The sequence below is a fragment of the Ornithodoros turicata genome, chromosome 3 (assembly GCF_037126465.1).
Source record: "Ornithodoros turicata isolate Travis chromosome 3, ASM3712646v1, whole genome shotgun sequence".
NCBI lineage: Eukaryota > Metazoa > Arthropoda > Arachnida > Ixodida > Argasidae > Ornithodoros > Ornithodoros turicata.
In genome coordinates this window covers 14,824,934-14,896,491 of record NC_088203.1, presented here as the reverse complement: position 1 = coordinate 14,896,491, position 71,558 = coordinate 14,824,934, and the positions used below count along the sequence as shown (strand labels likewise).

Here is a 71,558-nt window from a genome sequence, read left to right as displayed (position 1 = left end):
AAAGCACGTGCACCCTCGCCAACGTCGTGTGAACTGCGAGCAGGGAGCGCTGATCACATCTCCATCCTGAGCCAGAAATATGTTTAATTGAAGGGAGCCATCGCTGCACTTTGGTTTCAAGGTGCTTAATGTGGCGAGCCCAGCGCAGGTCGAGTCGAGTACCACGTCAAGGAAGCGATGGAAACGTACAAGCTCAAGTTTCTTGGCACCAACCTAACCAGGGAAATTTGCGATAGCCTTGCCATAGGCCGGCCATCACCACATTAAAGAGTGTTGGACTCGGAATGCTTCCTTGGGGAATGGCCTTGATGAACAGGATGATTTTTTGGCCTTGGGATGTACGGACAGCGACAGTTCGGTTTGAAGGAAGACTTGAAGCCAGATGAAGAGTCGACCGGATACCCCCCCCCCCCCCCCCAAAAAAAAAAAAAAGCGCAAGGCATGCAGCACACAAATGTGCGAGATGGTATCATACGCGAGCTTGATGTCCAGGAAAACTTGCTAGGTACAAAAATAGGAAAAAATGTGGATCCGCTGGTCGCCGCTGGCCGGTGATGACTAGGTTGCAGTCCAGTTCATGTCTCCATTTGGCCAGGACAGACGACGAATAAAGGTACGGAATAGCAGGCGTGTTAACAAAGGCAAGGTAGACGTTTATAAAGGCTTTAGGTTGGTAAAGGGCCGAATTAAAGAATTCATGAGATGTTGATGGCGTCGACGTTGCCCGATGAACTCTCGTGGCCTCTCTCGCGCCCATCGCTTTTGTGGATGGTCGATGCCACGACGAAGACGACGATTGGACAGCGGCAGTAACACTGATCTCGATTGTAAAAGGCTGGATCGCGGATAGGGAGCGCGAGCGTGAAGAAACCGGCCGCCATCTTACGGTGCTCACAACAGACGCCGCAGCGATCATGGCAACTTCTTGCAATTACGGTCGTACCAACCGTACTGGCAAGGTTACAGGGCCTAAATTTATACAGGTGAGTCACTCTTCATCAAAGAATAAATAGGCGTCCATTCTGTATATTTAGTTGACCATTATGAAGTGTTTTTTTTTTTGTCCAAAACGAGCACTGGATGCAGGTTGCTTGATCGGTCTTCCGACGTTCAATCGAGCACACTTGCATTTTACCCGGCGGCAAATACAGTTTGAGTGCATAATATGCTTGAAAGAACACGTTACACTACACAGGTAATGTTGTCATCAATATATGTGCGAGCACTCGAGCGCTTTTTTGCATGCATTGCTAGCATGGTACACGGTGTTCTCTGCGGAAGCAAGTGCCACATTCATTTCTTTGAATTACCTTCACGCACAAGTTCTGTATTACGTCATAATGAGACCACGATTGTCACCTTTTTTCATGTATTGGTATTGTTTTGTGCCTTGGTTTGATTTGTGACAAAGAATCCTACGTAACGATGGTGTGGCGCGACTTGAATAACGCCTTTGTCTGAGCTGTATCGTCAGCTTGTTACGATAGTAATAATTTGTGGCGTGTCGTGCTATTTGAAGCAGTTTTTAAGGCAAAAGTGGTCTCTCAATACAGGTTTCGTCATGAGGGCTACCCAGTGAATAATCTGTGTAGTGTGATACGGCTGGGTGTACAGGTAAGTATCACGTTCCTCATCCACTGGTTTCTACTTTACAGGAAGGAACAACCTCAGTGCACGCACTGTGGTTAGCCTCTCTCAGTTTTGCATATTTTCTTACATGTTCGCATCAGAAACACACCTTACACTTTAGGCTCCTTCACCCAGCAATATAATAATTAGAGATTATAATTCTTTTTAGAAGAGTTCCCGATATTCTTTTTAGAATAGTTTTTCGTCTTTTTAATTTTTAGAAGATACAGGGATTGTAAACCATGTTTTAAACTGATGTTTTAACATTTGTCCAATGCATTTATTAAACAACATATTCATTTTTAACTGGTTGCACCCAAACCAATGTTCTAATGTATTATTTCCTTTGTTGTCGATGCACCATAAAAATTGGAATAATCATCATCAATGCAGGTTACTTCACAGCTGCCTCGACATACTCAAGAAATGGGTGCAGAACCTGCGTAATGCCCACAAACTTTGATTACCACAGCACCTCCAGAAAGTATGTGTCACATGGGATTTTTAAATGTATTCACAGTATATAATACCTTGTATTAACTGTTGTAGATCTAAGCCGTCTCTACAGTACACTCTCAGAAATTAAAACCGTGAGAACCGTGATAATTGTTTCAGTTAATAGGCATGCACATATATGCTATAAGAAGAAAATTATTTCTTGAGAATGCACTTCTCTGGCTACTGGTGTTGTTTACATCTACTGTTGATCACATTCATTTATCACGTATTATATTCTTATATATACTATTATATTAACACATATTTGATCACATTAAATTCAAAATTCATCATATATAAGAAAATACCAGGAGGGAAGTTGCTATTCATTGCTCATTCTAACCTAAAATTGAGTGCTACAAATTTAGAGAGAGTACCTGTCCATTGTCATTCCTAAAATATATATTGTCATTGTAGCAAGGTCATAAAACAATAAATGTAGTCTTTTGTGACCTCCCTGCACGTTCATTGTATCCTGAAACGCATAAGTGCAAGAAATAACTTTAATAAACTTGATGTTGTATAAACTTGATATAAAATGTTGAATAAACTTGAACTTGTATATTCTCTTTACTCACCATCAGTGACCTTCTTTACAAAAGCATATCGTGTTAGATTTTTTTTGTTTACGTTTCACAGACGGGGTACACAAGGGCCAAAATGCCAAAATCACAACTGTTTCAAGCTCCAAATCGTCCTGCTGCAATTATCCTGTTGCAGACCATACGTGCTCCACATAACAAGCATGACAAAGTGAGCACTGGATAGCAGGCCCCCGTTCCTAAGCAGCTTTGCTCACGCTGCAGTTGTATTCAGCAAAAGCATGTGAGTACTCGAGAAGGACATTCAGTTTGGCACAACCGCGCCTGCAAATAATCAGAACAAATGAAGGAAGAAACAAACATACATAGAAGGGCTGTACTTCAAAAAAAGGTAAATCTTGCGTCTCAAGGAGGTGTTACCACTTTTAAGTAACTTAATTGATTAAGCTTACATCACTACCTGATTAACTGTCCTAACGAGCGTGTTCTAATTGCGTGAAGCAATTAGATCACGCTCACAACGTATTTGGGCTGCTTCGGTGTGTCCATATGTGCGAGGCAAAGCACCGCAGTCGTTCACTAAAAGACACTTTCTGCGGCGGTGCTTGATATAAATCATACGAAACCGATACACGGCTAAAACAACGGCTGTGATTCTACAGAACGATCTCTTTCTGCCATGCGAGTATATCCTTTCGCGGACCGTTCTTTATGGGACAATTTTTGTCCAGAACGCAGCACGGGATATTACATACATGGTGGTTGTTAACCTCACATCGTTTCTTGTTGAAATATTGGCTGGGAAACGTACTGTAGTACAATCCCCAGCGCTGCACTGCTGTGACGGTCTAGTTTCGGAATGCAAAACATAACGTAATTAAGAATCGAACGGCAGGACACCTGTGAAACACTGTTAGGATACATCGGTATACTGGCACCTTACAAAATTGTGTGATGACAAGCAACGATCAACGCCTGCAGCGCTATAAATACTCACAATCTATGTTGCCTCCCATTGTTTTCTATGGGCGCACACTGCGCTTTAGGGCCTCCCAACATGGCGGCCCGAATGCACGCCTCTCCCCCGCAAGCCCCTCTCCCATGCGCCATCCAGCCTTTATAGATAGAGATCAGTGGGCAGTAATGATGATGATGACGATGGTGATGATGCCCACAACCGATACGACGAGCTTCCGATGAGCACGAGCCTATGGACTGTGGAGACTACGTCGAGAACTGGATCCAAAGAGATCAACGGTGCATGGCGACGAAATCCAGCCATTTCATGAGGAAACACACCTTGCTTTTCGAGCCACCGAGGTGATGCAAAACCATTCTCTCCATCGGTATTCCCATACAGCTTATCAGGCTCACAGGGCGAAAGGAGGATAGGGCATTTTGGAGCTTGCCTTAATTAAAGTACCTAGGGGCGGTGAGGGGGGGTGTGCCCGGTAACAAAATCTGTTGCGCTATGAAAATGCTCTCAATGTCTTCAGAATGCCTCCGATACATTTTATAAGTGAGCCATCTTCGCTCAGCTTTTTTTTTTAAACCGAACAAAAAATAATGGCAAGAAGCGCTATCGAAAGGAATCCTTACAAAAAAAAAAAAAAGAACGTATATCGTCTGCAATCGATGACAAAGTTAACCGTTCGCACAGACAACAAGAGCACCCTCTGCACTTTTATGCGGGAATCGATGTTTTGATCGCGTATATCCCCCATATATCCACAACACGCTTCCCCAGATCACATTTCGCGCGTACAAGCAAAAACAAAAAATCGAATGGCATCGATTGTTTTTCCTCGAATGTAACGGGCCTCTTTTCTTTGTCTCATTCTTGTCCTTTTCCTTTTCGTAGTTTTCGTTTTCTTTCTTTTTTTTTTTTTTTTTTCGTTGCCTAGCGGGGAATGTCTCAGCCGATGGAGCGAGACGAAAGGTGGTACAAAGCTCTTGTGTACGACAGGTTTACGCTGTGTCCCCTAAAATTCCGGGAATGCAGTGCTCCCCATAAAACTAGTCAGTGTACATGTACTGTATTCATGGAAGTGCTTATAGCAGCAGTATGGTAGTACTGTAGTGGAATTTCGTGAAGTCGCTGACTGTTTCTTGGAATGCACGGAGAAACAGTCACGAATCATGACGAAGGCAAAACTATACTAATCTCTAAAGCGAACACGTAACTATGAAACGTTACGAAGGGAACATGTTTCTCCAGATCACTAAAATAAACGGCGGTAATTTTCTCGTTGAAGGGTGCGATGGTGCTGATAATTACGATAGTGAAAGCGGTCGAACTGATTAAGATACGAATAGGCTAAAATTACTTACATAACGTAAAAGGCGCTAAAAACAGGGCGAACACAAGACACGCACAACATCGAGCGTTCGATGTTGTGCGTGTCTTGTGTTCGTCCTGTCCTGGCGCTTTTACGTTATGAAAGTTTGTCACCAACAAGCCGAAAGGGATGTTTTAATGGCTAAAATTACGCTAGAGGTTTTCGCCTTTCTGCGGTCTAGATTGCGAAGTATTAAAAAAAGTAGAACCTGTATACTCTGTGTACCACTACTACTGTGTCCCAGAAGAAGAACAGTCTCTGTTCGAAATATCGGCGGCTTCTGTCCTGAAGCAACTCCCTTCCTCCATACTCTGTGTTAGTTTCTTGTGTGATATCTGAGAACCTATATGACGTTCTGTAGACCCATGATGGTATGAACGCACCAGTAAGGCGAGACAAGGACTCTTTACTTTAGGGCTCAGGGGCAGTGGCGTAGCCACGGGGGGCTAGGGGGGGCCGAGCCCCCCCCCCCTACCTGGCACTGACCGACCCACACAAATCGTGCAAATCCGAGGAGAAAATAATATATGGGGGGGGGGGGGAGCAGTGTGACGATCGCGAAGGTCCTTACAGTTCATGGCGTCTATCTAAACGGCACACTTGAATGGTTTCCAAAGTATGAGCTTTTCAAAATCCTTCCAATCTCGTGACACCACCTCTTTGGACATCACAGTATAATCGTATCGTGGATGTCCAAATCAATTATTTTCGTTTTTTTTTTTCAACCGCATGCTGCGGTGTGCACAAGTATTGTGTGTTGTCGCACCCAGGATCAGCTGGGGTGAGGGAGTGGGGCGGGTTTTCGTATAGAGCCCCCCCCCCCCCTACCTTGGAGATCTGGCTACGCCACTGCTCAGGGGCAGCAGACAAAGACTCTTGACTTCAAGATGTATTACTGCTACTTTTACGTATACCACCGATGTCACAAAACCGACTACCCCAACGTCCCACGTTAGTTACTTCTATATCACTTTGAAAATGGTGAAGTGCAATAGTCAATCGCAGCTCCTCCTCACATTCACTCTTTTCCATGCCCTCTTATTTCATTTGTCTTATCACGTCTGAATCTCGATTATCAAAGCACAAGCCAAAGTAATGTCAACATAGGCAGATAAGGGTAGGCTAATAGGGTACGCTAGCGCTTTAGGGCACCGAAAAATAAGCTGTCGTCACTGCGCATGCCGAGAACCAAAACAGTGTTGTGCGCAGTGCGCTTTTACAGCGACAGCTGTATGTGCGGAGTGAAGCATCGGATAGCGTGCGTGCTCCGTGTGTCCCAGATATCACGACGCGGTGAGTCACGGAAAGCGCGATGCGGCGTTGGGTATCACGTGAGATGTGGTGATGCAGGTGGGGGTAGTGGAAAGCACAGGACGCCAGGCCTTTGTCAGGGTGGCTCCGCCGAGGAAGGTTATTAGTGCAGGACAGATTGCTGCAAAGAATGCAACAGTCTGAGCAATTCCAAGAAGAATCTGAAGAAGAAGAAGTGGCTGAAGAAGAAGAAGAATCTGTGAAGCGTGTTTGTGTTCAGCGTGCAAACGACCAGTTTGCAGGCGTTTGCAGCACGCGCGACAGGCTTTGGTTCGATAACAACGTGCGGCCGGTGAATAGGGATCGAGTTGCAATGCATTTGTAAGAGATAATTTCGAAATATTAACATGTAATATGTTAAAAACTCTCCAAACACAGTGAAAGAATCGTGTTAAAGTCTGCCCACAATGCGTAGCGACAGAGCTGTCACTGTATTTCAGCTGCGAGTACCAAAGGTTGCACAGCTACTCCGAATTTTTTAGCCTATTTTTTTGCGCTATGGTACCTATTCAAAGGCTGTCCCACGAGAGAGTAAAGACTACGAAGGAAAACAGTAAAGTGGATGGGCTAATATGGTAATGCCGTTATGAATGTATATTGTGGCTGCAGCGTGCAAGAGCACTCAGTCGTTGTTTACAGATGCTTTACATGTTCTCTCGCAGCCTGACCAGTTACGCACACGCTGCGGTAGTACAAATGTACCAAGGTTTCACAACGTCTCACTGAGCATGGTATAGCACGTTATGTCTTCATTCACAAGGAAGTGCTATATTTCGACTTACACCCCAGTTACACGGCAAATTGAAATGGATTTCCAGCGAATGTCGTCCACGGTGAATATCATTCGTTCCTGCTGCTTAGGGTTACACGGTGAAAAAAAGGTAAAAGTCAAGTAAAAAAAATTAGGCAAATGATGGCACTGATTTTCTCCTACCAACTCGTGTGTGAAACAAACGTTATCTTAGCTTATGCTATAATGATCCCCAAAGTATTCATACTCACTGTGTACTTGTTATCCACATTATCCTGGAGTGCATGAGTCCATTCCTTTTGATTGCATTTTTTTATGAATATAAAGCGAGCGTGAACCAAAATTTGCAGCCATAACTGCACGTGATAAGGTACAGGTTCAAAGCGCTCTCAACAAATAAATATGGCCGACATTAAAGGTACTGTAAAGCAGCACCAATCAAATGTCATTTAGTGTGGTTATTCGATAGTCCAAGCCACCAGGACAAAAACTGTGCTAGTTTCATTCCAATCGACGGTGCAGTTAATTAGAAAATTACAATTAAAGATTACGGGCAACGCTGTACCAGGTATTCGAAATGAATCCGTACTTCTGACACATACGGCGGCAACCACATTGCATGCGTATAACACTGGGCACGACATAACGATCCACCACAATCCACCATAAAATCCACCCCTGCAATCCACACAACGATCCACATCAGAGGATAAACGGATAAGCGAACTGAAATAAAATGCTTAGCCATTGAAAAAAATGTGTCAGACGTTCAAGAAGCCAGACAGCGTCGGAACTTGTTTGTCCACAGAGAGAGTTTGTTTGTTCGAAAGAGGCCGCGAACAAAAGGAGCGCGCTGGCGCAGCAGAGAAGTAGGGAGAGCCTCCATCGAACAGCGGCCAGCACTGGGTTACTTCGCAAAAACAGGGGTGAACAGGGGTTTCAGAATGCATAGGTAAACAGGAAAACTAATAATATGGTTACTAAAATAACGAAGTTCCGATGTCATAGTGTGTAATACCAATTTTCAGTGTTGCACGCTGTACAGGGGGTTGTTTGACACCAGGCGTCGCACCGCTCCACTACGCCGCAGAGCCATCTACGCCGCATCTTTCACGACAAATTAAAAATATTTATACCGCGTTGTCGGTTGTATGGTTCCGCATATAGTATTTAGAAGCAACAAAGTCTCTAGTCACATCACCGGCATATCATGCTTGTCTACTGCTTTACAGTACCTTTAAAGAATGGATGTTAAAGTTGTCAAGAAAAATAATAACGACTCAGCGTAACTATTTAATACGTAAGCTTTCGGGCAAAGCCTGCCCTTCTTGAGACCTACCCGACCTCCTTCTCTGTCCGAAAGCTTACGTATTAAATGGTTACTCTGACTTCTTGCTTCATTCTTTCGTTATTATTTTTCGTGACGACGTTTCAGTAAGCTGGACTGGGTATTATTTTACCCTCTCCATGATAAAGTTGAGTAGGAACATTGGTAATTCTTCGCAATTTGTGTCGAGTCGCTCTTTTTGATGTCAAAAATAAACAAACTCGTAAAACACATGTCTGCCGATAACTTTTAATTTGCGTTTCCTTTTATTATCACTTGACGTTGCTGTTTTTTCTAATGCACCTTTACCGTCGAGAGTAAGCAGTTCGTGCCAACCGGAAAAGCCGTAGTTCCCTCCAATACATTCTCCAAGCGAATGTCATCTTCCTGTCATTATATGCCTTCGTTCCCGTGTGGCAGTGAACGTCATTAAATGGAAACGACATTCAATTTCTCGCTTGACAGTGGCATAAGTCATCCTAGATGGCAAGTCTTATTGTCCTTGCTTAATCAGGCCCCCCTCTCGACCGACATGTTCCTGAATCTTTACAGCCGCGCGCTCCACGTTAATTGACTGTGCGCGTGCGAAACGTAAATCTGTAAAACCTAGCGATGCCATGACATTCACTGTCTCTGCCTTGCTGCGGGGCATTATACCAAATTTTAGTGTGTCTGGTTGATTGGACAGTTTTCACAATGCTTATGCGCATGCGCTGCAGCGCCGATGACTTAAGGGGCGTCGGACACGGTTATCGCCTTGTTCAATAGATGGCGCTGGATAGAGACGACAGGAGTGAGGACCAGTGGGGTCGAACGCGTGAACTCGTCGGCCCCAGTCCAACTCCAACAGGTTCGCTTATAATTGTAATAGTTATACTCAATCTGTTTCGACACTGAGGGCGCGCTCAAACATACTGTCTCTTGAAAGACACACTACTGTCAAACGTTTGAAGTGCTTTTTTCAGCTAATGTACAATTTACCCTCGAGCGTTACTCATGTTATTATCCGGTCTTCCTCGGGTCCTCAGCGAACAAAACAGTCTAAATACGTAACGCCAATCTTTTCAGATACGAATCTTTTTCTTTTTGCCAAGAAGTATCATTGATTGAAATGGGCTTCAAGAACATGTAATAAATTGTAGTTCATTAGAGGGATTTGTTCGGGCTCTGATTGACCATCTGGTACAATGAGTCTTACCCATAAGGGCCACTGCCATGTCTGTGCGATTTGTACTGAAGTAGTGACCTGGTTCGGTGGTTGTTGTTCTTTCCCCTAGATTATTTAGTCGTTACCAGTATATTTTGACCAATAAATTAGCGTTACTGCTTCTCTGAAGGGTTGTTGTAACGACCTGGGTTCCTGCAGTTCGTGCAGAGAATCCAGATGTATGTGATTAGATTGGAGTATTAGATTAGATAGAAACAAATTTTTAGATTTTGTCCTGCGTTCTTATAATTGGTGCTGTTATTTTTCTCTTATTACCTTGCACCGTCCCGCTTCGGCCTGTCAGGGGCTGGCAGTATTATATAAATAAAAAATTAAGAAACGGTGTTGCTCCTTTATGCTACCCACGTGGGTTTATTTTGGCGCGCGCCAAGAGCGGTTGGCTGGAGAACCGCTAGGATACGGCGCGAATGCGAAAAAGGTCCAATGAATAAACGACCCTCTGTTTAGAAACATGTGACGTCACAAGAAGACCGGTTCTAGGTTATATTTTGCTGTGTTGGGCAAGAAGCGGGAAAAATGCGTCGGTTAATAAGTTTCCAAAGCTAATAGTGCCCCCCAGCATGCTTTGCGCGGCGGCGTTACGTAATCAATGACGTAGGGGCTCAGGTCGTCTCTAGGCATTGAAGGAGTATCGCGAGTGAATTCGAACACGGGAAAGGACGCCAGCATCTTGTGGCATGTATAGTGGCATGGCACTTTTAGGAGGTAAGGAGGTAAGAGCTCCTACACTGTTAAAACAGAACTTCACCACATAGCACGCTACTAGCCAACCGTCATACCGAATGATATCATTTTGTGTCATGATTTGTTCAAAACAGGGGGGAGGCGCTTATCTGGGACAGATTATCTTGTCCCAGATAGGCGCCTCCCCCCTGTTTTGAACAAATCATGACGCAAAATGATATTATTCGGTATGATGGTTGGCTAGTAGCGTGCTATGTGGTGAAGTTCTGTTTTAACAGTGTATCTGCATGTATTTAGCTACGGGTGTAATACGTGTAATATTCTTCTTCTACGCTTCGTAATTCTATTTACAATTTATTGTTCATATACTTTTCCTTCATAAGGTGTGCGGCGTTAATACAAAAACGCACTTTTTTTTCGGATACGGGTGAGTACACTCTTAAAAATGAATTTCACCGCATAGCACGCTCCTAGCCAACCATAATCTCGAATGATATCGTTATCTGCCCTGATTTGTTGAAAACGGGAGGCGTACGCCTTTTTTGTGACACTTATGCTGTTCATAATTGTCACAAAAAAGGCGTACGCCTACCGTTTTCAACAAATCAGGGCAGATAACGTTATCATTCGAGATTATGGTTGGCTAGGAGCGTGCTATGCGGTGAAGTTCATTTTTAAGAGTGTAGACGCACTGCCATCCAGATACCTCTGTCCATTGTTTCGTCATCTGAAGAATTGTGGCCCCCAATCAAACGCCAACGCGGAGGCACACATAACGTTCTGCTTTATACTTTCAAAAATGAACGTCATCACATGGCATGCTCCTATAGCCAGCCATCATCCCGAATGACAACGTTCTCGTCCCCGATTTGTTGAAAACGGGAGGCGGAGCTTTTTTTGTAGCCATAGTGCAGTACGTACATAAGGGTCCTCCTAACAGGCTCCGCCTCCCGTTATCAACAAATCAGGAGCGAGAACGTTGTCACTGGGGATGATGGTTGGCTAGCAGCGTACTACATGTAGTGAAGATACGTACGGACCTATCAGATTCATCTATACAAAAGGTGCAACAGCCAACAAGTTAAAACCGCCGTTTGGAGCCGACACAGTCGGCAGGCTACCTTGGTAGAGTTCATAGCCCCTTTACAACGGAACTTCACCCCAGGAACGTATAAGTTGGTTTCGGCGCAATATTACCGGGCGCGGCCATGACGCCCCCACACTGCTTTAATGGCGACCGGGTGGTGGTCCGAGACCGCCTGGTGAGCAGCCATCCTGCCTGACGTCATCCGATCGCCATTACAGTAGTGTGGGGGCGTCATGCCCGCGCCCACTGATGCGCGCCGCAACCAATACGGCAGTTTCCTCGAGAGGAGCAATCTTGCCTTACGTCACCCGGTCGCCATTATAGCAGTGTTGGGGCGTTGTGGCCGCGCCCACTGATACGCGCCGCAACCAATACGGCGGTTTCCTCGAGAGGAGCTATCTTGCTAGACGTCACCCGGTAGCCATTACAGCCACAGGGGTAACACAAACCCGCCATTGTTGTAACTACCCTCAAGCGGGTGCTTTTGGCAAAACTGCCATCTTGTCCTGGTCGCACGTCATAGAAAACGTCATTTTGAGGTCATGTGACTTTGTTTACATGTCGTTTTGCCGCTTACCGACATATTTTCGCCGTCATAACACCAAGAGATGACCGTATTTTGCCAGCGTAAACTATGCGGTGCTTTTTCCGCAACATGGTAGCCCATTTCACCTTAGTTTAAGTACATCGCATCGGCTCGGTAAGTCTTAACGCGCGGTCGTCTCATCACATCTTTGGAAGTTGTCAACAATACGAGGCTTTATGTGTAAAACTGCGCGTTTTATTGCGAGATTATCGGGTAAAAATAATTACCGTGATCGAAAAACATCCAAAACGTCGTCCAGAAACAACAACCGCATTGTTTACAAACGGTTTGGCCGCCGATCGCGGTCGCCGCCATCTTTAAGGTCACGTGTGCCTTGACGTTTGCTGTGACGTGCGACCAGGACCTGTCCAGGATGCATTGCGTTCGCCCAGCACGCTTTCGTCTACGGAGCAATGCACTGGATGCCACCCCTGTGATTACAGCAGTGTTGGGGCGTTATGGCCGCGCCTACTGATACGCGCAGCAACCAATACGGCGGTTTCCTCGAGAGGAGCTATCTTTCCTGATGTCACCCGGTCGCCATTACAGCAGTGTGGGGGCGTCATGGCCGCGCCCGGTTATATTGCGCCGAAACCAACGTATACGTTCCTGAGCAGACGTAATCTCGGTATGTCTCGATATAACGTGATCTCATGGCATCGTCATGTTCCCTGATTTGTGTCTGATCGATAAATGTGGCGGTCGCTCGTGATCACACCGCAAACTCGTGCCATTAATCCAAAAATGGCCTCCTTTATTTATTTATTTGTTTGTTTTTTTATTCATTACATCGTTTTACCTCGGCCGCGGAGGCTTTCTTCCTTTCTCTCTCACCCTCCCCCCTTTTTTCTTTTCCTGCGTTGTTGCCTGTCTGCAGTAAATGTCCATTTAGACCAAATACCTTCTGTTACGAATGCTCTACTTCGTCGGCGTTCCTATAGAGGACACAATTAGCTGCTGTCTGCTTGCGAAAGTCATGGCTTATTTATAATTAGCGTGAAGCGGACCGCGCCCGACGAGGGCGGCGCTGTTGTGTCAGACTCTGTCAACAGCGTCTTCCTAGAAATGGCTCCTGCATGCCACACCCTCCGTATATACAGTGCTTATTTCAATCATACGAGACACGTATAAAGTCCTCTCACTCTCGTTATTACAGCGTAATTATAGAACATTGCTTCGGCATAAGCTCCGGCAAAACTATCAGGATCCTTCTTAAACACTATCGACATACTAAAAGGCGTTTTTGGATTTCAGAAACCAGTGGTTATCTCCTCCCTGCCAACCATTTGGAGTTGAATTCACAAATGCCCCGTAAAGTGGGATTCGCACCGCCCAGTACCAATGTACAAAAGTAAGACAGAGTACTTGCAAGCTTTCACCGAAAAACAGTTGAATTGCAAAATTATTCCAGTAACAGCATAAGAACATACGGTATTTAGTTTCGTTCTCCCTTGTACTGTATTGTATTGTCTCGTAACAGTATTAACCCTATAAGACGTGTGAGATATGGACGTAAACCGAAATGTGTAATAGCTTGACGGCAAAGCTGGAGCTTGCTGGAGCTTGACGGCAAAGCTACTGCCGGAGTCTGTGGCGCGCAAATAACAAGGAAGTTAAGGAAACAAAATGGACGCTGCAGATAGCGCGCTGTTCGCCGTTGTTAAGTCTAATGTAGTATGTATAGCATCGAGACGTGTTACACCATGAAACCATGCCAAGGGGGGGGGGGGGTAACCCGCTAAGAAGAGGAGGAAGAGCTAAAGCTGCAAAGAGGAACCATTAGAGGTTTGTTGCAGTATAGCTTAACCCAAGTTGTGCTGGACGAGGTCTTACAACGAGCAAACCATAGCAGTCGTAACCGACCGGCACACAGAATATCGTCCTGTCTTCTGACTTTTCGGATAAACGCCTCTTTCGGACACATTATGCAAAACCAAAAGTGTCCAAAAAGAGCAGATTCATCCCATTTTCAGAGTTGTTGTCCCATTGTGTTGTGACGTTCTGTTTTAACTGTGCAGTTGACCGTTTGAAACGATCCCGATATCAGTTTTACCGACCACTGACTCTCTTGCGGTATCCTGATAAGCACAAGCTACGAGACAGCAGCTGAGATGGTAATGGTAGCGTAAGGTTGGTCTGCCTATGTAGGACTGCGAATAATTTCGACCACCTGGGGTTCTTCTGACGTGACGCAGCATTTTGCCAGCAGCACCAGCATGTGGGGAACGAGCAAAGCTCTTGCCAGTGCCTACGCACTGCGTCTAATTTTGGTACACCTGTCAGCGCCTTCAGCGGCACCCGTTGTCCCTTCGTATGCTCCGTTCTGAGTTAATTCGTAAAACAATTAAACCATTCACGTGGGACCTGCGATCGCAGTTTGGACAATTCTGTGAGACATGCGGGATAAGCGCATCACACCGAGAATTACGCTGTAGTGTTGCAAGAATCGATGCCTCAAGTTGAAACATAATGAACGCAGTTACGTGAAGTGCGTCACCGAAGTGAAGAGAAAGTATGAAATTGGTGAATTTGTGAACGAAGAAATCAATGATTAGTGTGTATGTGTAATAAAATACCAACACCCATAACGCGGGGCCGCTAGAGACCTGACCAATTCAAAGAATGGTACCAAGAAGTCGTGTTGTCTGCACAGTAATCCAGTGTCTAGTCCCTGCTGTAAAGTGTTATAAGTGCAAAAGTGTTATTTAAAAGCGTGCTGTATTTGAACCATCGACGGACTGGGCTCATAGTCCAACGCTGAATGGGGGTAATAAGAGAACCGAGACGTTCCCGCTCGTGGCCACGGTCGTGCTGAAGACTGGGATGTGGTGGGTTCGAACCCTTCGGCTGTGCTGTCTGAGGTTTTCTCCTCGGTTTTTCGAACTCTTTCCAGATGAATGTCGGCGAATGTCGGCCCCCGAAATCGGCCCAGGGCGCATACTAGCCCTCCTGTCCCCCACTCCTTCCCGCTGTCCTCTCTCCATCTGTCCACATCTATACGCCGCTCATAGCCACAGTTGCTTCGCGGCGCTTACACGGAATAAAAATAATTAAATACAAAAAGAACCGAGACGTTTCACTCCAGATGTTATAGACAATCCAAGGCACTCCAGAAGCATTCTGACATTTTTAATTAGAAAGAAAGAAAAAAAAAAACTGTTCCGTGATATCATATCGTCATTATATGACTGTCTCCATCAGCGTTGTTTATTTATACCTTTACGCAGGATAGGGGCCATGTTTCATTTACGTCAGTTCCTTTCATGACCTACTAGATTATAACGACCATGTCATAATCGGCAACCCCTATGAGAAGCTCGTCCGCACGATCCGCTAGGGGGCGCTACTCATCGGCCCGCGAGATCTACATCATGATTGGACAATGAAAATTTGAATTTTGGACGCGCAGAAGCGGACATACGACTATCGTAGCAGACGACAGCAACAACTCCTATGAATCGAGTTTAGAAAGAAGCATCTCTCGTGGGACATCCACCGCTTGTGCAAAAATACTGAGGAAAGCTAAAGTACAAAGTATTGCCGAAATTGAGGAAGCAATAACCGGGCCGATGAGTAGCGCCACCGCTATCTCCCAAATGCGGCGCTGGGAAGGGGTGCCTATGGCATGGTCTTTATAATCTAGTAGGTCGTAGTTCTTTTTTTCGGGAGCAAGTCACACGGGACGGTGCAGTACGTCCGTGGACTCCCGTATCGTGGCGTTCGTCTCTCAATCCCAGTAAATCCCGTCGGCTTTAGCTTAGTGCAGTATAGTCTAGTTCTCTTCTTGTTGTTTACGGAAATTTATTGAACGTACATAATGGTGTTTTGGCACTAAATACAACTTGGTCACATGACTGTTCTCTCCTGCCCCCCCCCCCCCCCTCTTCTCTCCTCTTTCTTCATTCCTTCCGGCTAGAGTTTCTTTCATCCCTCCTATACCGCTATACACACATATCACATGTAATATTATAGGGTGATAGCATAGATGCAGGCCAGCTGGTGGACGAACTCCATAATGAAGAAATCCTGATCCGTGGGCAAAGGCATTAAAAAAACTGGCCGACACAACCGCTCAATGAACCGCTTTTGGAACGGTTGTGTCGCGTCTGTTTTTTGTCTTCGCGCATGGCTCAGGCTTTCTTCATTATGTACTAGATACAGTATGTAGATACTTCATAGAGATATACAGTGAACCCTAGTTAATATGACCCCCGATAATCTGGCATACGCGTTTTACACCATTTACTCCTGGGGAACAATGCAGTGAAACCTCTGCAAATCCCCCCGTTAATATGACAATTCCGCATTATGACCAAAATTTCGAGAACGACCATGATCATAATAACCAGGGTTCACTGTACTCATTTTGCATAGTTGATCCCCCCTACATCACGTTTTCTTTTACGAAAACTACGGTTGTCTCATTGAAAGATCGCGCAGTTTGTCATCTTTCAATGCCACTACCGTAAAAGGTGACTACCAGTGGGAGGAGCTTACGAGCATGCCACGTCACTGACACGTCACAATGTGACGTAGGTGAATACACTCTGTACAATAAGATCTAAGCTACTTTCTGCAGCACCAGCGTGATACTGAACAATCAGAACAGCACAGAGCTGTGATAAACCACTATAGCACTCGTGGACTTGGATCCTTCTCAGTACTGGATGACCCTGACTTTGAACATTTTCACCACCAGAAGAAGCTTCAGTTCTACGAAGTCCTGGAGTAAAAGGTCACGGGTCCAGAAACTCCCCAGCACATCCAGCCCTCCGGGACAGCTCATCGCCTTCAACCAGGACTCATGTAGGAGAAGACGATCTCCTCTGCAAGGTAAGAGAACGCTAACGTTACGGAGGTCACGCAACACAAAGATTTTTTTTTTTTCAGTTGAAAAGGCCGCAGCATGCACCCGGTCAATAATTATTGGTTGAATTCGTCTGCTGGGTAGAGAGGCGAGGGAAGTCAAGAACTTTAGCAGTGGAGCAAATGCACTTCCCTCGGCAAAAAAAGATCGTATGAAGCCATGTGATCAGGAACTACTTCAGCCTTTGTGCGATGTATGCTGCGCGATACCCAGGAGGCTAATTAATGGACATCGCGCACCGATGGACACTGAGACGATCGGCAGGTAACTTTATTATGACGACACTCTCTTCTTCGGTTGATTTCAGTTAATTAATTTACGTATGCTCGACATAATTTGATTTGTTTTTTTCTGTGAACGGCAACAAATCTCTTTGATTTGCAATATGTGCTTGCTAGTCGTTCGTCATCACCCTCTGCGCGAAATTTAAAGACGAAAGAAACTATTGGCACAATAATTATTTGCGGCCAGGAGCGCCGCCAAGATTTTTGCAGGGGGGAGGGTGGTGGGGGCTGGGCAGAATATTTGGGGGTGGGGTGCGTTAACTGCGCCCGTACCTACATTGCCTTGACTCAGAAACCCTACGTTTTTGGAAGACAGGGGGAAGGGGTCAACGGCCCCCCACCCCCACCCCGCGACGGCGTCCATAATTGCGGTGATGACACCTCAATCTTCATCATCAAACTTCGGTTCAACCTCTTGAACCGAAACTCTTATGTGAATCCGTCGTTACCCGTAACAAATATAGTCAGTCTCAGGTGCATAATGTAAAAACCCCGAGACTAGGGAACACGAAGGGACAGACACAACACGAAGTCTGTCCCTTCGTGTTCCCTAGTCTCGGGGTTTTTACATTATGCATCATCTTCACCAGCTCGCTTGCTTCCTAGCCATTTTTTCACAGTCTCAGCCCAAGCAGCAAAATGCACTGAAAGTCGAGTGCAATAGGGGTGGACGGGTAGGTGAAAGGCCTTGCACAGATTCGTGAAACCAAACAACATTGATAAGACACATACCGTCCACCCGTATTGCACTCGACTTTCAGTACATTGTGCTGCTTGGGAGGTTTTTCTTTTGTACGGCTCAGCTGCTGATTGCGTTACCTAAATAAAACAACGGAGCTAACTTTAGGCACGAGTATTGTAAACAGGTTTACGAACGGGCAAATTCGACACGTGTTGTCAATGAAACGCAATTACGTGTTTTGCAACGGTGTACCCGTTCTTGGAACAGTGAGCGCCGACAGATTTTAGGATTAGAACAGTATCTGCTGCGCGTTACTCGTGTCATGCCATGTGCAAAACATCACGCAGCTGGAACGTGGTAGCTTTTTAGATAAGAACGAAGAGCAAACAGCACGTTCAGATCCGGTTACTGTTCCACAACCGCGTTTTCACCACGCCAGACACAACAGCCACACCACAGCTTAACCACATAACACACTGCCGGTGCTTTTAGCACTGCTGATTTGTGGAAAGTGCGGAGGTACACGGTTAGGTGACAGTTCACGTAACTGCATAAGTGTCACAGAAAGGCGTACGCGCTCAACAAACCTGTGGAGAGAATTAGTAAGAATAATTAGTAGATTCCGCTCGAATCGATGGCATGATTACTTGAATACTATGGCGGAAAACCATCGGCATGATCAAGTAGATAAAAGCGTCCTCTCGTTGGTGGTAGCATCCAGGTCGTGTTGTTGACTGGGAGATGGTGGGTTCGAACCTATTGCTGAGTTGTCTGAGGTTTTCCCTCGGTTTTCCGACGGGCTTCCCAGACGAATGTCGGCACAGTTCCCCATGAAGTCGGCCTGGGACGCACACACTAGCTCTCTCGTCCCCCTTTCTTTCCTGCTGTCCTCTTTCCGTCTGTCTCCGTCTGTACGCCGCTAAGAATAAAAAATGTCGGAAGAAAGATTAGAGCCTAGTGCCAGTGACGTCACAGCAGCCAAAGCCGATGACGATATTATAAAGCTCATAGAAGTAGTTGACTTCGAATTTAATCGAACTATCTGCGTCTTCCTGACTTTGCTTTGGACCTGAACTGTCACTTTAAAACAGTTATCGCATTTAAAGAAAATAAGAAAAAAATCCTTCCTTTTGTTTCCGCAAATGGCGCCATCGCCATATGCTACAAGATGGCACACGTGAAGCTAAGCACGCTTCAGGATAGCGTTGTCGCAACTGACAGACCGTAGTCACAACACAGCATTTCCACCGAGTCGACAGTTTGAGACATGGAAAAACACTTTGAGTGTCGTGCAAAACCTGACAATCTGCGAACTCGGAGGAAAATTTAATTACGGACTAATCTAATCTCGAGCGGCGGGGCTGTCACGGGCGGTGACTTCTGCTCACCACTTCTTTCTTTCCCTTTTCTTGTTCGGGCGACAAAACAGGGAAAAGCGCATGTTTTCTTTTCCTGACGTTGTCGCCGAGAGTATTTTGTATTGTGGCCGGGTTTTGTATCTTTTTCTTCTTCCTGTTTTTCTCTTTTACATTCGCGTTCGTCCATGCACCTGTGATACAGTTAAAAAGAAAGAAAGAAAGAACTTAGCCGCCATAACCAGCGTTACCTACACTCTTAAAAATGAACTTCACCGCAGAGCACGTAACTAGCAAACCATCACCTCGAATGATACCATTATCTGCCCTGATTTGTTGGAAACGGGAGGCGTACGCCTTTTATGTGACTCTTATGCTGTTCATTATTGTCACAGAAAAGGCGTACGCCTTCCGTTTTCAACAAACCAGGGCAGATAACGATATCATTCGAGATGATGGTTGGCTACGAGAGTGCTATGCGGTGAAGTTCATTTCTAAGAGTGCAGAAGGCGGTGGTGGTTGAAGGACTAGCCGTTGTCGGCCTCACAAACGGTGGGCATCGTCACGACTGACGCTCTGGGGGAATGTGCGTCCTGGGCCGACTTCTAAGGGAACTGTACCGACATCTGTCTGAAAGCGCCTGAAGAAAACCCAGGAAAAACCCCAGACTGTGCACAGTCGTCGGCACCCGGATTCGAACCCTTGCACCTCCCAGCACGTTAACCACTGAGCCACGCGAGCTGGTATGGCGGGGATAGGACTGCACGCGGGGAAATATATATAAACTAGATATGTGTCAGCCAGTCACTGCAGACGAATTCAAAGACAGGCTTCCTGCGGCTACCACTGGCTGCCCATGCGGCTCACGCCGCCTTGTCCCCATAGCTACGGCCGCCGAAAGCACCATCGTGATTGGCTGGCTCTGAATCGTAACGTCACGTCTAGGTTGTGGATGCGGGCATACTAACGTGCTCAGAACCAGCCGTCATTCGGAATGATATCGTTGTGTTTCCCGATTTGTTGAAAATGTGTGTGTATGGGGGGGGGGGGGCGTACGCCTTTTTGTGGCAATTTGGATTGCCACATTGGGATGGCAATTGAGTTGGATGTGGCATTTTGGATGTTTGACGTCAATTGCCGCAATAGACTGGTACGCATTTTGCATTCCGCACATTACAGTTAGGAACGTAGAAGTATTGAACAAAAGGAGCAGTAGCCATTTAGGAAACTCAAGGTTCCTATAACAAGGAATTCTCTTTTTTAAAGGGCTGCAGTCAAATACTCAGGACTGCATAAATATTTCGTTCCTGGCTTACTTGTGCAACAAACAGTATGAGCTCTTCCGAAAGATCGACAAGCGCAGCCGACGTGTATAGCGCGCGCAAGAGACCTCTGGGTCCGCCTGCAGGAACGTCGAGTAAATTCTTGAGAGGAGCCCTCAGCATCTTTGGCAGTGCTTTGCGTATACCAGCAGCGTTGAGGACCGTAGTGCGCGCCCGTATAGCACTACCGAAGCTACTGAGGGATCGCACAAGGCCGCCCTGGTTCTGTACTCCTTCTCGAAACCCTCCACCTATTCAAAGAGCGTGCAAGTGAATGAGGGGTGCTAACGTCACCTCGTGACGCACCTGCACGTGACGCACGTGCCTGGGGACTGCGAAGTCCCCAGGAGGAATAGAACATTGGAAGGTATAGGCTTCCCACGCAGTCATTATGCGCAGCTGGTGCCGAGAGACTGCTTGACAAATGAAACAGGGTGTTGAGCCATGTTAACTGTCACTTGCTTGCTCCTCTATATAGGTATAGCCATCGGAGTCCAAAGTTTGAAGGTCTCGATCTACACTCTTAGAAATGAATTTCACCACATAGCACGCTCCTAGCCAACCATCATCCCGAATGACAACGTTCTCGCCCCTGATTTGCTGAAAACGGGAGGAGCTTATTTTGTGGCCATTATGCACGGCACAAAATAGGCTCCTCCTCCCATTTTCAACAAATCTAAGGCGAGAACGTTGTCATTTTCCTGGGTTTTCCTCAGACGCTTTCAGACATATGTCGGCACAGTTCCCTTAGAAGTCGGCCCAATGACGCACATTCCCCCAGGGCGTGAGTCGTGACGTTGCCCACATACGTGAGGCCGACAACGGCAAGCCCTATCACCACCACCACCACCATCATTTCCAAGAGTGTAGACAAAGAAGCGTCCCGTCTGAAACTCGCAGGCACACGCGGCAAAAGCCTCTTTTATAGGTAAAGGAGGATACTACGATTTCGATGGGGGGGGGGGGGGGGGCAGTGAACATAGTAACTAACAGCAGCAATCGCAGCACGGACGGATAGAAACACATACACAGGACAACTGCTGCAGTTGTTGTGGACACGAATGTCGGCACAGTTCCCCTGGAAGTCGGCCCAGGACGCATACTAACCCCCTGTCTCCCCTTCCTTCCTGCTGTCCTCTCTCCGTCTGTCCGCGTCTGTGCGCTACTCATAGCCACAGTTCTTTCGCGGCGCTAACACGGAAAGGGAAAAAAAAAGTTGTTGCGGACAGAAGTTGTCCAGTATACGTGTCTCTGTCGTCCGTGCTTTGATTGTGCTGCTGTTAGTTAGTATACGAACCTACGACGTACCTCGCCTTGCTCCGCTAGTATAGACGCAGTGAACGCAGCGCAGACGCAAAAATACCGGTGTCGCAACACCTCATTCAGGCTAAAAGGATGGCAAGATTTACCGTTCTATAAGCCTCTTTCTGACATTGGTCTGCGTACTAATGGCCGCTTGCTGACGTGGCCAGCCAGTCGTTTTACAAGCTCTTTTGCCGCAATTCTGTAACGTCCACCCTAATCTGCGCAGGATTTAAAGAATTGCGGACGTGCGTCAACTTATGTCACGGGAAGGGTTGACCTTTGCGCGTTGATGATTCTCGGAGACTTTCGACCATCAGCAGGAACCTCTGCCAACGCAGCGTTCGTGCCGCCGGGCACGTCTATATCCCTTGATGCTTTCTCACGCTACAGGTGACGGATAAACCTACGACATAGTCGTATAATGCCTGGAATTATTACGTTTGAATGAGAGATACACGCATGAGAAAGGATAAGGAGATAACATGTCTGCGACGAGTCTTGGTCAACGCGGTCACGTATAATGAACTGCAGCTGACAGACATAAAAATATATCTGTCCTCCTCCCCCCCCCCCTTATATATCTATAGATGACGCTTCTCTCGCGCACAATCTCTGCCATTTCACATCTGTGATGTGTGAAGCAGTGTCTTTAGAAGTAACCAGTAAATGTAATTAGTAACTGTTTCTCCGGGGGCAACTTTCATTGTGAATACCTATCGGCGAAAGGCGGTGGACGAGGGTGCGACTAGTTTCTGAAATTAACTAGACAAACAGGAAATTCTCTCCGCAAATACAGCTCTACACGTCGCCCACAGTGTAATAGAAATCTAATTCCAGAATTAGTCCAGATGCAAGATATCATCCAGCAGAACGTCGTCGCCTGCAAATAAAAGTGATTTATAAATAATGAGCTGCGAATTTAACCGAAATGTTTTGCACTACCAGTATGCCAGCAAAATGTATCACCCTGGGTGTTAGAACATTTTTTGCGTGTAACATTTTTGGGCTGAAGTTGTAAACGTGTTACAAAGGGAAGAAGACAACGATCGTGCGGGGAGCACGTGAACTGTTTTTTTTGGTGTTTACTTTTGTCATTCTTGGTTCGGGTAACGTGAGACATGGTCGCAAATAAATGATGCTGCGATGGAATGCTTGAGTCCCTGTCTTTGAGCGAAGCTCCCCAACGAACGATTTCACATAACTTTTGGTGCCGAAACCCGGGATCTTCGAGGACTGAAGGTATTGAAGGACTCTGATCGACGAACACTGCTGAAACGGTAACGACGCAGCGAATCAACGGAATCGAACACGGCGGACGCCATGTCTCATCTACCAAAGAAACGTCAGGTGCTCCGGTCCCAAGTGACCCGAATCATCACCGAAGCCAACAGTCTACTGAGCGGGACTGGAGAAGCCACATTGGACGCTCTCGATGTGTTGATCGAACGGCTTCAAGCGTGTCACCAGCAACTTAACGACGTAGACGCTGAAATCGAACACAGCGAGATCGAACAGAGCGAAGAGGATTTTACGCGCACATATGAATACAACGACCGTGTGATTACCTGCATCGCCAGACTGAAATGCAAGAAGAATGGATCTGTACAAACTGGAATACAGACCACTTCTACGACGAGATCGACGGCAGTCAAGGTGAAACTCCCTAAATTGGAGTTATTGAAGTTCGACGGCAAGCAGCGAAATTGGCAGGCCTTTTGGGAACAATTTCAACGGCTGATCCATCAGAACGAAGATCTGACCCAGAGTGACAAGTTCAGTTACCTAAAGTCGGTATTAGTCGGCGAGGCAGCAGCTGCTATAGCAGGTCTGCACTTGTCAGCAGAATGCTACAAGGACGCAGTAGAGTTGTTGCAGCCACTTTATGGGACGGAAACTGCCATCATTCAGGATCACATGGAAGCACTTTTGAATATTCGTCCCGTACGATTGTCCGAAGACGTACGCGAGCTTCGTAAGCTCTATGACAGACTCCAAGCCCACATTCGCGGACTGAATGTCCTAGGTGTGAGTGAAGACTCTTACTGTTCACTGCTGTACCCTGTACTGCTACGCTCGTTACCGAGAGACATTGTGCTGCAATATCACAGAAAATCGGCAATGGCATCCATCCCGGTGGGAGTTCCATCTGATATTCAAGCTGGAGACAGCGCCGGAACGGCAAGAATTTCTGACCCTGCTGTGAGGCAATACCGGAAGAAGGTGTCAGACCTACTTCAACTGGTTAGAATTGAAGTAGAAAGCCGGGAGCAGGCAACATCTACCCAAAAAACCGACGACAAGGGACAGTACAAGACTTCTCACGACCGCAAACGCCAGCCAACAGCTTCAGTAGCCGCACTGCAGCACTTGGCTGGGAAGACACGCTGCACATTCTGTTCGTCACAACAGCATGAGACGGAGAATTGTGATTCTGACATTCCGTTAACGAAGAAAAAGGAGATTCTCAGAGCTGAGCGGAGGTGCTACCGATGCACTAAACTTAATCATCAATCCAGGGAGTGCAAGAGCAGGTTGCGTTGCAGGAAATGCACAGGCCGACATGCAGCTTCAATGTGCGATCCAAGCTACGCGTCGAAAAAAGGATCGAAAGAAATTGACGGGGATCAGGACTCTGTCGCAACGCCAACGACGTCCGTTAGCCTACATTCAGCTGCTGACAATTCAAGGAGGGCTACAGTTCTCCTTCAGACTGCGACGGCTATGCTGGCTGGAGAAATATCCACGACACTTGCCAGAATCATGTTTGATGGCGGGAGCCAGCGGTCCTTCATATCAAGGAGGATGGCGAAGAAACTGGGGTGCAAGTATTTGGAGACCGAGGAGCTTACGGTTGAAGTGTTTGGAGGCCACCTCACAGAACGGAGCTTCAGGAGAGTACGATTGTCAATGAGCAGTCGTAATGGAGAAAAGAGCTTCGAGATTGAAGCATTGGAAACCGACAGCATTTGCGAGCAGATTCTTCCGATGATTGACAAAGATATACAAAGCAAGCTGAACGACAAGAATCTGGAGCCAGCTGATGTTATTCAGACCGATTCCAAAGAGATCGCAGTACTCATAGGATCCGACTATTATTGGGAAGTCGTCAGCGGGAAGGTGGAAGACCTCGGCAAGGGACTGAGGGCCATCGAAACGTCCTTCGGCTGGTGTGTTCAGGGTCCCATCCCGACAGGCGGAAATGTTGTACACTGTAACAAGACGGTAGTGCTGCGGACGGTGACGCAAGAGCGGCCACTGGAAGAGCTCGTGACAAAGTTGTGGGATTTGGACAGCCTGGGAATACGTGAGACAGAAAACGATGATACGAGGGATAACGACGTTGTAACGTCGTTCATGGAGACTGTGGTGAAGGTCGAAGATGGCTATCAAGTATGCCTACCGTGGAAAACGGAAGTGGATCTGGAGAGCAACGAGGCCGTCGCCCGAAAGCGACTTCATCAACTCCTGAGGAAGCTTACACGTGACCCACAGCTCATGAGCGAGTATGACAACGTCATACGGCAGCAGCTACGCAGCGGTACTGCGGAGGTGGCAAGTCCACATCAATCATCGCAGGGCAGGACGTACTACATGCCCCATCAGGCGGTAATCAGAGAAGGCGTCAGCACGACAAAGCTGCGGGTCGTATTTGATGCCTCGTCACACGATGCCAAGGCGAAGTCACTGAACGACAATTTGGAAAGTGGCCCCAACTTGAACTGTGACCTAGTGGCATTACTGCTGAACTTCAGGAAATATCGGGTGGCTATGGTCGCTGACATCGAGAAGGCCTTCTTACAGATTGGCGTCACCGACGCTGACAGAGATGCACTACGTTTTCTGTGGCTGAAGGAAGCTCCGACACACGATCAACCTTTGCCAGACATCGAAACGTACAGAATGACCAGGGTCCCTTTTGGAACCACGTCGAGCCCCTTTCTACTGGCAGCTACATTACAACACCACCTGCGGAGCCTGAAAGACGAATACCCCGTCACGTGTACGTTGCTCAGCGAGTCACTGTACGTTGACGACCTTCTGGTTGGAGCAGCAGATGAAGGAAGTGCCGAGAAACTTTACCGTGAGGCGAAGAGCATATTCCAAACTGCTTCTATGAAGTTGCACAAATGGGCGTCCAATAGTCCGACCATGAGGAACTTGTTTGAGGAGGAAGCAACAGCAGCGATGCCACAGGGTCAAGTGGCGGGTGTACTGAAAGTTCTTGGATTATCTTGGAATCCCGCGACGGACAACCTGACATTCGCAGTGGACAGTGTCAGGCAGATCTCCGAGCAACGTAAAGATACGAAACGTTTCGTACTACAGACAGCAGCAAGGCTGTATGATCCAATGGGATTGATTTCGCCATTTCTCGTAACCGCTAAACTCTGTTTTCAACGCACTTGGCGACTTAAACTTGGATGGGATGAAATTCTACCAGATGACATCAGACACCAATGGGCTGACTGGTGCGACGACCTAGGACATTTATCGCGGATACAAGTACCGCGATTTTACGAGTATGGCTTAAGTGACGTCGCCGACAGCAGAGTGCTGCACGTCTTTGCGGATGCAAGCACCGCAGCCTACGGCGCGGTAGTGTACCTGTGCGTAAGGGACTTAACAGGAAGGACGACGACGACACTGGTTCTGGCGAAGTCAAGAATCGCTCCACTAAAACAACTGACGCTGCCCCGTCTAGAGTTGATGGCGAGCCTCGTGGCATCACGCCTATTTCAGTACATCGGCGGAAACCTCAAGCTTGACGTTAGCGGCGTGCATTTCTGGACCGACAGTATGATCACACTCCATTGGATCCAGGGCGATGCAGCAAGATGGAAACCATTCGTAAGGAACCGAGTGACCGAAATTCAAAAGAACAGCGATTCGCATCCTTGGCACTACTGTCCGAGCAAAGAGAATCCCGCTGACTTAATGACAAGAGGAATATCAGCTCAACGACTGATCGAGAGTCAGTTGTGGTGGAAGGGACCACCGTGGATCGTCAGCGACGAGAGATCGTGGCCAGGAAGGCCCCCAACGACACGGTTTGCGTCCGAAGAACTTGAAGAAATGAAATCCCAGGTGTTAACCACAGTTACCTCAACGAAACTATCATTAGACGAAATTTGGACAAGTCGACAAAGGGGTCTTGCCCACTTTTGGAAAAGATGGCACAAGGAATACTTGGCCGAACTGCAGTCATCTCGTTCGTCGAGAGTTTTCAAGTCATCAGCGCTCAAACCTGGCGACATAGTCATCTTGCACGATGAGAAACAACCACGGCCGCTCTGGAAGTTGTGCAGGATTGTGGACGTATTCTGCGGCAGGGATGAGAAAGTCAGGGCTTGCACCGTACGCCTACCTGATGGGACTTTGCGAAGAAGACCGGTGCAACTGCTGTATCCGCTAGAACTGGCCAACGGTTAAAAATGCGCGCTAGCCCATTTTGGGGGGGAGTGTGTTAGAACATTTTTTGCGTGTAACATTTTTGGGCTGAAGTTGTAAACGTGTTACAAAGGGAAGAAGACAACGATCGTGCGGGGAGCACGTGAACTGTTTTTTTGGTGTTTACTTTTGTCATTCTTGGTTCGGGTACCGTGAGACATGGTCGCAAATAAATGATGCTGCGATGGAATGCTTGAGTCCCTGTCTTTGAGCGAAGCTCCCCAACGAACGATTTCACACTGGGCATGATAAACAGCGTGTGATGCCGTTTGTATAGCTTTGGTTTTGTCCAGACTATCGCTTTAAAAATTCAAGAGCGGGAGATAAAATTGCACCGGAATAATTCAAGACAAACTGCTGACGGAGGAGAAGTTCCGCCCCCTGTTGTGTTGAGCAGACGACAATCCTGTTGTCTTAAGTGCGCAGACTGTGCCACGACTGGCGGCCATGTCATAATCGGCAAACTCAATGAGGAGCCCGTCCGCACGATCCGCTAGGAGCGCTACTCATCGGCCCGCGAGATCTGCATCATGATTGGACGAGGGAAATCTGAATTTTGAACGCACAGAAGCGGACGCACCATTGCCGTAGCAGACGACAGCAACAGGTCCTATGAAAACGCGTAGAATGACGATGATAATCAACTTTAGAAGGAAGCATCTCTCGTGGGACATCCACTGCTTGTACAAAAATACTAATGTAATCTAAAGTACAGAGTACTGTGGAAATTGAGTAAGCAATATTCAGGAAAATTCGATACCGCCCTCAAAGCGACTTCTATCGAGTAGCGAAGAGGACACGCCAGACTCTCACTGGCTTCATAACTAAGGACACTATACCGCCGGAAGCCCCCTGGTCTCTACCGGTACCGCCCACTTTTGTACGCCTCCCAAACCTTCTGGAAAGAAGAGATCAGGTCCCCCCTCAAGTCCTCCGAGCCCATTTTCATGCTCTGGTAGACGCGAAGTTTTCTACGTTTACGGCAGCATATACTGATGGCGCATCCCGAAACAACAAGTCCGCCTCAGCCTTCGTCATTCCATGCGAAGGCGTCGTGCACGGAAGACGCCTCTCACATCCAACCTCCTCCACAGCTGCGGAACTCTATGCCATTCTTTTCTTTCTACAACACATCGCTGATTTTCCACCCCGGGAATGGGCAGTCTTTACAGACTCCAAATCTGCCCTTCAAGCAATTGAAAATTCCGGCATACGAGGCCCATCCGCACCCCTAGTCACAGACGTGCTAATGGCTTACCACACTATCTACGCCGCAGGCAACAGGCTAGTTCTCCAGTGGGTTCCAGCCCACTGTGGTGTCGTGGGGAACGAGCAGGCCGACAGCGCCGCAGAAGCAGCACTCTCGTATCGGAAACGGACCCGTATTGTTCTGCTGAGAGGAGACCGCCGTTCCATTCTGCGACGCCTAGTGACACCCCTGGCTTCCCGCCAACGGACAACCGACATTCTTCCCCCCTCTATGTTGAACAGAGTTGATCCCACGCTCGCTTTCCGCATGCCACGAAACACCTCTCGTCAAGATGCTGCATTAATCCACCGAATGCGCCTCGATGTGGCCTTTACAGCTCAGTGGCGTTACCGCTTGAGGCAAGTTGACTCTCCCACCCGCTGCCACTGTGGTGCTCTTGAGGATCTGGAGCACATTCTTCTTCATTGCCCTCACTACGAACCTTCCCGAACCACACTCTCCGAGTTTCTTCGTCAGCTGGACTCTCGCCCTTTCTCCCTCTCGAAATTGCTTGGTCCCTGGCCCAATCCAGCCCAGCAACGCTCTGCGCTCAAAGCTCTTCTGACATTTCTGGACACCATCGGACTTCGATCGTTATTGTGAAGGGGCTCGTTATTTTATTCCCCCCATTCCATCCAGCAATGGGGTAGAGTATCGCCTGTGGCGATGAAACTCCCCACTCTCCAAGGTCGAAAATAAAGTTGTTGTTGAGTAAGCAATAACCGGGCCGATGAGTAGCGCCACCACTAGCCTCCAAATGCGCCGCTGGGAAGGGGTCCGTATGACATGGTCGCAATAATCTAGTAGGTCCTGGACGATGCTAAGTTCCGTAGCAGACGACATTGCTGTCGTCTGCTAGAGAATATGTGGTGGCTCCACCACAGGATACGGGTCATGGTTAGCTGTGCACGAGAAGACGTGACGGCGACCGCTATAGCTCATACGTGACGGACGAAATCTGTGACGTTTGACGTATCTTCCGCTGGAGTACTCGGTGGAATGTCGCTTGTGTGAATAAGCGGATAATGAAATATGCCTTGAATGGAGTTGCAGGGTTGCCTACCTAGTTCCGAACGAAGAATGCTACGAAATTATAACGAACAACGCGCAAGCCTCCTTGCAGTTTGTAGTGCAGGCACCCTGAGACGTGTAAACAATCGTAATAAAATGCTTCCACGACATGTTGCAGAAGGACACGTCCTGGTACACACACGGATCTGAAGAAAATTGCGTCCATAAGATGTGTCAATAAATAAATCAGTGAAATCAACTAAATTACGGCCGCAGACCACACAGAGATCGATTTTCTTTCGTGGCGCCACGGAATACCCTGAATTTTTTTAGTGAGAGCCCGTGCTTGCGCCCGCACACGAGTGCGCCCGTGCGAGCCCGTGCCCGTGCGAGCAAACGTGCGAGTACAATGGCACTCGCAAAGTGTCATTGTACTTTCCCCTCTTCGTGCGTTCCCTCAGTAACGTGTAGTTGAGAGATAAACAGCGAAATAAGAAATTGGTGCTTGCGTCACTAGACACGCGCACACAGTTGTTTAACGTTTCTTCTCTTTACGAACATGTACTTCCTTTTACCTTGTTGTAGGAGGCAGCAACCCCATTGCATGTCTGTGCTTCCTCCTATAAAACCTGTGGCGTTTCGCTCTTGAATAAATAACAGGATGTCCCTGAAGCGCAGGGGTGAGCCTCACTGGGCTTCGCATCCCGGTTTTTTGTTCTTTTTTATATGTATATGCTCCGTAGTTTTCCCTTTGTCGCCGATATTTCCCGAGAACGTTCGTCTCCATGACAACGGGCGGCCATTTTGTTCCTCCACCAATTGATATGCAAAAAGAGTATGCAAATTACCACCGAGGCTCGCTTTTCCGGACAGAAATTTCAGCTCCTTCTTTGCCACTCTCTTTTGTTCTTCACTGTTTCTCTAGACTTACTTTGTTGTCTTTTGTCTCTTCCTTTTGGCGGTCGGTTAAAGGTCGGGCCCAGAAATAGGGCTATAGGACTAGAGGTAAAGGGCTCTACGAGTAAACAATTCGACGTCGTGTTCCACGTTGATTAAGAGCAGAAAGGAAGCTTGCTGTTTTGCGGTGGGGGTATTCCGGATGTGGTTGTGCGTTTTAAAACGGTTCGTTACACACTAAAAACAAAAACAAAAGAAACAAGGAAAGAAAAGGGAGCGAGGTCAGAGGAGACGTCATTACCATGAACATGTGCAAGAGCGTTCCTATGAGCAGGAGATGCACATGCACATTACCGTGGCTGCTGCTTGCAAGTTTCTGTGCGTAGAAAGCCCTAGAACACGAATGCTATTCGAATCCCCAAAAGTGGCGCAATGACCGATCGTCGTCAGCACGTAGGTTGGGTATGGTCATCAGGCCCCACTCGACCAGGGCCATGCATCTAAACAACTTGACCATGGGAGAAACCTATACAGGTATGCGACGTGCGCAATTGAGGTACGTGGTATAGAGGTATTTCATCCACCAGCTAAGTTTGTGAACTCATAGAACTATCGTGGGATAGCACGAGATGGCAGTGAGAACAAGCCTTATGGCCTCGGTAATGGAGGTTCATGCACTCATTCAAGGGATGTTTTTTTTTCTTCGCCCCCTTCACTGTATAGTGTTTATACGCTTTGCTGTAGCTGGTGTACGCTGGCTGTGGGCAATGGTACTCAACATTGGCATAACGTCAACATACAGTTGGAGACACATCTCGTCCCAGTCAGCTTCGGGACCCTCAGACCTTTTTCTACTGGAAGCAGATGTCGTTACATCCATCTTGTGCAGCAGCCTCCTTCCTCCCCGACGACAGAGTGGCAGTTGATGATGTGGGAAATGTGCGCAACAGTTACAGACCTATTCCCATTGCTTCCACGCTATAAAGTACTTCCTGTGAATTTCATTTCTTCAGAACCACCCTATAGCACGTCGTGCATGACACGTCGTTTGTTTTTGCATGACTGTGACGTGGGCCTACGCGTCGGCTGGGAATTTCCGGCTGGGCATGAATGACAACAGCTCCAGAGATGCTGGCCCACGCGATGCTCACCTGTAATTAGATGAACACGCGCTACACCTCGGCACTACGCTGGGTCCACAGGCGCGAACGCGACAAGGTCAATTAGTTACAAGTGTCATACTCCGCTGTGAGCGAAAGTGTGGCATTGAAGTGAGCCAATTTATGTCGTCTGCTAGCGACGCAGAGAGGGTGGCGCAATTGCCCCGCCAGTCACACGGGGCTGCTAAATCGCTGCCACGGACATAGCTTATGGGAATTCTAGCCTAGATTAAGAGCACATAATTAAGCTTATAAGCTTTAGGAGTAAGCAGACAAAGGGACAATGATAATTCGTGGATACGCGTCGCGAGACAACCGTGGTCATGAACGACGCCATTCTTCCACTGCTTCGAACACGCAACCTTGAGATCAGTATGTAGACACGTTGTAAAAATCACGAAGCTGATTTTGTCGCCACAGGATGTCTCCTATTAGGTACGTCACTGCTCCTTGCGTGTTCAGCGCCCCTAACGGTAGTACACGTAACTGTTTTTTTTTCTTCTTCTTCTTTCACAAGCCATTCTTCCCCACTCCTCAGATCATTCAGACCATATCGGTATAGATATTGGCTTTGTAGAAGCGATTACCAAATCAACAACATCCAACGTTGCTCAACTTTCCATAACTTCTTCTTCTTGTATACTCTAAAAACAGATGGCCGGTGGTGGTGATGGTGATGGCCGTTGTCGGCCTCACAGACGTGGGCAACGTCACGACTGACACTCTGGGGAATGTGCGCCCTGGGCCGACTTGTAAGGGAACGGTGCCGACATATGTCTGAAAGCGTCTGAGGAAAACGCAGGAAAAACCCCAGACAGCACAGCCGGCACCGGGATTCGAACCCGGGTGCCTCCCAGAAACAGATCTTCACCGCATATAGCACGCTGCTAGCCAACAGTCATCTTGAATGAAATCGTTCTATCCCTTGATTTCATGAAAACGAGAGGCATACGCTTTTATGCCGTTTTCTTTCTTTCTTTTTTTTCTTTTTTGCAATTATTAACTGCATAATGCCACAGAAATGGCGTACGCCTCCCGTTTTCAGCAAATCAGGGGAAATATCGATGTCACAAGGAATGATGGTTGGCTAAGAGCGTGCTACACGGTGAAGTTCATCCTGCACGGCGAGCCCTTTCACTATCACCACCACCACCACCACCACCATCATCCTGCGAGAATGCCGAGCATACCATTCTGCGTGCAAAGCCCACCGCCCTCACTCCAGCTCTGGCACGCTAACGGACATCCTCTACCCCGGTGGTTCCTACGCCGAACGTTCCGCTAAAGCAAGAAACCACGTTCTCTTTTTGCACGAGGCGCGTCTTACCCAACGACCCCTCTAGCTCTTTGCACTCCCCGACGGACTCACGCACTCTCTACGCATCTCCACCCTTCATCCTCCATCCTGTTTTCTTTCCTATAGTCGTGAAAGATGCCCACTTCTGTGTGGTCAACAATGGCGAGACGATTAAGACATTAGCCCCCCCCCCCCCCCCTCATTTTTAAGAGTGTACTACTTGAAGAAGAGAGAATGAACTTCTTGTTCTACGACTTCTGAGTGTCGCGCGCACCGTTGTCGTTGTCAATGTCATATCTATAGGCATGAAAGCTTGACAGTACTACCGCAATAGCGCTTGCTTCCACGATCCATAATGGTGGCGATGCCGTTGGACGGCGGTAAGTGTAAAATGGGATAATATGTCAAAGTGTAATAAAGTTGATAGTATGCATCTTGAAGACTTCAATTCTAGCAATAATTAGAAGATATGTGAATGTCCATGTGTGCACACAATAGGAAAAGTGCTAACGGTTTGTGCCGCATGCTATGGTCATGAAACGTAAGCCGCAGCACGAAAGGAAGGAAGGATTGGCGGAAAGATTCCGGGAACGGGAAAATGGTACATAGTAGCGTCAGCGTCAGCGTAGTAATGGTTCCGGCTGTTTTCAGCGACGAACGAGAGCCGCGCATGCGCTGTGTATTCCGATACGTTTTGGTAGCGTATCGCAGACTGGAAACACGCATTTTTTGGGCCACGCGAACAGCGCCAGTGTGGCAACTAAGTGTAGCGAACTAAGCGTAGCACAGCTTTTTCTTGTGAGCTTCCAGGCCTGGTGTAATACATGGAGGTCCTATAGAAGAAACTTCTCCTAAAATCATGTGTCCGCCATCTTGCCTTTTCCTAGCGCCATCTACCAGGCGCTGCACTCTCCGAAAATAGGGTGGAGCAGTTACACCTTTTAGGAGGCATTAGTTGTCGCATATGTTGTGCCTAAAAGGTTGCAAAGTTCTACCTGATACCCACGAATGATAGGGTTAACGCTTCTTATTCGGTGAGCAAGGAGGGCGTACGCGTTTTTGTAGCAATTTCGATTTATGATAATTACTTGTACCGCTCTTTTACACCCTTTATCATACGCTATGTTGACCTCGGTGGTAACTACAGATGTTACCACCTTTTCACACCCTTTTTTCTTAGAGTGTGGGCGCGATGGGCTGCGATCCGCTGCGTTTTCACGGATCACGCCATGCGTTAGTTGCGGACAATTTTGAACGCGTTGTTTGAACGCTCGAAGTTGTCGAAAACTGCCGAATTGAAATCCACGAGGCCTGCCGAACACGACAGCAGCCACGGCTCGTAACAGCCCAGAGCAAAGCAATTCACCTGTTCGATAAAAGAGATAGGGCGCAGACTAACTGGTGCATGATGATGAAGGAACGAATAACCGGGAGACACTGAGAACTCTTGTGCTTGTCTTCGTGTCCCGTGTCTCTCGGTTATTCGTTCCTTCATAATTCACCTGTTGCCAAGGGTACGGAAACGTGGTTCGAAGGCTGGCTAGAAAGGTCTAGTTTGTGGGTGATATCGTTGTCGTCTGTAGTCAATTTTTTTCTCAACAGGCTACAACGATTCGCTGCAGAAGGAATGCAAGGGTGAAAAGCTGTATTGCGTGTGCTAGCCGAAACATATAGCTGTCACAACCATGAGAGAAAGTGTGACAGTCAACTCGTGCTCACGAAAATCCTGCGGTGCAGCGCTGTTCAAGGCACCGTTGCACTTTTCTTTTTCTTCGAGTCCCCTACGACACCCGTTGCTTTCATGTCGTTTTCTCTAGGGTCTTTTAGGATGCCATGGTGACGCCGTGCCAACCAGTACGTATGCTAGTGTGCTGTCATTTCTCTTTTAAATGCGTTGTCTTATTTTTGTCTGTCACCTCCGCAATCGACCTCGCGCGCTGCTGTCACAAAATCCCATCCCGGCTTTCGAACGCCAGAGAACATCCAACTCCTGCATAATTTACTTCTTCCTCTGGCTGCCTCTGCAGAAGATATTCTGTTGCGGGGCATCCCTCGCTCTAAGTACAGCATATGCAAGATACACGGCGACTGCTTGCATAATGTATATGCTATATCAGTGGCCGCCTCGGGAGAGGTTCGCTAGCCTAATTGGGACTCGGCGACTGCTTTTGAGCAGACGAAAATCGAGGTTTTCACGTGGCATCGTGTATATACAACAAGAGTTAGAATCAGAGATCGAAACTAGAGCTGGAGCCGAACCGGAAATTTCTAAAAACCTGACCGCAGATGATCCGAACCAAAGTTATGTTTTCTACCGCTGAACCGAACCTGAACTGAACTGAAATAACTGAAATAAAACTGAAGCAGTTGCCAATTCGACGAAACGGTTCAGGTGGAATGTTTGGTTCGGCAAGTCGGTCCCCCTGTGTTTCCCTTGCAAACCATGCAGCGGAGATTCAATGGTTACACTACGCTTCGAAACTCTAGTTTCGAGAAAAATCAGGCCCTTTCTTTCGAACAGACTTGTACGTATTTGGAGTATTGTATTTAAAATACTGTATTTTAAATACAATTTGTGGTATTTTGGCACTCTACTCAATACTTTTGTTTTGTGTATTTGTACACTTTTTAAAATACATTTTATGGTATTTTCTACTCAATACTCTAATTACATATTTTGGATCTCCCTCTCAAACTTTCTGTGTCTCGTCTTTCCATTATCTTGCTTGTTCAATGGAAATTTCCTGAGTCCCTCGGACTTGACCCGGACATTGCCCATTCTTGGAAGTCACCATTTAGATATCTTGCCCCGTGTGTGCTAATCCTTGGCCAGTGAGGGTTCTGTTATGTGTGTCCTGACGCTTTGACGCCGAGTTCTGACCCCGCCGAGCAGGGACTTGCTAGAAGTTTGCTTTGTTCTGGGTCACATATACTTAGTGGAGTTATGTGGTATCTCTTTGTCATCTTTTTGGGACTTGTGTTTAGATGACCCCTATCACAGAGCGGCGGCTAGCGTAGTGCGCGGGGTTTAGGTGATTCATGTGACATAGCGGCGACTTGCCGCATTGACCAGTGACCGGTGACTTTTTGAGTTTAAGGATAAATAGTATCTTAATTGTATTTCAAATACTTTTTTAAGTATTTTGCACTCTATCTTAATTACTTTAATTTTCATGTATTTATACTCTATCTTAATTGCATTCTAACGTTAGTATTTATTATCTTATCTTAAATACATTTTTTAGTATCTTGTGCATGTCTGCTTTCGAATAATTCACGAGCTGATTCCCTTCACTTCGTGTTCGAATCCGGGCGCCGGCTGTCCCCGTGAAGTCGGCCCAGGGTGCACGATCTCCCCCCCCCCCCTCCCGTGCTAGTAGTGACGTTGCCCGCCAGAGCGTGGCCGACTACGGCAAGGAGTTTCATTCCAATCACCACCATCACCTCCACCACCATCTTTCATCTTGCCAAGTTTCCTGCGGCTGCTTCTAGCGGCGTGCTCTTATCGCGTGGTTTGTTTGTTTGCTTGCTTGTTTTTCTTTCTTTCTTTTTTCTGGAGGAGGGGACACTTGAGTGAAGTTTTTGCCCTAGTAAGTAGTATTCACAGTTCATAAATTTAAATACGAATTTTAGTACAAAGTATATACTGACTCATTCATGACCAAAGCACATTGGTGACAGTACATAGTTCCCCAGAAAGCAGAAAATAAATAAATAACGGCTTGCTTGACTCATTATGAATTTCGAGCATGCATAAAGGCAAGAATGAATCGGTGAAAATCTCCCGTCTTTTGTTCCACCTCCTTCAATATCCCCAACTATTTTTATTAGCGAACAGATACTGCCACATTGTTGTCGTAAATGTGTTTCAGTAAATTGCAAAAGTCTCTTCCGAGCTCACTCGCCAGCAGAACACAACGTAACGCCAGGTATTACAGTCTGCCCTTTCACTGTTGTCGTATATACCGAGGCTATCTATAACGCACTGATAACTAAGCTGCTGTACTATAAACTTGGCAAGCTATTCTTGCAGAGTGGCATGAAATCACACTTCAGTGAGAGAAAGTTCTATTTCGTCTACTTAACCGTCGTCCATGCATTGTGATATCAGTGAATTAAAAAAAAAAAACTTCGGTTCGGACCTTTATTTTTCTACTCCACACCCGAACCTGAACTGAACCCACATACTTGAACCAAAAATCTGAACCGAATCCCTCAAAATAGCGGTTCCTATCCCAGGTTAGAACACAACTCACGTTAGTGGACGTGTGGATCGGTGAGGGCACGACCTCGTTCCAGAGCTGGGATTTTTTTTTCTTTTTTTCTTTTTTTTTTTTTTACGTGCACACGATGAAGGTTGACATAAACGGTGGCTATAGGCTTCTTTTATTTCTCAACGTTATCTGCACTGAAATGTAACGAATTTCTGCGTTGTCCTACCGCCGCATTCAAGCCCCAAGCGCGGTTCAAGGGTCCCTCCGTTATTGCTTCAGTCACGCAACTGTCTCCGTTGTACAGACAGCTAGTCTTCGCTTTACCTATTCCACAAACTCAAGAACAATGTCGCCACAGTCGTCCGCTCTGTCTGAAGCCCGCTTGGGAGTTTAGACAATGCCTTAATTTTTTCAACTCGAGTAAAGACCAATGTGATCAGTGGCGGATTCAGAGGGGTCTCACTTGAGGGGAGGGTCGAATCCATGTCTGGATGCGCCCTCGGGATCCTCTCAGTGAAGTGTGTCAGGAGGAGGCTTCCCCTATACACTCTAAAAACTGAACTGGGAGAGGAGGCAATAAGCAGGCCTTCTGTACATATCTAGGTGGCGCTGGCTTGATTCGTCAACGGAGATATGCAAACAACTAGGATTAAAAAGACATAAAGGGATCTGTCCACAAACGTCCTGGCCATCCACCGAAGTGGTACAGACGTGCTAGGTTGCAACATTCAGATGATGGACACATGGACAGCAAGACGAAGACCCCCCCCCCCCCTCCTTCCCCCCGGTATTGTGTCCTTTGGATCTGTTGACGCATATGTGTTGACGCCTTTTTTAAGCAACTGGAAACTTCATATTCATATTCATATTCATAGGCATGATCTTTACTTAAAGGTTGTTTGAAGTGCATTAATTTCACATCACAGTGTACATTGAATGTACCTGCTTGGACCTGTATGGGACAGGCCTGCAGTACCGCTAAAGAAACAGAAACAAGGCACAAGAAGGGCGTCCTGCACGCATCCTCTCCTTGTGCCTTCGTCGTGTTGTCGCGCTATTTTGATTCGCCATGTGTCTTTACCAACTCGCCCAACATTCTATCCTCTGATGATAGAATTCCAATAGGTTCCGATACGTCAATTTTACAGCGTCAGCTGTATAGTGGAGACTTTCCTGCGATCGCGTCGGCGTCGTCGGCATTGGCATGTCCACATAAAAACGACGACAAGGGGAAGATACTATCACAGGAGCGGTGTGAACGAAAACGACGAAGACAACGAGGAAAGACACTCGACTTACGTTATTTGTACAATTTTACAGCGTGTACAGTTTTCGTGGAGACTTTTCCGAGATCGCGTCAGCGTCGTCTGCATTAGCATGTCCGCTCAAAACTCTTATCGCATGTGAGCTCAGCGCTCGGAGTGAGGAGGAGAATCCCGCCAGTTTACAACCGCTATCGTTGGAAAGTGAGACAGCTGAGTGAGCTGGCAATGACATCAACTTCTATCACGGGAAGGCGAATATGGACAGAACTTTGGCGGACGAATTTCATCGACTGCAAAAGCACCGCCTACGCACCATCACTACGCAGTGCGTCGAACAACTATAGACAAGCCCCACTCGTTGACACTCGCAGCCCTAAATGTACGCTCCGTACAGCTCCACGCGGAAGATGTTGCACACGACTATGTCCTCCGTAGGACATCACTTCTGTGTCTTTACGAGACGTAGACGAAGACGGAGAGACCGGTACAAGTCGGCGGCTTCAAGTGCTGCTGCGGGGCGCGTCGTAGTGGCAAGGGCAACCGAGCCATTTACCTACGTGCCGGAGTACTGGCTACACCACTTGAAGTCACCCTTCCTGGAGACGACGTCGGAGAAATTTGTGCCGTGCAGCTTCCCACAGGGCTCGTGGTGGCTGTGTGCAGCTTCTAGCTTCGCGCTGTGCCGGAGCGCATCCGGGATTTTATCGTGCATGTACTCGCGCCTTACCGCACGCACAAGCTTCCCGTCGTCGGAGACTTCCACGTGGACGTTTCACTTGCCAAGAACACCACTTTCCTAAGTGATATGTCCGAACAACTGGACCTTCCGCTGTGTACCCACATCCGCAAACCCACAACTAGACATTGCTCATGCATAGACTTGGTGTTCCAGAACAGCCTCGCGTTCTGGACTCACTCGCCAACCATTTCAGCGACCACAAATCAGTACTCATCACGTTCAAATAAATTTGTCTACGCACTTTCATCCGGCCTCATTTCACCACACGCACAGGTGACGCTGGATTTCGCGTTACACGAGCCGTAACCGTTCTGTATTTTTTTCTTGTTGTTGTTTTATGGTGTGGTGCTCAGAGTATATTATGGTTAGGCAGTAGATATCATAATTCATGCAGATACAGTAGTTACTTCACGTAGATTACAGTATAGATACAGATGGATACATAGATACACATTTGCCCTCACACAGCATGTTTAATCTTTGTTCGCACAGAGTGTTCTCTGGAATTCTGCCGCATAGAAGAAGCCTCCGGCAACAAGGATTACATTCCCAGAAAGGTCTCCCCGGGATTTATGATTCTAGTTCACAGAACAGAAATCGATTCCCACTTTATTAGAGAGTTCGTTCTTCGCCGCCACCTGTTCGATTTCTTTCCTCGCCGGCTCCGTCTTCATTCTTTGCAGCGAAGGCGAAGGCCTTTCGTGATGGTTTCTGCATGTTTGATGTGCAAACCCGTGCGTGCGTGCGCGTGTGTGTGTGTGTGCGAACCAAAGCATTCCTCGCTGCTTCACTAAACAGTATACTGTTTAGTGACTCTAAGAAGTAAATAACAGTAAATGGAGTGTAGCTATGGCTTCTACACTCTTTCTATACTCTGTTCTGCCCATCTTTACTCTCATCACCCCGCCTTACTCTTCCGATACTCTATTTACCCTGTTATGACGACTATGACGTTGCCATACTACGCTGAATACGCAGGTTCTCGTCCGTTTACTATCTGTATACTCTACAATCGTGGCTTGTGAGTGACCGTCAAAGCTTGTGCGTGTTAGTGAGCCCTCCTTTGTCAGTCCAAGTCTCAGCGTCTGTACGCCCGTCCATATAACCCCTCCCAGTGTGTAAACGCCAAGGGCGACGTCAGGCACAGGGCCTGAACGATAAACGGGCACAATTTATCAATCCATTCATCAGTAAACAAAATGCAGTAGCAAAGTAACGTAAGTGAAGGACAGTAACATAATTTTATCGCACATCCACGCAGAGTAATTTTTACTCCATAGCAGGGTGAAGTTACACCCCTGGGCGACCCCTGTCACAAGGGCTAATTGAGTGTCATTTTCGTGAAGTGCACTCAAACCAAGCGAATATGTCACTTTCACTACGGGCTTGCTATTAAGCAGTGATGGAAATTACGATAGAGAAGAATAGACCTCTCCCTTTTTGTAAACGAATGACGTCATATTGTTCGACAGCGCCACTAATAGTCGATTTTCAGAAATTGCATGGATGGCCCTCCAGAGAGCGCCGTGTTGCGAAAGCCCCGCCGCACCTTGGGATTTAGTTTTCATGAGTCAGAGAGAAGAAGTAGAGCGCAAACGGTTTCAGTTTTCTCTCTCCTTCACCTCCCGCACCTTCGAGCAACAGGCAGACGAGCACGAATGTAAACTGAAATCCCACGACGCATTGCGCGTTGCGCGTGACCTGGGCGACGGTGGGCCCCCGTGCGGAGCACAAGGGCAATATCTGAAATCGCCTATCGAAGCTACGTGCGAACAAGGTCGCGCCCGAAAGCCACGGGCTTGAGGGGATTACGATGGTCCCTGAAAGAGACGCGACCTTCGGTCCTACTTTTCTTTCAATAGACCTCTCCCTGTTTGTAAACAAATGACGTCATAGTGTTCGACAGCGCCGCCAATTTGGTAGAGTTGAACTACGCTCGAAGCTAGGGGGCGAACAATGTCGCGCCGGAAAGCATCTTGAGGGGATTACGACGGTTCCTGAAAGGGACGCGACCTTTTCTCCTACTTTTCTTTCAAATGGGAGGCAGCGAACAAGTGCACATTCGTGGAGCCCAGCCCTCCCCTTCCGATTTGTTTCGGTTTCAGTCTGTCGACCAGCGTCATGATGACGTCTCTCCTGTAGAAGTCTATAAACGGTGGCAAAAGTTTTAGGCGCGCGCCACAATACCTTCCTCGGAGTTTTTCTTTGATTTTGAAATACCTCCTGCAAATCTTCTTCCAACATTAAACAAATTCGCCTCAAACATGTGCCATAACAAAAATGGCCGCCACCGGATCGCAGAGACTGCGAAGTTCTCACAAGCTGTTAACGAGAGTAATGACGCGTTTTTTCGGCACAATGTCAGTTGGTTTTTCCCCTTCTTGGGAAAACGTTGGTTCCTTTTCTTGCGTCGGACACCTTGCAAAGAACTTGAGCGACGAAGCGGTGACTATGTACATTTATTTACATAGGACCAGGACGGTCCTTCATACAAGATGATTTTCCCGTGGGTCAGACATTAATTAAACACAAACAAAAACACCAAGTCTTTTTAAAGCACAAAATATTAGGGTCCATCCCAAAACTTGTACCACCAATCAGCGGTAATCACACTCTCTCCAGAACGACTGATTCGCAGTCGTTAATTAGTACAACAAATCAAAGCGTTACTGCATCCTCTCCCGAGCCTCGTATAGGCACATACAAACATACACACGGATTCAATAGTTACGAGACCCCAACCTAATTCTCACGTCAAAGTTCCACGAAAACCACTTAAAGGATTAGGAGGCTGGCCCGGTATCAAGGGCAGCGTCCACAAATCTCTGTAACAAAGGCCGTCGGGAAGGACGTCTGCCTTTTCTTCCACAAGGTTGGTGCCACTGAAGGTCGGCCTGGCTTCGTGTCTTCGTGTCGCATAATAGGACAAATACGCAGCGTAAACAATACACTGGAGTATATCGGAAGCGACATACAAACAACTAAAGCGTGCAGCTTTGGGGCCACGGAGCTGTGCCTGACACCCCCAACGCAAGTGTGATGCATATCTTATAATAAAATGCAGCACAATTAAACACAGAACACAGCTGCAACTTCGGAGCAGAGTTCACAATCGGCTACAGTTCAGTCCGTTCACATGACTCAAGGTGCCTCGTCGTCGAGACTCATCATTTGTCATGACCGGAGTTGCATGTTCAAATATAAACCTGAGCTAGCAATGTACTAAGTAGAGCACTCAGTGGCGGTTGTCAGTCTGGACAGGGCGTCCGCGTTGGCATTTAATGTTCCCTGTTTATGAACGATAGTGACGTTGAACTTTTGTAGAGCCAGGGCCCATCGCGTCAGCCGAGCACTGTGTGGTGTCGTTAGCGTCAAGTACTTCAACGGGTTGTGATCTGTTATTATGGTGATCATAGCACCAAACAGCCACGTCTCTAGTCGCTGCAGCGCCCAGATAATAGCGAACACTTCTCGTTCTATGGTTGCCCAGCGGGTCTGGGTTGGAGACAGCTTTCTGCTCAAGAAAGCAATAGGGTGTTCTTTCCCATCATCCCCCAATTGTGACAAACATGCCCCTACTGCGTAATCAGAGGCATCGGTGGCAAGAAGGTAGCCCTTTCCGGGATCAGGAGCGTAAAGTAGAGACGCACTAGCCAAACACCTTTTGACTTCACAGAATGCCTTTTCTGCTTCTGTGGTCCAAGGTAGTTTTTGCGGTATACGCTTACAGGTTAACTGCGTTAAAGGTAACACCACCCCCGAGAAGTTTGGCACATAATCTCTGTAATAATTGCATAGGCCTAAGAAACTTCGTAGATCCTTTTTTGTCTCAGGTCTAGCAATTTCTTCTATTGCTTTGATCCGACCAGGGTCGGGTGCATGAGTGCCAGACCCAACCACATGTCCCAAGAAGTGCACTTGTTTCTGTGCAAATTTACACTTCTTTACATTTATAGTTAAACCAGCATCTGCTACTGCGTTAAGTACCTTGCCAAGATGCCGTATATGGTCTTCCCATGTCTCTGAGAATATAGCAACATCGTCAATGTAGGCGCATGCGTAATCACGATGAGGTAACAAAACTTCATTAACGACTCTTTGGAACGTGGAGGCGGAATTCCTTAGTCCGTACGGCATTACGCGCCAAGCGTACTGTCCTTGATGCGTTACAAAAGCTGTGCAGTGTTCTGCGTTCTTCTCCAAAGGAATTTGCCAGTAGCCTCTCAGCATATCAATGACGGTTATGAATTTTGCTCCAGCTACTTGATAGAGAATTTCATTAGCTTGACTCATAGGAAAAGCATCCGGTTCGGTGATGGCATTTAATTTCCTATAATCAACACATAGACGCATTCCCCCGTCCTTTTTGGATACACACACGATCGGATGTGCATATTTGCTTTCAACGGGATAGATTAAGCCCCACTCCAGCAGTTCATGAATCTGCTTCTCTACCTCCTTCCGAAGTGCCATTGGTATTCGATAAGGATAGGCCTTCTGCGGTTCTGCACCGGTCTTAACCTTGATTGAATGGTATCCTATTTTACATCTTCCTGGGGTCTGCCCAAAGACATCTTTGTACTTGTTGATAACTGACCTTAGTTCTTCCAATTGCTGATGAGTCAAGTCATCTGTAGTCAGCGTTAGCTCCTGACTTCCATTTTCTCTTCTAGGAACCCATTCTACTTTCCCAAAATCATTATCCTCGTCAAAGATAACGCCTACCGTGTTCGCTCTTGCATAGTATGGCCTGAGTTTGTTAGCGTGCACAGTTTTTCGGTTACCATCTTCAAACTCAATCAGATACGAGTATGGCCGCGTGCGCTCGAGGATCGTCGCGGGACCTGTCCACTTTGGTCTTAGTTTGCCCCCATTGTTGTCGTCAAACCAAATAACTTGATCACCATCAGAAATCTGTTTGTCCCTAGTGCGTAGGTTGTAGTGCGTGATACTCCGTTCCTGACTCTCGGCGACTGCCGCGCGTGCTCTTTCATCAGCGACATTTATCTTATGACGGAGTTCTGCTAAGTACTCACTGGCCGGTTTGTTTAGCTCATTTGGAACGGTCCAGTCTTCCGTCCAGGTCTTTTGTAGTATAGACAGCGGCCCATTCGGAGATCTTCCGTACATCATTTCGAATGGGGACTCCCCCGTTGTTACATTAGGGACCTCCCGGTACGCCCACAGTAAGAAAGGCACGTGTTTATCCCAGTCTCTACCGTATTCCTCAACTACGTGGAACAGCATGGATTTAAACGTCCCGTTCCACCGCTCAACTAAGCCATTACTCTGAGGGTGGTCAGGGGTAGAAAATCTGGGTGTGGATCCCATTCGCTCTAGAAACTCCCTTGTGAGCTTTGCTGTAAAGTTCGTTCCGTTATCGCAGCATATGGTTTCGGGTACGCCTAACCGTGCGAAGATTTCAAGTAGAGCACTACATACAGCTTTGGCCGTCAGTGTTCGCAGGCATACTACCTCGGGCCACCGAGTACAAAGATCCACTACACAAAGCGCATACTTGTGTCCCTTAGACGACGGCGGATCTATTGGTCCTATGCAGTCCATATTAACTACTTGGAAAGGTACGCTAGGTCGTGCAATCGGTGTTATCGGTACTTTGTCCGACCATCGGGCAGGAGACTTAATTTGGCAACCATGGCAGCTTTGACAATAGCGCTTTACCTCTCCACTAATTCCAGGCCAGTAGAAGGAGCCCTTTATTCGTTGCAAAGTCTTTTTCTGTGACAGGTGCCCAGCCCACGGTATGTCGTGCGCTAACTGCAAGACTTCTGCGCGCTTTTCCTCCGGTAGGACTAGTTGTTTACAAGTGTGGCCGTTTATGCTGTCCTGATGATAAAGTAGGCCATCGATGATCGTCATACCATGCGTTCCCTCACGCGCTTGATCCCATGCGTCCGCTAACGTTGGGTCATTCTTTTGTAGTTCTATGAACTCCGCCCGACTACCCTGCCTTTCGGTGTTCCGACTCTGTACCACTTGCAAGCTAGAGATGCGCGGTGCCAGGTCATCCTCTTCGACAAGTCCGTTGTCTTCCTCATCAGAGTTTATATCGTCTACTTCTGTTAACAGAGTATCCCTGACTACTGTATCATCTTTCACACATTCTCCTTCATTAGGGGTAACGGATGGATCAAACGTACGCCGAAGCTGCTCATACACATCAGGTGTTATTAGCGCAGTGGTGCCCTCAGCTAATCTGTCAACTAATGCACACAGGAAGACGGGATCGGCTTGTTCCGACGATACATATGTGGTGCTCATAACCAATCTGAGAGGTACGTATGCCAACTCGGCCGTTTTTACTTCTCCAAACGCGCCTATTAGTTTTAACGTAGATCCAGATGTATCATATTTGCTCACCGATGACCTCTTTATCACTGATATCTCCGCTCCCGAGTCCACATATGCAGTGAACGTGCTGCCACTATTTTTTAGTTGCACCTCCTGTAGCTTATTAAAGTGCAGCTTGTCACTACCGTCTGCCGGCTCGTGGCTTAATTTCCTATCTGCTATAGGTACAGCTACTCGTGCAACCAACACATTGTCCTCCGGCACAGTAGCTACACTGACTGCATTTGTTTGCGCTTTCGGTTCTTTTTTTCGTTGCGGGCAGTCCTTCAGAATATGATCAGGGGAATGGCACCCATAACAACCCCCCTTCTTGGGTCTCGCTCCCGCGTGAGACGTGTTAGGTCTCAAGCTGCTGTCCGATTTAGCTTTGCTACTGACGATCTCACGATGCTTATTAGGAACAGTGTTTCCGCTACTATTCGTTTTGCACTTGAGGCTTTCATCAAAATTCTCAGCCATCTTTGCCAGGTCGCTGGGCTTCAAAAGACCTTCACCACCATTAAGGATTATATGCGCCCGCGCTTCTGGGGTTAGGCATTCCTTCAAACGGTCCACTACCATCAACTGTTGCAGCTCTTCCATGCTTTTCACATTACAGCTGCGCAGGTAATAACTCAGATAGTTTTCTATCCTTACGGCAAACTGATCCCAGGTTTCCTTGCCACTTCGCCTGGATTGCAGGAAGAGACGTCTGTACTCAGCCGTCGATAGTCGCAGGCCCTCAAGAATTTTGGACTTCAATTTATCGTACTGCGTTCTCTCTACAGAGGACAGTCTTGTCAGTAACGCTCTTGCTCTCTCGCTAAGCAGCGGCAGCACCAAACCAGCCCGCCATTCTTTAGGCACATTATATGCTTCTAGAGTGGCTTCCACGTCCTCAAACCACCCGGGCACGAGCGACTCCTGAGTCGGCATTGGCGAAAGTACGCCCTTCAACAAATTTGCAAATTTGAGCATTCTATCTTCCTCCCCACTAGTGACCGTCGTACCCCGATGGGCACTGGCTCCTTCCAAAGCTAGACGCTGTGATTCTACTACCAGCTGCTGGCGCTGCATTTCAATCTCAGCTAGCTTAATCCTCATCTCCATCAATCTCATCTCCTCACTCCCTGACGTCATAGAACTAGCCTCACTAGGAGCCGTCTCCGCAACCACCACCACCTGGGACTCTTTCTGCTGATCCTCCATTCTCAATTCGTTACCTTTACCTCTACTTCGTAAGTTATACCCTCCGGTCATCACTCATGATAAAGTCCGTAACGAATAGAGGCACCCACCTGTGAACCTTTTCACTCCTCTGGGTAGAGACAGCAATCCCAACGACGGTGCGACAACCTTGCTGCGTTCCGAGACGTTTCTCCTCTGTGAGACTTTCTATTCGGCGTCCTTCCGAGTGGTAGCGACGGATCGTCCGATGGCGATGCAGCAGATGTAAACCACGATGGTCCTAGACGGCACACCCGAAGCCAGCACGGTTCGTCTTTGTGTCCCACGGCGATGCAACATAGTCCTCTTCAATGCAGCTCACCATCCATCCTTGCAGAAAGTCCAGCCGCAATCCTGTCGACTGCGCCAGTTGGTTTTTCCCCTTCTTGGGAAAACGTTGGTTCCTTTTCTTGCGTCGGACACCTTGCAAAGAACTTGAGCGACGAAGCGGTGACTATGTACATTTATTTACATAGGACCAGGACGGTCCTTCATACAAGATGATTTTCCCGTGGGTCAGACATTAATTAAACACAAACAAAACCACCAAGTCTTTTTAAAGCACAAAATATTAGGGTCCATCCCAAAACTTGTACCACCAATCAGCGGTAATCACACTCTCTCCAGAACGACTGATTCGCAGTCGTTAATTAGTACAACAAATCAAAGCGTTACTGCATCCTCTCCCGAGCCTCGTATAGGCACATACAAACATACACACGGATTCAATAGTTACGAGACCCCAACCTAATTCTCACGTCAAAGTTCCACGAAAACCACTTAAAGGATTAGGAGGCTGGCCCGGTATCAAGGGCAGCGTCCACAAATCTCTGTAACAAAGGCCGTCGGGAAGGACGTCTGCCTTTTCTTCCACAAGGTTGGTGCCACTGAAGGTCGGCCTGGCTTCGTGTCTTCGTGTCGCATAATAGGACAAATACGCAGCGTAAACAATACACTGGAGTATATCGGAAGCGACATACAAACAACTAAAGCGTGCAGCTTTGGGGCCACGGAGCTGTGCCTGACAATGTCATACTGTGCTAAAATAAAATAAACACTCTGTTGAAAATGTTTCTTTAAAAATAGTGTGCTGCTCGCTTTTTCTCAATATTTATATGTACCTGTACCACGAAGTCTGATGTTGAGGCTACTCACTCGGTCAGGCGAAGAGTAGTGAAGTGAGTTTGGGGGGGCTCACTAAGTCGTTAGTGCACTTTCTGCCGAGTGTCACTAAAAGATGTCGTGTGGTAGCACACGAATGACACTAAGTGCCAGTGTCACTCGTTGAAAGTGACTCTAAATTGGTCCGTCTGACAGGGGTATAACACGCTTTCGAAAGACGGAGTGAACGTTACGCTAAGAAAGAGTGATCTCAGTGACAAAGATTTTACACTGCGTAAGAGTTGGGTATACTCTACTTTTTTCTTATAGTGTACCAGTACCCCGTACATAGCACACTGGTTATGTGAGTCACATAAGTGAGTCCATAGTTCTGCGTTTTCGGCATTTATTCCTGGGGAGATTCGGCGGGTGTTTTTCAGCATTTATATGTTTTGTCAAATTCTGATATTTTCGGCGTTTTAGAACGTTTGCGCCAACAATATATTCCGAAAAATCGGCAGCTGTAATCACTACGGAGGTGTGCGAAGGAGGGCGAGCAGCTTGGTTAGTAGGACATTGAGAACGTAAAGAATTTCCTTTCCACGAGGGTTCCACGTCTACTTGAACCCTCTTGACCCAGTGATCAAAGTGTTGCAGGTGGAAGGTCTTCCCCTGAACTAGAGGCTAGTTGCTCTGCAGTGCAGTATTTTCCGCATTCCACCTGGAAACGAGGTGAAGGAAAAACGAAAATCTGATTCCCCGGAGGAAGAAAAGTGCAATTGGGTACCGGTATTTTGCTTGCGTGGTTCGAACCACGCCTCTTTCTGGGTTTTTGACGACTGCCATATATCAATACACCTCTCCCTGATTGTAAACAAATGATGTCATAGTGTTCCACAGCGCCACCAATTTGGTAGAGTTGAACTACGCTCGAAGCTAAGGGCGAACAAGGTCGCGCCCGAAAGCCACGGTCTTGAGGGGATTACGATGGTTCCCGAAAGGGTCGCGATTTTCGGTCCTACTCTTCTTTCAATAGGAGGCAGCGAACATAGTGCTCATTCGTGGAACCCAGCGCCCTCCCCTTCCGATTTGTTTCGGTTTCAGTCTGGCTACCAACGTCATGATGACGTTTCTTTGGTTGAGGTCTATTGTTCGCATCTCTCGTTGGTTCGTGAAGAGCTGTTTATCTGAATAAAAAAGAAAATTGTTGTTGAAAAATCACTTACGTTTCTTAGTGAAAATCGCTAAATGACATTAATCGATCATAAAGGTAGTGCGACTGGATTTCTTCGTCGCAGTACAAAGGCGGATACAATTAAGCTCCTATGAGGTGGAAAACATATCATTGCGTTAGAGGGAACACGATTAAAACGGATCAAGAACCAGACACGATGAGGGTATTGTCCCCTATCGTCGTGGTTCCTCAAGCTCAAGGATACGTTTCCCACCTCACAGTTACACTAGCTCACTTTTTTTCTAGTGTTATGTAAGCTCCTATGTCATCTGTGAGGAGTGAGCGGTCATTCTCCATCTTTTCCCAGTCGAGCGTTCTTCCACTTCCTTTCCTTTCGAACGCTCCCAGGATTAAAGTACGTTTTGTGGATTACTAAGCAGAGAGTGGAAAAAGTCAGTAGCTAAGGCAGACAACATGTAATTTAGGGATTTATTTGTAAAAATGAAATTAAATGGGAATACGGCAATAAATGCAACGCCACGCATTACTTTTGTCAATATCCCGTTTAAAAAGTTCCTATGTCGAGCTGGTTTCGGTTAGTTGGTTTCGGTTTGGTTTGGATAATGTTATTGAGACATACTAAAACCACCTGAAATAAAAAGAAGCAAGTAGATATGCCGAAATGCATTCTCTTACTCTCTACTTCGATGCTGTTATTGCATTTTATTTTATTTTATTCGATTTTTATTGAACGTCTCTCCAGCAAGCATCAGACACCCCACACGTATCGTCATCAAATGTCACTTTCGCGGACGCGCCCTCACTCATGCGTAGCTATAAAGTGTTGCTAACGTGCCTTCGCCGATTGCAAAACTGGGGTAAGTGATCTTTACAACTGCTCCCCGACAACCTTTAGCAGCATCGGCCTTACAGCACGCAAAAACAACCCGCTATTTAAGTCGAAAACTAACAGATGCACTTGCATCGACGTGGTAACCGGTATAATCATGCTCGTCGGGTTTTCTTAGTGTTCGTCTGAGGAGCTTCACTTGTGTCGATTATACGACCTCTGGTCGCAGTAACCAGCTGCAACTCAGTTTAATACGCGGCCGGCCGAGTCACCTGCTTAGTGTACAAGCTCTAATATGGAGCGAGGAGTTGCGATGGTGATTGTAGCTCTAAGTACGTGCTTCAGTCAGAATCTGCTATTTGCTGTCGCCCGAGGGCAGGGGCTGAGGTACAAATCTGTAGGGGAGTTTACTTTCACGTTACGGAACACAGGTCCTAGGCATGGTTACAGGTTACATGGTCACAACAGTTGAAAGAGCCACGAGACGCTGTTGTTGCTCCAAGAACACCACCATGACAATGTTATTTACCTGCCCTGACGGAAGTTTAAGAGCAATTTGAAACCAGTGCCAGTCGTTTTGTATCGCTTACGTAGTGTGCCTCTTACTACTTCTAGCATCACGTCACCCACAAAACCAGGATGACACCAACTAAGGATGTCACGAAGTACGAGGTGATCGGTGTTATGAGTGGCAGCTCACTCGACGGACTCGACATCATCTACACACGCTTCAGCTTAACATCCTCGGACTGCTGGGAGTACAACATCCAGCACTGCACTTGTTACAACTACTCCCCGACATGGATCGACAAGTTGAAGCACGCCACATCCACCAGTGCACTCGAATACCAACTGCTGAACACGGAGTACGGACGGTACATCGGAGAATATGTCCTTCGGTTCATCAGGGAGAACCGTCTGGATGGGAAGGTGCACTTGATAGCGTGCCACGGCCACACAGTGTTCCACTTACCTTCGCAGCTCACCACCAGCACGCTGGGAGATGGCGCTACCGTAGCTGCCGTGACCGGTCTTCCCGTAGTCAGCGACCTCAGGTCCATGGACGTTGCATTGGGTGGTCAGGGCTCTCCGATAGCGTTAACTGCGGAACGCAAGTTGTTCGGAAACGAGTACCAGTTTTTCCTGAACATTGGCGGAATGGCCTGCCTGACGTACGCGGGTAAAAATTACAGCGACAGTTTCGCCGTCGACGTTTGTCCGGCAAATCAACTTTTAAACCTGCTCGCGAATCGGGAGGGCCGTGCGTTTGACCGTAGCGGCGAGATGGCAAAGTCTGGGAAAGTTAGCACCAGATTGCTGAAAGACCTAGACGACTTTGACTATTACAAAAAGTCCTTTCCAAAATCTCTCGGGGTGGACTTTGGACCGGAGATTCTGTACCCCTTAATCCAAGCCCACGATCTAAGCACAGCAGACGCGCTTCAGACCTTCACAGAACACATCTGCAACCAGGTTGCGGAAGTGATACGGTTGGTCGAGAGAACCGTGAAAGACGGTCTTCCGCAGTCTTCCAAAATGCTCGTTACGGGAGGGGGCGCTAGAAACCTGTTCCTGGTGGACAGGCTCACAGAAAGACTGAAGGAGTTCCGTATAACCGTGGTCGTTCCTAACGATGAGCTCGTTAAGTTTAAGGAAGCCCTGGTGACCTCAGTTATTGGAGTGCAGCGTCTCAGAGGGGAGGAAAACTTCATCGGCGAGGTGTCGGGTGCATCGCGGAGCTCGATAGGTGGGGCTTTCTGGTACGGGAAGGATAAGATAAAGGTCTGAGTTAGCCTCGGAGAGTAAGTTTCTAGCTTTTAGGTAGGTGCAGGGCTCGGTCGGAAATCACTTCCATTTTGCTCGTGGCACTTAGATTTATGAAAGCAAAGGCATTCCTGCAGCTAGTTAACGGTAGCGCCTTGTGTGGCAGACAGTGCAACGGTTAGCTGATTTTGTCTAACGGAATACTCAGTCGTCAAGTGCCGAAAACCTTCTTCTAGGAAGAGTAGTGCCTACCACTTGCACTGCCTAATTTGAGACTTTACCTGTAATAGTACAATCGATTGTCACATATCACCGATACCAGTACAAACGACTCGGAACTGGGTGCTTGTTCAACGGCATCCCATAGTCGCCCTTAGACATGCACTTCGAACTGTATAAACATTTCCTATTAATGTTATTGCTGTTAACGTTGTTTACCAGTTATGTGACATTCTTTCACGGTTTTCCAGTTTTGTGTCAGCCAACATTTATTGCGTTACCTGTTACACTGCCACCGTAATGCCTTTGCACCATTTGCAGTGGGAGGGAAAAATATGACACTGCGGTGCATTACGAACAGATGTTAAATGGAGAGCAGACATGAGTGGGGACTTGCAAGAGAAATTTTCGGCTAGCCTGACTTATCGGGATGGATCCCAGCTGTTGCCCCGCGATAATTTTGAGTATGTTTTTGGATGCCCTGTACAAATTGACAAATACAAAGTTTATCTGATTGCAGAGGCACCTGACTACACTTAGACACCAGCGTTTGCGGGAGCGTCTTTGAAATGCACACAATCGCAACATTGCCAATCAACCTTGAGTGAAAATAAGCATAGTACATTCTAACAGCAATGCCTTCATCATTGGCTGCTTGAAGATTGCTCGAAAAGTCGGCCGAGTGTGATCTGCTTTCTTTGTCGCTTCTGTTCTAACTTTTACTGCACTTTTAGCTGCATTTAAGTGCTATTCTCCTCAAGCATAGCAGAGTTGCTGGCAACAGTGCGCTTTGATTTTGTCGAAAAGTTTACCAGAAAGTTATTTTTATAGTAAGCAATTTTGTCTTCCACTTACAAGCTGCAGCATGATTGTGGGGGGTTTCCTTGGGACTGCTGTTGAATTCTCAAATGTAGTGAATGCAGTGTGCATTCAATGCTATTTTTTCATAATTTTGGAAAGACAAGCATTAAAACTTTAAAAAGCATGGTTCTATGGTCTTTGCTGCACGTCCCATATACTTAAGTGTAAGGTACGACATATCGTGTACACGTTGATTTCATCGAAGCCCTACCAGATTGGAACATATACTCCAAGACAGCATAGAAGCTACACTCACATAGGTATATCCCTGCCACCAGATAATGTGGTATAGTACACACATTGAGAGTGGAGCATACGAGAGGAAGCATCATGCATGTTAACCTGTACTGAGCTAACTTGTCCCGAAGTATAGGCTGAGGTAATTTCAGCCGAGTAACTAGAGTAATGTACTTGTAGCTGTACGCTAAAACCATTTCTCGCAGCTTCTCGATCCACCACATGGTCACATTTCTGCTTACAATAGTGGAGTGCTTCTCCTGCAAGGCTTCTGTTTTTCAAAAAGAGACGGGGCCAAGCGGGTGGCCAAGCGGGGCCAAGAGACGGGGTCAAGCATTTCAACGGGGCCAAGCTGGTGGCTTGGCCCCGTTGCTGAATGAAATATAGGCATACCTTATACAGCCTCTATATCTTTGACCGACATCAAAGCAAGAAAGGGGTGACTGTGCAAAGTGTGATTCACTAAATAGAGAGAAGTACTGAAATGCAAAGTACTGAAGGCTGAAACTGTGACGTCATTTGGGCAACGTCTCTCTCGAATTCACTCTCCAAACATATGTATATTGTAACAGCTTCAGACTTGTATGTAACATAAAACATTCTACTCAAGTTACTCTGTTCCTAAAAATATTTAGTATTCTAACTTACGAAGAGTTTCCCAAAAAATCTGAGTTCTCAGTGGAGGACGGCTCGCAAGGAGGCCTATTATGTGAAACGTATCCTATTTTGCCATATTGCATTCAAGGCTGGCGCAGTTCACATGCAAAAAAAAAAGAAAAAGAGCGTCAAGCGGTCACCTGCAAGCGGACTGACATCACCTGCATCCTTTGCTCACTCTAAGGTTGCCCGAAGCTAGCCCACCGGTGGCGAAGGTGGCCCACTTTTGACGTCGCAGCCAGTTTCTCCAGCGTGCCAGCAACAGTGGCATCGAAGCAGTCGCCTTTTTTGGCCCTGGTTGTTAGTTAATATCTCCGTTATACTAACCAATGTTGGGTTAATACTCCACATGGTGAATGGGTTAGCAACTAGGAATGCATTACATATGCGTGCAATGTTTTTGGGATCTCATCATGGTCCCTCTAAATACCTCCCCTTATCTAAATACCCTTTGTAAGTTCCTATTAAAGACAGTTCATTTGCGTTTTTACTTTTTGGAGACAGGAAGGACGAGAAAGTGAACTTTGTGTGTTTTTTGCAATGCCACCTAGGTTTGTGTACATGGAGCAAGGAGACCATCTTCCAAGAAGGTGTCACAGTAAAAGATAAAGAGTATCCATATGAGTAATATTTTTATCTCCATCTTGTTTTTGTTAGTTTGATAGTAAATTTAAAATTTTGCAACTTATAACCTGATAGCTTCTTGAAAGTAACGAGTTACCTTTGTTTAGTGTTCTACTCAAATATTTTTAAATTTTCTTTGTTTAGTACTTTCGCGTTGGAGAAGAACAAGAACGAAGCAGCGAAGAAAAGGACAAATTTCCCCAGCTCATATGTACAGCCTGAAGTTTTCGTGTTTAACCCGATTCTTCCTCGGATTTGCAGCCCGAACTGAATGTTGACACTTTAGGGTAAACCCTGATTTTTACATGGCAAACTGTCCTCACCGAAACATCTGTAAGAACGCACACTAGCTTGTTTGGCACCAAACACAATTACGTCACCGTTTGTACCGAACCAGTACAATTCGTTTGAGTAATAGACCCAGATTTCTCCCCGAATTTAGCATAGTGGAAGTTTCCCCACCCGAATTCGAATGAATTTAGAGCACGTGTTTATTTCCCTTATTTCTACCCTCCGAATTTGGAAAAAATTATTTCCTGAAATCGGAAGACCACGTGTGCCACAGCCGTTTCATTTGTTCCTTCTTTTTTGCACGTGACATGCGAAGTGTGCAATAACTATGCAATAACATCGCATGGTGAAGTCGATGCACCACAAGCTTTTATATCTGTACAACTAAAATGGGTCGTTGCTAAGGAAGCGCCTCTTCTTGGCAGTGTTCATGTACGGCCGGAGGCTCCATTCCACGTCCAGTGCAGCAGCTTCATCCAGGGTTCCCAGTTTTATCTCGTACACTATAAGAGAAAGTCCGCTTCAGAGGATTAGCCACTTTAGGATAAATGGTGTTTGTTTTCTCCCCAGTGTTGGGGTTGTGGTCCCAGTGGTCTCCACTTTGCTTTGTGAAGCTTTCCTACAAACTACATGAGCTAGAGGTTCCTCAAACTTGTGAGCTTGGTTACTTAAAGCGAATGGAGAGCAATAAGGGCACACACACACACATAAAAAAAAAACGTATTTTCCAGTGTATGACATACTGCACTGAGAATTAGTGAAATTCTGTCACAAAGGCAAAAATACCAGCACCAATACTCCACATAAATTCTAAGCTCTACTCCACGGTTAGTGTTCACAGTAATCACACCCATTATACTTTGCACATAGTTTTTATTACTTGTATCACACACGCAATGCTTAATTAAAGTCCTCAAACTCCGATCTGATCTGGTTGCTGTCAGGTTAGACACTGGTCTACTGTTCAAAGCAGCACATCTTGACCCAATATTGGACCAATATTGGCAATACCGGCCCAATATTTTGCCGACATTGCCAATATTGGTTTAATATTGGGCCAAGAGGTTGTGCTGCTTGGGCTGACGCTATCTGTTTCAATATTCCTTCTCAGCAGTGACAGTCTTCATAAATGCATAAATGAGTTCAGAATCATAGGAAACAATGTGTTCAGCATGTGCCCCTGCGTTTCGTGTAGTGTGGTGGCATGGTACGTCGATGAGAGGGTAGCTATAGGGTGGTAAATTAGTAGCATCGCTGACAATCTACAAATCATTCAATCAGCAATTGGAGGGTATAGGCCTGCAACCCACTGCTGGTGACTTTTTATCAGCTGTCATTCTTTAAAGGGGAACTAAACTGCAAACATTTATCCTCACAGGATGTAAGGTGGTGTTGCCTCGACAGCAATAGAAAAAAAACAGGTATGTCTGCTGTGTTGTTCGTGATTTATGCACTAAGGAAACCACAATTTACACTTTGCACCGTTACACTTTGGATTTGCACTCCAATCAATGCATTCTCACATGTGGGAGAACGTATATGTGCAGGTGTAATATGTAATAATAATATTACTAATGATAATTCCTAGCGTGACATCACGAGACAACTGAGATCATGTGTGACGCCACAGTGGTCATGTCTGTGGATTAGTTTTGCCCACATGAAGGTCCTTTAACGTGCACCTAAATCTTGGCGCCACATTTAACGGCCCTCGCGGAAGACAGCGTGTCTGAGCAACTTGTGCCCTTCTACCAAGTTACCACCGTACTACTTGGTCGGGTTTGATCCCGCGATCTTGGTACCAGGATGCAGACACGCTACCGACCGAGCCACCAAGGGCAGCTATGTGCGGCTGTACAACAGTCATGTTCAATCTGTTGTGTATAACGGGACATGTACCTCTCACAAATAGCTCCGGAAGTAAGATCTCAAAACAGTGATCAGCGTAATGCAGAAACAGACACAAAAAAAAATTTTCCATTTTTGTGTCTCATGTTTAGGGCCCGGATTTGTAAGCACTAACAGGGGGCGCTCTTGACCGCATAGCACGCAGTATTGCCAATCATCATCGCGTATGATATCGCTCTGTCTCCCGATAAGCTGTGAAAGGGGGCGCACCCCGTTTTATGTATCAACGTTCCTTCCAATCGGAAGATAAAACTATACGGTTCTGAAGGTTGGCTGGCCTAGAATGATTTATCCGATGAACAGCGCTACCTGTTAGCGCCTAAAAATCCGGGCCCTACTTATGTTTCAGTGCACTGATCACTGTTTTAAACACACTCAACCAAATTTCTACTGTTGCAGAAGGTGAATGTTGCAGAGAGTTTAATTTCTGAGGCACGTTGGTGGGTAGTACAAAGAAAAGCTCCGTGTACCACATCCAGAAAAACTATTAGACTGGAACTACTTTGCTTAACAACTACCAATGCAAGTTAAAGATTGTGCACTTACATTTCAGTTCAAACCTTGGTCCAACTTCTTCCAATGTGTTCTCCTTGTTCACCTTCTTATACGTGTGATGCCTGACAAAATCATTTTAAACATATTTATGTCAATCTTTTCTACTGAAGACTAGACGCAAGCAGCAGCCATTCAGCAGATTCACATAGCAGTGTGAACGTATTTCATGTCACGGACAATGGCGGTAGAAAATCACTGGTTATGCTGCCATAACTGTGTGGCTTCACTTGACTATGTCCATGCACTTTACTTAGAGCCTTGCGTTTTAGGGTAAAATCAATTTTTTGCCCCCCAGTTTGCACATTATCATTTGAGGTAAAACTCGTAAGCTTGCCAAAGTGCAAATGCAAAGAATGCCAAGCACAGCGCATTAAACACAACCGCTCTGCTTCTTGTGTTCATCCAAAATGTGAGACACGCTCTTCATTTATTTCCACACAAAAATTTCCTTTTCTACACGATATACCGGGGGTTCCACAAAGGTCCCCCGGCTGAATAATTCGTAAACAGGTGGCGCTATCGAAAAGCTTTCCTCTGCAGTGAGCATCCCCGAGACATCGGCAAAGAACTGCGCAGTGAGCGGCTCATTTGCATATGCTCTTAAATTAAATAAAATTCCAAACTTTTAAATATAACTTTGGATGTGCTCGAAACCTCTGTTTTACCGATTGTCACTTTAAGTAAAAAAAAAATTCCAGAAAAAAAACAAATAACAAGTACATGGCGACATTAGTGATATTTTTAGTAATTACCGTATTTGCTCGCATATTGGACTAACTTGCATATTGAAGACACCCCAATGAGGAGCGCCTGGCGCGAGAGTGAAGAACGACGAATGCTACGGACATTAAGGAGTATGTATTTTGTCCACTCTTGATAGAATCCTGAGAGATCGCCGTGGATATCTTGGAATAAATCACAACAATAAGGCAGTATCGCAATGTTCAATCCCGGGGAGATTGCCGCAGACAGTATCTCAGAATACAACGAAAGTTAAGTGCACCTCAAGAGGTGGGTTACAATTTTTCCCCGCTTATTGAACACACCCCCTCCATGAAGCAAAGTTTTTTGGGTAAAAACAAAATGCGAGTCTTATACACGAGTGAATACGGTACTTGGTTTCAGTTTACGTATTTATTGCGCGGAGCACCATTGCAAGCTATTGCTTGCTCTGCTGCTATTGCTCAGCTATCCGGCTGCCAATTACTTGTTCATCCGCCACTTTTCGGAGTGAAAAATACCGGCTGAGGGAGAGGAGGTGTAATCGAGGGAAAAGAGGAAAGGCACGTGGGAAAGGGAAAGTGGGTGAGGAACGTTCTAGCTGGCTCGACACAACCACCAACAGCTTTGCGCAACCACTGCTCTTGTACCCTCCGAACACAAGACGTAATGAATAACAATGATAATAATAATAATAATGAATAACTAAGAAAACGACTGGTGACTGCGGAGTTGGGTCTGTGCTCCAGATTTATTCAAGCTGCAGTGGAATGTTGCAAGGAAAACCCCGTAAAAGCCCTTATGAAAGGTCTTGAGCCACAAATACCGGCAAAAGGCTGCCGGTATCACCTTCCTACCAGCAACCGGCAGAGCGCGCAAATAACCGGCCGTGCCAGTATAATACCGGCCTGGTGGCAACCCTACCACCAGTTCACACATGGGGTGCCTTTATGATGGACAGATCCACCGCAAGCACTCTGCACTAGTCGTTTCGAGAAGGAAAAGGCATGCATAAGCATCTCTTGCGGCTGTTCCTATCCTCGCGTGTGAACCAGGCGGATCAACAGCTGAGCGAAGTGGACACTGCTCCGCGCAAGAAATACGTAAACAGAAACCAATTAATTGCTCCAAAAATCACCAGTGTCGACGTGGTTTCCTTGCCGGAATATTTTTCACTCGAGGTTCCCACAGTAAAATGGGTTCCGAAAGCATCCGAAGCGAAATTTAAAAGCTAGGAATCTTATTCAATTAGTGCGCGTATGCAAATGAGCCGCTCACTGCTGAGTTATTGTCCGATGTCTCAGGGATGCTCACTGAAACGAAAGCTCTTCGATAGAGCCACCCGTTTACAAATTATTCGAGCCGGGGAACCTTCATGAAACACCCGGTATTCCCGCATAGCCGGATTTCACCCTGTGTTACAGCTCCCAAAATAAAACCTGATTTTCAAAAACATAAAATATAAAACAAAAACACAAGGGCATAATCGTACCCTCAACCATGAATGAACATGTGACAACTACAGCTTCGTGGGCTGGTGATCCTCACCGAAAAGAGATGTAATCGTCCTGATTGGCAAATGTGATGACACGATGAGAATCTTCCTTGGGCACAGGGAAAAGGTACTTTAGGATGTTCATCACCTGGAAATAGAAAGAAAAAAAAACCCATAAACTATTTTCCGGGACTTTTGATAGCAGGTGTAGTAATTTGGAGAAATTTATGGCTTAGTTCAGGGAGTGCCATGTCCACAGCATAAGACACTGCATACTGTAAACGCATGTGTTCTGTGAAACAAAACGAAACCTACAGTGCACAAAGGCATTAATTTGTGCCTCACTTATTTTTCAATGTCGTGTGAACTAGTCAATACGTTTAATAGACGAAGAGTCACGTAGAGCTGTGATACGACGAGGCTTTTCCAGAATACGATCATCAGAAGACTTTCAAACTTAATTTTGCAGTGTTTGTGTATGCATTATCATGACTAAACCACACGTGCCATGTTTCTATGCATACCTCATTTGAGCTTCACCCTACTGCACTCCGTCTCTACCCTTCTGGTCTTACGAATGCAACGGAAGATAACATGCCAGTTGGTGAGTCAGGTGATCCCCGAGTGAGAACAGGTGGCACAGTGAACGCAATGTTAAAAACAAGAGCTGCTAAAATTTTTCGCAGAGTTCAAATGCACAGCATCATGGCAAAGAAAAAAAAAATTTTTGTAAGGGGAGCTCCAAGTTTGTAATACCCCCAAGGGGTATAAGTAAGGCCCTCAGTTTCCTGCTGCGGCAAATTCAAAATTCCGCGATTTTCCATGGTGAGCAGTCAACGGCTGCTTGAAACAAGAAACACTTTATTTTCCCGAATAATGTGGGAACAAAAAATATTTTATAAAATTACAGATTCAAAGCACTGTTGTGGCCCACCATTACATACATGATACCGTGTGTCCTCCTGTGATGCTATCTGTCGCCTGCAATCATTTTATACCTGCTGAAAGATCTTTTAACATCTACGGAGTTCATAGGAACTTTATAGGAAGGAGTTTACAATACGTGCCCTGGGGAAGTTACATCTTCAGGACACCCTTTTTTGTTCCTGGGCTGTAGGCATTATTTAAGAGTCAACTTTTTGAACCTCCCAGACATCAAATCAAAATCACTGCCCCCGCTAAGCTGCACGCCTCGGGGACGCCGCCCCTTCCTCAGGCGAAGTGTGCACAATAAACTTGGGCTAACGTTATCTTAAGCTAAACTACAATCTATCTGTGTTGGTCCTGCAGCATGGACAATTTCGTAAAGGACGCTTCAATTTTGTAGAGCAGGCTTCACCCCATTCAGAGAAGCGTCAGGTGAAGCCAACTTTCGGAAGGCGTCGTTCGTATTCGGCAAATAGTTGAATATCCGGAAACCCAAATATCGGGTATCCGATTCGCCAGTCGAGTACTTAGAGTGATTGATATTCGATTCGAATTCGAGAACTCGAACTCACACACCCCTCAAAATAAGGGATTCTGTGAAATTCTGTGCCAAACGAAGGATTCCACGATTAATTCCGAATTTCGTGGAAAACCGAGGGCCTTAGGTATAAGGAATCAGTAGCGATGTCTGCCACATAGCCATTTAGGCTGTCTGCAGATTAATTTCGCCAACCTTGGGGTGTTTTTAATGTGCGCCGAAGAAGCCGAGCACATAGTACACTGTATGTAACGTCCCTCGTGGAACATGCCGGGATCAACCTCACAACCTTGGGATCAGTATGTGCTATGCGATACCAGTTGATTCACAGATGCCAATATATATGGTACTTCTAGATATTCAGTGGTTTTTGTGCACCACTTGGTCAATTTCTGAACACCCATTTATCTGGGCCTCGAATGTTGAGGGGCACTCTCACGGCTTTCCGGACTTCAAAAGCTGGCTGAAATGCAACAACAGTTCCCAAAAAAGAATCTTGCGTACAAAGCCATAGCAAGGCAAGTTTGTGCCCAGGGCAGTGTAAATCTGAAGTGCCCCCCCCCCCCCCCCTTCTCCCACTGCCCTCAGAAGCCCTGTAAACAAAGAAATGAAAACGCTTATTTGCACTGCCGAGATCGTAAATTCAACTTCTCTTCGTTCCCGCTTTATCCTGCCCAACCAATCAGCCAGGGCCTGCATTTCTTGTGCCCTCTCTGGCAAGGGCTCCCGGGGCAGCTGCCCCTCTCGCCCCCCCGTCGCTACGGCTCTGCTTGCTTGTGCTAAGCTACGGTGTGGTTCTAGTCATATATGATTCACAGGGTTCAAATTCTCCCTTACCCTTTTCCCAAGCCTCGTCTTGAAGTTGTGAAAGATGAGGTGAGGATATGCTTCCGACATGGTGCCTATATCTGGAATGTCATGGCGCATGACAACGTTGAAGATGGTGAAGTACGCTGTTGGGCCATATGGAAGGTGGCTGATGATAAGTCCATCTGGTGGTGATGACAAGCACTTTATATAAGGATGACTCATGGTTCACCCAGGTAAATCACCTAACAAATGAAGTAAAATAATAAAACATACCCGGGCTTCCTCTCGTCTCGTGGACGACAACAAAGTCTGTCACTTCGTTAGCGCGGCATGCTTGGATCAACTGCTTCATTTCATAACCGCCTCTGTTCATTCGCTGAGCGTTTGGGAGCACCAGTCGCAATTCCTGAAATTTCCATTCAAAATATATGACACGTCAACATTCTACGACTTCTGTGCGAAGCTGTGTACCTTTGAAAATTGCTTCAACTTGGCACTAGGATCTCTGGAAGTGGTGACCACAATCTTTGGGTCATGTACACCAGCCCATCTGTATTCGTCGTCTTCCTGACTCAGGATTCCTGTGTGTATAACTCCGGTTTCACGCAAGACGACGTTAAAAAGCACACTCTGTACCTTCACTGCCGGGGTCGTCCCACTCGAGAGAACGTTGCAGGGCCAATGCTTCTTCACGTAGCTCATAAGGAATCGGCTGGTTCTCTGAATACATCAGGGTGATCGGAAGAGTTCGAGATCATCGAGGTCGGAATTGTTTCATTGTTGCATCACTTGCAGCGAAAAATACTTACCATCGAGAGCTCTCTTCAGACGCTCTTTTTTCTCTTCTATAGTCCTCCGTTTGTCTTCTATGGACTTCCTGTAGAGGTATTCTCTACGTTCGCGAGCAAGACGCCGGAGCTGCAGAAGAGGAAACATTTAGCATGAAATATGCGACACAGCACCAAGAAAGCTTCAACCGCCGAAGACGCACGCAGCCACGGTGGTGAAAGATTACCATTTTGGTCGAATCTTAAACTTTTGGCTTGTAAATTCAGAAAAACCACGTGTGACCAGTGAAAACTACATGCCGTGAACCGCGAACACCGCGAACGAAACAACGTGATCATGAAAACAGGAAGCTCGAACGGAACCAGAAGTAGACAAGGACGAGACTGGCTATCATATTTTCTCAAGCGTAACAGCTTTTATTGTGTTTGCTATGAACGATTTAACTACTGTACCAAATAGCTATAGCATATAATTTAAGACCAACTGGTTGTTTATCAATCTGACTTTGCTATACGAAACTAACATCATGAGATTTATAGTCGGCCGAATTTACCTATTACGTTGATTTCCAAGATGGCGGCAGCGATCTCATCAGAAACTAATATGCTGAGCTTCAAATTTTCCAAAAAGATTGAAAAGAAGGTGATATTGGAAAACAAACATAATGATTCATCAACGACAGAACTGGAGGAAACAGATTTTGTCTTGTCTGTAGACGGAGATGGCGTCAGAAGGTAAGGTGCCTCATTGAATAGTAACGTAAACGAACGTCCATTCGTGTTTCTGTTTGCCCCTATCAACACGCACAGTTTCAAGCAACTTCTGATTTTACAGCTCACAGCCGAAGCCCAAAAAGAAAGATCTTGTTATTCCTTTAATAAAAACAAACGTTTGGAGATTGCCCAGGAAAGAAAATACAAACACAAATTCATCCGAGGATATCAGCGATGCCAAAGACCCCGGGGAACTGAGCCTCGAACAGCAAGCCGTCAAGGAAATCCTTTCAGGTGGGAAACATATGAATAAGGTCAAAGTATCTTAAGGAATGTGGCGGTTGCTGAAGTACATCTTTCTTTCTGTGCAGCTCATTATTGCACCCTCACTAAATTATCGCGAGCAACGTGGTTGAATATTGCCTATGCTGATTAAATGCCCCTCTCATTCCCATGGAAATAAAGTTGTTGTTCTTTGCCGTCCTCTCAGGTGTCTCTTCAACTGGCCAAGACGAAAACGGCGTCGAAAACACACGCAGCATCCCTCTGCTGGTTCAGAACAAAGTTCCCGAAGGATATGAAACAGACGAAAAAGTGGATGTAACACTTCGCGCAGAAGAACCTACCATGGATGATTACGAGAATGTACCCATTGAAGAGTACGGGTTGGCGATGTTGAGAGGAATGGGCTGGGCCCCCGGAAAGCCAATCGGGGCGCGTTGTACTCAGTGAGGACCTTTGCTGTTGTCTCTCGTGGCACAGGGCTCCAACCTAGCATGTTCTTTGAAATAATTCTGTCACTGAAGATCAGTGTGTCACACAATTTAATTTCTTTACCTGTTCACCAGGGACACAATCAGCAACGTTGTAACAGAGCCATTTTGACTGTGCTTGACTTGCTGTTGGATATCATGTTGATTTGTTCCCAAATGCCCAAAAATTCATGCATGAAAAAAAAAAGGTCATATTTTTCGTAAGGCATTGAGCATGAGAAGGTAGTGTGAATGTACAGTACTTTTCAGTTTTTGAGCGAACAGTTAGAATATATCTGGCTTCTTGTTACAGAGTGATTGAACTCAAGGATGTGGTCCTGCGCCCAAAGGGGCTAGGACTGGGAGCAGAATCCAAGGCACGGAAGGCACCAGCTTTTGTAGCCAAGGAAGAAGGACAGCTCGTGTTGCGGAAAGGAGCCTACGTTTACATTGAGCAAGGTCCACATAAGGACCTGTATGGGCAGGTACTGAAGTGTTTCACAACCGTGCACCTCATGTATATTGGGACATTGTGCATAGATAATGTTGCCAAAGAATGAGGGACGTTGCATATCCCCTTGTTTGTCTCCTACAAGTACCCCCCCCCCCCCCATTGTTTACAAACGATTTGGGACTGTAGTGGTCTTTATGGTGAAGAACTTCATTGTATCAGTAGTTCACGATTGGAGTTTCGACGCATGGGACCACAGATACACTTCACAACGTTCCTATTTTCACTGTACATGCAGGTTCATTACATAGAGGTTCTGAGGGTTAGGTTGTCCTTTCTCAAGTGGGAGCTTGCATGAAGCAGCTCTGGAAGAGTCAGAGTTGGCAGGTCGAGAGACCTCTGGACCCACTTTTGAATGAATTCTGAACCTTTCTTATTCTATCAGGTGGAAGGCTTGGACGACGAGAATGCTCGAGTTCTCGTCAAGCTGGCTCTGGGCGGGAAGATAGCAACCGTCAATGAACTCTTCATTAGGCTCGTCACTCAGAAGGAGTATCAGAAAGAAGGAAAGCTACTTAGTAAGTACTGTAAGAGCTTTCTTACTCCAAACCAAGGGTCACATTGTATCTTGAGAGTGCAACTAAGTGTAACGAAACCAAACGAATCATAGTTGAGTGTGACAGTGCTATTTTCTTCAGATTTGTTGCTTTCTTCAAATGCTATTTTTCTACAAAATTCGTTGCTTTCTCATGCCATTACTCTTCAAACTTGTTGCTTTCTTGGCACTGATCGTACTGATAACTGTTTTGGAGTGCATTGTGAGAAAACGCAGTTTTCCAGCAACCCACAATGTTATTTGCATATTTTTTTGTCAAATTTGCTAAGTCTGTACCAGTTTAGCTTCAAATGGGCACATTTCTGGCTTAGTGAGCAACTTTGAATACCCTTATCACATGGCAATTTCAATGTCATTACCAGCGAATGTTCAGTGCCACATGGTACCACCAAATTGCAATTCATTAAACTAGTATTCTCTCAGCGAATGAGTTTGGGAAACTCATTCGCTTTTCCCTCTGGCACCAAATGTGTACCTAAAGCAGCGAAAAGAAAAGAAACAGGTATCGAAAGTTATTCTCCAACAAGTTTTTTTTCCATGTTGCTTCAAAAACTACTCATTTCCAGTCAAATCGTTCAGTGCCAAGCTGATTTGTGCCATGCCTAAATTACTTACTGTGCCATGCCATGCCTAAATTGGGATTCGGTTACTCTATTGTCTAGGCCTGTGCCTTCCACAATTGTCAAAAGCAAACATGGTTTAGGTTTGCCAACAACGTACAAAACAGCGTACAAAGTACAAGGGTGTTCAAGTCAAACCGAGACCTTTCATTTTTCGCAAAAGTAAAATTAACTTACAGGCGGGAAATTAGTTTTATTTTTCAACTTAATCTCCAGCTGCACTAATGCACTTGTCCCAGCGTTTCACGAGGGCTTGGATGCCAGTAGCGTAGAAATCCTTGCCGGCGCATAGAGGCCATGATCGGACCGCATTCTTCACCTCGTCGTCGCAGCTGAAGTGGCGGCCCCCAAGGAACGCTTTCAGTGGCCCGAAGAGATGGAAATTGCTGGAGGCGAGGTCTGGAGTGTAAGTTCCTGTAAGGTGCGTGTCGAGAGATGCGCGGTATGCGGGCATGCATTGTCCTGTAGGAGGAGGACTCCTTTAGTGATGAGGCCCGGCCACTTTTGCTTCAGCGTCTTATGCACATCCCTGAGAACCTGGCAGTAATATACACTATTGTTGGTGGTACCACTGGGTAGAAAATCAACATGAACAACGCCAGCCTTGTCCCAGAAAACCGTGGCCATGACCTTACCCGCAGACAGGGTGCTTCGGAACTTCCTGGGAGCCGGCGAGCCCGGACGCTTCCACTGTTTTGATGCACGTTTAGACTCAGGAGTGAAATGGTGCACCCACGTTTCAACACTTTGCTGCGGCTAAGTGTATCGTGGCCATACTGAGCCTGAAGTCTTCTGTGAATTTCAGATGACGTTACGCCTTCGTTCACGAGAAACTTCATGACAATTCGCTGTTCAACGTGCGCGCTCACCTCGTTGTCGGCCATCTTGTCCAGCACGTGTCTTCTGTTTTGCACAAACTTTGGACCACCACGTGGTGAACGCGCAGGCCTGTCGTGTGTGAAAATGACGAAAAAGAAGTAGCGCGAGCCATTTGTACACTCAGGAGACAGAAAGTCCCGGTTTGACTTGAACACCCCTCGTGTATGTAGTTTGTCGTGTAAGTAATGACAATACATATATAAGACACGCCCACCAATATTCACAAATAACCCAGCAAAACTATTTCACGGTACGTCGTTATTATCATTAGCGAATGACATTTTTCTTTGCCGTGTAGCTCCATCTTACTCGAGCAAATGATGATGTTATGTTAAATGTGACTGACGTTCACTTTGCCGTGTGCCAGGGGTACTACATTTGCTGTTTGTGACTTTGGTTGCATGAGTGCAGGGTACCCAGTGAATATCTTATCTCAAGAGCACATGTATTAATTCGCTTCACGCTAATCTGTTTTCCACAGCAGGTGGTTATGCACATCGTAACATGTATATGCCATGCATTAACAGATAAGGACAAGTATGAAGACTACAAAAGGAAACATGAGCCGCAGGAGGAAGAGCTAATGCCGCCACCGCAGGAATATCCCTCGAGCAAGAAACACAAATCTGAAAAAACTCATAAACACCATGCAAGCTCCAGCAAGAAGGAGAGTTCGAAAGTGTAAGGGAAACCAGTTTCCTACAGACTGGCAACCTCTCGCGTCTTGTAACAAACCACAATTCTTCTTTAAGGTCACACCACAAAAAATCCGAGAACTGGCTGCGGCCACAGATTAGGGTCAGATTCATTGACGAGAAGTTCCGTAACGGAAAATATTATAATATGAAGGTAGGTAGTATTGCTTCATCTTGGCTTTCTGCTCTCCAGCGGAATCTGACTATGATGACTAGTCTGACTATCTGACTATGACTATGACTAGATGACTATAGAAGACGTCACCTCACTGACGACATGCCTCTGCAACACGGAGGATGGCAAGATTCTCGAAGGTAAGAATCTGAAAATATGAGTAGACCCTGAAGTTGAGTTTAATCCAGTTCTTCCCCGAATTGAAGGTTGCCTCTTTAGGGTGAAACCGGATTTTTACCCAGCAAATTGCCCTCACTGAGACGTCCGCAGGAACGCGCACTAACTTGTTTGGCAGCAAATGCAGTCACATCACTGTTTCTACCACACTAGTATAGTTAATTTGAGTAAATGAGCCAGATTTATCCCCAAATTTAGCATACTGGAAGTTTTTCCACCCAAATTCGTGTGAATTTAGACCACGTTTATTTACCCGATTTTTACTCCCGGAATTTAGAAAAAAAATATTTCCCAAAAATTTCAAGCTCTAAATATGAGATACGAAAGCCAAGTATGTGGAACGTGAATTTAAAACGCAGTTCAAGTTTGCGGCTTATTTTTCGAAGAGCAGCCAACAGATCGTAAATGATGCAGGAGTGTTCACGACAGCAGAGCAGTAGCGTAAAGATGTCTTTATGTACCTCTTAATAATTAAAGGGGCACTAAAATGCAAAGGCAACATCGCTTCAAATTTTATTACGCGCTATATTAATTTCATACTTGTTATCATAATTCCAAACTTTGGTTCCGTTTCGAAGCTACAATCAGAATTATGCGGAGCTCAAATCCACACACGCACAAAAGGTATGTGCACACTTCTCCTGCTGTCTGATTGGATGACGCCAATCTTTGCCTCCTCGGGATCCTATTCGTCGCCGCCGAAGGTGGCTGTTTTCATTGCGTTTTTCTTCTAAACAGTAGCTTTGCGTGAACTAATTTTGTTAGAATTGTACTAATTGAAACATGGACCTTCATTTGAGAGCAAGTTGTTTTTTAATTTTAGTGCCCCGTTAAATTCATACATTATTATTAGATCCTGGAGTTTTCAGGAAATATTGTCTTCTGAATTCGCGGGGGTAAAAATCAGGTAAATAAACGTGTTCTAAATTCGTGCAAATTCGGGTGAAAAAAAACTTCCAGTTGGATAAATTCGGGGAGAAATTGGGCTGAGCTACTCAAACTGTACTGGTTTGGTACAAACAGTGATGTAACTGCATTTGCTGCCAAACAAGTTAATGTGCGTTCCTACAGCAGTCTCAGTGAGGGCAATTTCCAGAGTAAAAATCGGATTTCACCCTAATGAATTCGGGATGCAAACTAGGAGAAGAATCGAGTTAAACCCTAAAACTTCAGGCTCTATATATTATGCACGAAGGGATCTGTAACATGTTGACAATGTCAATTGTTGAAGATGACAGTGTCATCTCATAGTCTGTTATGTTTTGCAGATGTCACTGCATCAATGTTGGAAACTGTGATACCCAGAAAGTCACCTGGATACGTTATGGTACTCACTGGGCGATACTGTGGACAGGTAGGGGTTCCAAAGTGAAAGAGAAAATGCTTACACATTTTTTTGCACATAACCAACTGGATAAAAATGTTGATACGCCCTCCCATTACCTTTCAGGTCGGCACAGTCGTCCAGCGGAACAAAGACAAGTGCCGAGCAATGGTTCAAATGCTGCGGGACAAAGAAGTCCGAGAATTTGACTACGACACGATATCAGAATACGTTGGCGACGTGTCTCATCAATACTACTGAATAATTATGAGTCATTAACAGAGTTGTCTTCAAATCATGTTCAAGCATTCTGTCTATGTATATAAGCATGTACAAATATTCATAAATCTTAGCAGCTCAAATATAAGCACATGGTCACCAGCTGTATTGTAGCACTTGTTGGTAACAAAACGCGCAACTTTGCAACGCGAGTATGGCAAGACGTTAGATTTTTCCCGTCAACAATGGCGACCTCCCTTGTGGTTCACAGGTCAATCAGGCTGTGTTGATATATTACAACTTTTATAGAAGCAACTATGGGCATTTATGTTTTTTCGCTCAGATCCACCCACTATGTGTTTGGATATTCGCTCGGGGGTCTGGAGGGCGTGCTCGCAGATCCTTCCCACAATTCCTCAGCTAAATGATGGCGGCTATTCTGAAATTTTAAACTTGTTTTTATCTACACTGCCTGAATCACATTATGGAATTAGTCATAAGTATGTAATACTATGAACTCATAGGAATTCGTCATTAAAGAGAACAAACACAAAATGAGAAAAAATGTGAAGATACACACAAATGAAACCTCCAAGCAAGGAACATGTGGGAAGAGACAACGAACGGACGAATGGGGAAAAGTGACTACACTGTTGATTTTGGGGCAGGTGATTAGAATGGCTGGAGAGAATCAGGTGAAGTGCAAGAACCTGTGTCTCTCACCGCAGGACACATGGAGACCGGATCTTTTGTTACAAGATAACAAACAGTGACCTGCGATGTGTGTCAACTGGAAGCCGAGGACCAGCACCAGATGCTCTGCAAATGCAATGTCCTTCTCGCCCGGTAACTTTCTTGTCTCCGCGGTAAACATCAACACCCGTAGACAACGGTTGTGTGCACAAATGACATTACAGATGTCTTACAGGCAGTCTTGAATGACCATTGAAAACGCCACTCTTTTGTGTTGTTTATAAATGGAGTAGTAACATGTATTCCAGCAGAGGTAAGACTATGCCGTGTACATAGGGTTGCCACCAGGCCGGTATTATACCGGCACGGCCGGTTATTTGGGTGCTCTGCCAGCTGCCGGTAGGAAGGTGATACCGGCAGAGTTTTGCCGGTATTTGTGGCTCAAGACCTTTCATAAGGGCTTTTACGGGATTTTCCTTTCAACATTCCACTACAGCTTGAATAAATCTGGAACAGACCCAGCTCCGCAGTCACCAGTCGATTTCTTAGTTATTCATTGTTATTACTATTCTCATTGTTATTTCTAGCACAATGATACAACCACACACAGGAACATATGTTTCCTCGTATTATCTTGAGCGAGCACGCTCTCTCTCTCTATGTGTGTGCTCGTCCACCCCTCACCCACTTTCCCTTTTCCACGAGCCTTTCATCCTTTCCCTCAGCCAGTATTTTTCACTACGAAAGGTGGCAACCCTACGTGTACACTGAAGTGCAATCCGAAGCTAACCAACGTATGCTCAATGTCTCGTTTGACATGGCAAATAGAGATCAAGTTTGCAAAGTCTGCAGTGATGTCATTTGCAAAGAACCACCACCCCCGTATATTTCCATAGTCTTGGTCCTACTGTAATTGATCGAGTTGAAGGGTTCAAGTATTTGGGTGTGCACCTCTCCTCTGATCTCATGTGGATTCATACACTCTTACATTAATTGCGTGTCTTCTAAGACTCTTATGGCGAATTCAGGTAGTCATTTCATGGCAACACTGCCTAGCACTTGGAAATTGCTAGGTTGGCGCAAGAGCTGGGTCACGTGACCGTTGCCACCCGAACATGAGCGCCAGGAATCTAACGGTTTTAGTTGCTTGGATCACGCTAGGTGCATCGCGGTTGCCAGTCTTCTGCCCAACTTCTGCACTTAGCTCCTCAGATTTCATTCCCATTAGTCGTAATTATGCATAGGTTTCGAAGTGCCAAATGTTGCTAGATATTTACACGTGCTCTTAAAATTCACAAAAATGAAGGGTCTATAGCATTGACCATGTTCATTGAATACGGACGAAACATTACCTACGCGAATGCAAAATGAAAGTCCAGTTTCAGCTACATTAAGGCCTGAAGTCTATTCCAGCCAAAAGAAATTACGTTTTTGAACACCTATTGCCACGTGTCGCTACGACTATGCAAAATGCACGTTTCTTCACTAATATGTGCTCCCCGTGCAAATTGCGATAAAGGCGTCCAATTTTTTCTCAGTTGAGAAAGAAATAGACCACACACAATGAAACAGCTGCGCGTGTCCTTTGTCTCGCCCACTCCGTAACTTTCGTTGTGTTCCTCAGACTTAAACTAATGAGTGACGGAAACAGATATACTCATCGAGAACTCATTTTCTCATTCGTCATCACAGGAACACAACAAATGCTGTTGTGCTGCTATCAGTAAGGTCCTCAGAGCAAGGCTAATTTCAGTGACACGATCTCTACCACTTCCCAGACGGCAACGGGAGATGCAGTGCCGTCATATTCGCCTTTGACTCATCATAGGAACGTGTTGGTGAGCATCTCAGATTGAAAACTTTGTTGCACTATCCGCAGTTATAATGTTGAACTGCAGATTCAAAGCAAACTCGAACTGTCGTCAATGATGCTACAAACCACCACGTTGCTTTCTTTCGAAGTCGCCGTTGATACATGAGGTAGGGCGTATTTTGAAACGCAACATTATGACTCGGAAATTTTTAAGTGATAATCGTCACACAGTCAAAGCTAGGACTACGTACCAATT

At 46.3% G+C, this 71,558-nt stretch overlaps 4 protein-coding genes and 1 long non-coding RNA gene across 5 annotated transcripts; 3 read left to right on the top strand and 2 right to left on the bottom strand.

The window, feature by feature from the left end:
• Positions 1-917: 917 nt before the first annotated feature.
• Positions 918-2,671, top strand: LOC135389940 (uncharacterized). The gene is made up of 3 exons (XR_010421623.1): positions 918-983; positions 1,554-1,614; positions 2,023-2,671. It is a non-coding gene; the product is annotated as an uncharacterized LOC135389940 (long non-coding RNA).
• A 39,628-nt stretch (positions 2,672-42,299) lies between these two features.
• On the bottom strand, positions 42,300-46,637 carry LOC135387747 (uncharacterized). Its single transcript, XM_064616844.1, has one exon. It carries the CDS (start codon positions 46,635-46,637, stop codon positions 42,300-42,302), a length of 4,338 nt encoding a protein of 1,445 aa, XP_064472914.1.
• Positions 46,638-49,722: 3,085 nt separating this feature from the next.
• LOC135388187 (anhydro-N-acetylmuramic acid kinase-like) lies at positions 49,723-52,750 on the top strand. Its single transcript, XM_064617576.1, has 2 exons — positions 49,723-49,808; positions 50,396-52,750. The coding sequence occupies exon 2, from the start codon at positions 50,420-50,422 to the stop codon at positions 51,566-51,568; it is 1,149 nt and encodes a 382-aa protein (XP_064473646.1). The 5' UTR covers positions 49,723-49,808; positions 50,396-50,419; the 3' UTR covers positions 51,569-52,750.
• A 2,030-nt stretch (positions 52,751-54,780) lies between these two features.
• Positions 54,781-62,540, bottom strand: LOC135388188 (U3 small nucleolar ribonucleoprotein protein IMP4-like). Its single transcript, XM_064617577.1, has 9 exons — positions 62,402-62,540; positions 62,196-62,304; positions 62,023-62,106; positions 61,858-61,967; positions 61,660-61,792; positions 61,414-61,568; positions 59,165-59,259; positions 56,888-56,958; positions 54,781-54,936 (listed from the first exon to the last, which is right to left on the bottom strand). Exons 1-9 carry the CDS (start codon positions 62,402-62,404, stop codon positions 54,818-54,820), a joined length of 879 nt encoding a protein of 292 aa, XP_064473647.1. The 5' UTR covers positions 62,405-62,540; the 3' UTR covers positions 54,781-54,817.
• A 201-nt stretch (positions 62,541-62,741) lies between these two features.
• LOC135388186 (G-patch domain and KOW motifs-containing protein-like) lies at positions 62,742-68,958 on the top strand. Its single transcript, XM_064617575.1, has 10 exons — positions 62,742-62,909; positions 63,010-63,182; positions 63,379-63,616; positions 63,954-64,125; positions 64,537-64,669; positions 66,734-66,887; positions 66,959-67,055; positions 67,147-67,216; positions 68,522-68,607; positions 68,704-68,958. Exons 1-10 carry the CDS (start codon positions 62,749-62,751, stop codon positions 68,836-68,838), a joined length of 1,419 nt encoding a protein of 472 aa, XP_064473645.1. The 5' UTR covers positions 62,742-62,748; the 3' UTR covers positions 68,839-68,958.
• Positions 68,959-71,558: the final 2,600 nt, after the last annotated feature.

Bases quoted from the DNA above. Each gene is read 5' to 3' on its own strand.
- LOC135387747 (XM_064616844.1), bottom strand. From the start codon at position 46,637: ATGGAGGATCAGCAGAAAGAGTCCCAGGTGGTGGTGGTTGCGGAGACG.
- LOC135388187 (XM_064617576.1), top strand. From the start codon at position 50,420: ATGACACCAACTAAGGATGTCACGAAGTACGAGGTGATCGGTGTTATG.
- LOC135388188 (XM_064617577.1), bottom strand. The intron at 61,968-62,022 runs GTACAGAGTGTG...TTATACACACAG, and splicing joins GGACGACCCCGGCAGTGAAG to GAATCCTGAGTCAGGAAGAC. The intron at 54,937-56,887 runs GTAAGTGCACAA...TTTCTCTTATAG, and splicing joins ACCAAGGTTTGAACTGAAAT to TGTACGAGATAAAACTGGGA.
- LOC135388186 (XM_064617575.1), top strand. From the start codon at position 62,749: ATGGCGGCAGCGATCTCATCAGAAACTAATATGCTGAGCTTCAAATTT. The intron at 62,910-63,009 runs GTAAGGTGCCTC...CTGATTTTACAG, and splicing joins GACGGAGATGGCGTCAGAAG to CTCACAGCCGAAGCCCAAAA. The intron at 63,183-63,378 runs GTGGGAAACATA...CCGTCCTCTCAG, and splicing joins CGTCAAGGAAATCCTTTCAG to GTGTCTCTTCAACTGGCCAA.